General features: G+C 29.5%; 3 protein-coding genes across 5 annotated transcripts; 1 reads left to right on the forward strand and 2 right to left on the reverse strand.

Moving 5' to 3' along the window:
- Positions 1–27,639: 27,639 nt before the first annotated feature.
- On the reverse strand, positions 27,640–33,496 carry LOC114191336 (serine/threonine-protein kinase Nek6-like). Of its 3 annotated transcripts, none has more exons than XM_028080516.1 (14): positions 33,380–33,496; positions 32,556–32,667; positions 32,062–32,128; positions 31,397–31,462; positions 31,201–31,247; positions 30,480–30,525; positions 30,312–30,392; positions 30,190–30,232; positions 30,053–30,102; positions 29,635–29,716; positions 29,499–29,548; positions 29,309–29,382; positions 29,162–29,213; positions 27,640–29,080 (listed from the first exon to the last, which is right to left on the reverse strand). In XM_028080516.1, exons 2-14 carry the CDS (start codon positions 32,639–32,641, stop codon positions 27,944–27,946), a joined length of 1,881 nt encoding a protein of 626 aa, XP_027936317.1. In that variant the 5' UTR covers positions 32,642–32,667; positions 33,380–33,496; the 3' UTR covers positions 27,640–27,943. The 3 variants fall into 3 exon arrangements, with proteins under 3 accessions (XP_027936317.1, XP_027936309.1, XP_027936313.1); XM_028080508.1 differs by lacking the exon at positions 33,380–33,496 and adding an exon at positions 33,125–33,338; XM_028080512.1 differs by lacking the exon at positions 33,380–33,496 and having other exon boundaries at positions 32,556–33,338.
- Positions 33,497–36,393: 2,897 nt separating this feature from the next.
- On the reverse strand, positions 36,394–38,858 carry LOC114194380 (chaperone protein dnaJ 6-like). The gene is made up of 8 exons (XM_028084564.1): positions 38,715–38,858; positions 38,494–38,592; positions 38,298–38,399; positions 37,658–37,714; positions 37,455–37,561; positions 37,286–37,368; positions 36,930–37,017; positions 36,394–36,851 (listed from the first exon to the last, which is right to left on the reverse strand). The coding sequence occupies exons 1-8, from the start codon at positions 38,790–38,792 to the stop codon at positions 36,638–36,640; spliced, it is 828 nt and encodes a 275-aa protein (XP_027940365.1). The 5' UTR covers positions 38,793–38,858; the 3' UTR covers positions 36,394–36,637.
- An 11,306-nt stretch (positions 38,859–50,164) lies between these two features.
- LOC114194802 (probably inactive leucine-rich repeat receptor-like protein kinase At5g06940) lies at positions 50,165–53,570 on the forward strand. Its single transcript, XM_028085214.1, has 2 exons — positions 50,165–52,757; positions 52,942–53,570. The coding sequence occupies exons 1-2, from the start codon at positions 50,471–50,473 to the stop codon at positions 53,304–53,306; spliced, it is 2,652 nt and encodes an 883-aa protein (XP_027941015.1). The 5' UTR covers positions 50,165–50,470; the 3' UTR covers positions 53,307–53,570.
- The last annotated feature ends 16,679 nt before the right edge of the window (positions 53,571–70,249 follow it).

Below are 70,249 nucleotides of genomic sequence, written 5' to 3' on the forward strand. Positions count from 1 at the left end.
ATTTAATCTCCATGTAAACGGTTGAGACATAAATATACGTGAAAATATTTATTTTTTTGATAAAAAAATATTATATATATTTTAAATAAACATTTTTTTTTGTATTTTAAAGTAATTCTATTAAGAAAAATACTTAATGATTTTATGGTAGTCAATAATTATCAATTACTAACATGAGTTTATTTTATTGTCAATATTACGAAATATTTCCACTAATTATATGTGTGATGTCAAGACTATATTATATAACTTACTGTTATAACTAAACATTACTGCATTACATAAGTTTAATAACGCATACATTTTCTCTCCAACTTTGAAAATATAAAATCTCACTTTGATGCGCCCTCTACTCCAACTCACAAACCTCTCTCCAAATCCTCTGGAACAATAGGTTGAATACTTATTATTGTTATTATTATTAATCGTTTTTTTTCTTTTAAATTTATTTATAAATTTCTAGTGACTTGTTTAATTAAATAAAAAATGTTAATATAAATAAAAAATTAATATTGCTAATATTTAATTTTAAAAAATATAAAAGTTTGGAAAATGCTCTTGGTTCTCAGACTCATCAAAAAGAGACCAAGATCACATTGGCAAAGAAGAGGTTGTAGATATAAAGTAACGTTTAAGAGTAAATGTATAGTACAAAACATGATTAAAGTGCATTTGAACCTCAATTAATCCATAAATAGTGTAAGACCAAAAAAAAAAAAAAAAACAATTAACTATCCCTATAAGTAGGAATAAGTGTTGAGGTAAAATGTTAGCTTTTTAACACTCTTAATCTATCTGTTCGAATATGATATAAGAAAAATAAGGACTTTAGTGTCTTAGTGTTTTGTACATGTACCTCACTCACAAAAACCGAATATCTAGAACAAACCAACTAAGAACATATCAGTCCTAGAAAAAAGCAAGACAACTCAATAGAGAAGTTCAAGGTTGTCTTAATTCTATAAAAATAGTCCTATAAAAATAATGTGTATGAAGCAACTATAATTAACTTTGTGAATTATGCCAGAAATCATTCTAACAAAATATTTTTCACGTTTTATTCTAATTCTATTAGTTAAAACATAGACATATTATCAAGTAATAAAATATATAGATCGTCTACCAACTAAGATACATTAGATGCTTACTAACATACATAAAGACTAAACTATAAACAATCTTAAACATAATTATTTGATGAGCCAATACAACACTTATAATATTTTCCTTTCAGAAAAATTGAAGATAAATTATTGGTAAAAATAAAATCAATGGATCTTCTAGTTGAGGTGTTGCAAGTACACACATTTAATGCAAATTGCCCCTCAAAATTTAACTGAGCCTAATAAATATTATTCTTGACTAAATTCCCATATATGTTATCTGCTGAAAATTTTTAATGATTTTAATTAGTTGTATAATTTTTTAGGCATTCTAAATGTAGTCAACCTTTAGATTCAAATGAATGAGTTCTTTGTGGTGAATCACACAAAGAAGGACGATAGTTGAGTTGATATGCAATTCATTGATAATTAATATTCAATTTAATTGATAAATTTGCAACTATTTAGAAATAATATAATTTACTAGAAAAATTATAATGAGCGTTTATTGCAATTCAATCATAAGATTTTGATTGGCCCACTAGTAACTTTACAATAGTTAAATAGAGAAAAAAGATTTAGTGTTGAAAGGAGTTTTTTGGAGACAAAGATTCGGGGTCAATGTTATGGCACCAAGAACTTAACTTCTTACGTTTGAGTTCCGAACATTACGAGATCATGCCATACTTAGCTACACACAAAAGTATTATCAAAGACACGAATCCATGATAATTAGAGAAATGGGTAGTAATTGAGCATAACAATATTTTAATGCATAGTTATAACTTGCAAATGAATTAACATCTGTTATTTTATGTTATTTCTTACTATGAAATAAATGATTGTTATCAATAAAAATATTTCAATTCATCTCAAAACACTTGAAAGAAAAAAAAAACTTAGATTAGCGTTACCCAAATAGGGATGGAAAATTTTTGGGTAAATATAATCAATGAATTCATGGTGTATAAAGAAAAGGACTCATTAGGTAACTTTACCTTATTGATTCCTTTAGATATGCAACCAATGAGAATAAGATCAAAAGGCAATGCATGAACGTCATAATCCACAAAAATTATATCTGCGTGTTTTGTGAAATATATATATTTATATTTGTATGAAATGATTACCATGCCTTGGGGTAGGAACAAAATATATGATCCTTTAAATAAATGGACCACTCTAAGAGGGCTAATTTGAGGTACTTTTGATCCTCCTCAAAGTAGATGAGACAACTTTGTTAGTGAGGCCCCAATCAATAAAAGGAAAAGGGAAAAAGGAAAAAATAATTTTGACCCATAGTCACCGTAACTTTGAAAGGAAAAATATATTTTTTCTAAGGAAATTATGAAAAATAAAAAATGTATACTAAGGAGAAGAAAACACAGAAATAAAATTTCTTCTTTTGAATTATACCCTAGAGAACTAAAGTTTCCTTTTATTTCCATTTTTATTTTCTGAATTATGATTATCCAAATGACATATGCTTGGTTGCTTTGATCATTTTCTTTTCTCTTTGATGCTTGGCGATTCCCCAAGTTGTGGGTATAGGGTATTTTTTTGTTTGGGGAATATGGAGAAAAAACTTGAAGCAGAAGTAAGAGACCATGCTTCGACAAAACACACACACACAAGCCGTTATCAACATATGAGAAAGATTTTTGGAGGTTCCTTTTCCTTCTTCTTTTTTTTCTTTTTTTTTTTTCTCAAGGTGAAGAGTGATTAAAGGTTGCGTTTGACGTTCATGGCCATGGAATCAGATTGGTAAAAATCTATTCTTTTTATTATTCGTTTATTTGTTTTGGGACATCAATTAGGTCTACTTGCTCAGATCCTATTTGAGATAAACAAACTAAAGTTAAAGAAAGCCGCAGGCAAGGACACTCATTAGCACAACCCACACGAACAACCTTTGAAAGGTACTTCCAAACTGGAAAAGCAAGCATCATAGGATTAGGATCATCAAAATCCTTTTTCTTATGTCCACTGCTGTTTCACCTTCACAGTAAAACCATGAACGTTAATTCTCACAACATTAAAAACAACAAACACAAAGAGTTATTAAGTGATTCTTCTAAGTGAGAATGTCACTGCATTATCTGTCTCTATCTTGATATGACTATACTTAATGGGCAAGTATATATCATGTTCGTTTCCCACCTCATTCTACTTTAATTCTCAACGACATGTGTACATCACATATGTGTCGATTGCCTCAGCTGAAAATAAGGTTATCACATAAAGTTCAGACCAGATAGCATCATTATTTAATGCTCGCCAAAACTTCTACTCAGTTATTTAGAATTTCCCTTCCTCTTTGATCTGGGCTACTGCTTCAACTTGTAGTTATCGTTGTTGCAGAGACTCAAACGGAAAAATAAATTATTGCAGGAGAATCGTCATTATGCAAAGCCTTCCATCAGTATCTTTCTATAAAGTGATTCACTGTTGTCTTTTCTTCTACCAACAATAAAGCATTCGGTTAATATATAACATTCATGAAATAAATGACAAGAAAGAACTACTCAACTAAAACCAACATATACTCAATATGTCTTATTTTTAGTTGTTACTAGACTTTTAATAATTTCTTCACGCCAAGTCATGTACACGTAGAGTTAGATTGAAAATTAGTGATCAAATGATGGGTGAAACGATAGATCTAACTAATAATAATTTTTTTGTTAGGATAAGTTCTAATCCATATACACATCTCAAGTGTGAGACTAAATATTAATGGGTGGTTTGATAACAGATGACACGATAGATCCAACAAATAACAAATCTTGCTAATTTAGAACTTTAATACCATATTAAGAAATAAACCTTAGGCTTAACTCATTACTAGAAATTCTCATATTACATGAAATTTTTCTTGCAAATTTGTTAAAAAAATTTGCAAGAAAAGACTTTTTTCTGTCATTTTTTCTAAGAATTTTAATTGACAGGTAATTACTTCGTGGGTAATCATTTCCTACAAAATTATAAAATTTGCAAGTATTTTCTACAAAATTTATTGCGAAAAGTGTTTTATACAAAATATTTTGCAAGAAAATTGGTAACAATTTCTTGCAAAATTTTTTTTCAAACAAAATTTGTAAGTATTTTCTACGAAAAAAATTTCAAAACAAAATTGACAGGAAATATGAGGTTTTTTAGTAATGACTCAACCCTATAAAATCGACTCATAATGGATGCTCTGATAACAGGTGACACAATAGACGTAACAAATAACAAATCTCATTAACCCATGACTCTTAATACCATGTTAAAAAATGAATTTTAAGTCTAACTCAACCTTACAAAACCAGCTTATAAAGATGAGCGTTGCATTCATTTATATACTTTAAACTTGCTTTATCTTTAATGGACATGGAATTTCCAACACTTCAGGAAAAATATTCCACAACATATGTAATTTAAAAATTATCTTTTATGTGAAAAAATAAATCAGAAAATTCTTGGTTTCTATTGTATTTTATAGTGAGCAGTACCAAAATTAAAGCGTTAATCGATGACTTTGGTATATTGGGGTATGTGGTGGCGATGGACATTTAATTAAAAAGAAAGTGTGATTATGATTAAGGGTTTGGATATGATTAAGTTTTTTAATTGCATTGATTTGTTGGATGAATGGTCTGGTTTGGTGGGGTAAGTGTGATTCTTAAAAAACTGAAAATGTTAGCCCTTGGCGGGGCCATGCATGCATAGTGTTGATGATATCTTTCTCAGAAATACAAGAAGAAAATTTAAAGGGGAAACTTTTCCTTTCAAAAAGAGAACTTTCACCAGCTTCCGAGAAGGATCCTATCCTTAGATGTTCATCTGAAACGAAAAATGAAAAGAGGAACAATTGAAAAACGAAAGGTTAACATCGCACTATGTTGCATGCATTACAAAAAAAGTCTCTTTTCTTTTGTGATTTACATAGGTAATACTACAAGTTACTCCACCATCTCACGTCCTCATCATAGCCTGAAGTTGAGGATGAGAATTCAAAATTGTTCCAAACATGTAGTATAAAGGCTACCAAAAAGACAAGAAAATATCATGCAGATTCTGATGGTAACAATCCTTACTTTTAAAAAATACTACATCTATAACCTTTTTTTTAATATTCTTCTAATGCTATAAACAAACTATTACTGAACTTAATTAATCTCACATTTAAAAACTTATTATTTTGTTTAGTCAACACTCAAAATATCCTCCTTTTTAGTTATTGAATTTAAATTTTAATCGTATTTTAGAAAATACGACTTTATTGTTATAAGACTGATCCATTTTTCAATTCGAAAATTCTCCAGTCATATTTCACTAATATTTTTTAGAATTATTTCTAGGAATATTTTATTAGAAAATTAGTATTTTTACCAATTAGTCACTTTCACTATTTTTATTTATTATATATCTTTTGCAGTAGAGAAGGATGCACAAATGGGATGTTGGTCGGGTTAATTAAGGAAAATAGTTAGTATATTTTCTTTTATATATGGATTATAATTAGGATACAATTTTAATTCTATTTTGTATTTTGATTCTTCTTTGATACCCTTTATTTTTATTATGTTTTTGGTTCACTTAAAAGAATAAAGGTTTAGAAATTCTAAGACAGGGTTGTCACTCTAACGTGTGAAGGCTAGGATTTTCTATATGTTTAACGTGTAGTTATTATTTGTAAGATTTTTTCTATTCTAAAGATAAACAAAGCTAACATTTTTTTACAAACTTTGATATCTAAATTATTTTTATTTCTTTTTCATTAAAAAAAAGTGTTAATGATTAAAATAATTGATGCTAATATCATAATTATATCATTATTTAAGTACATGATGAAATAATCAATAAATCTTGATATACTGGTTTTGTTGGATATTGTATAGTAATACTTCAATGTTAAACTTTCAAAGAAAATTGTTATAACTATCTTCATCTAATACTTGTCATTATATTCACTGAAGATTAAATAAAATTAATTGTTACATTGGTTTTGTTATATTATATTTTTATTGTATTTTTGTATCTATTATAACTAAACGAATTCGGAGAGTGTTAGTTTAGGTTATTAATGTTTACTTTTGATTAACTGTAATTAGTTCATATTCTATTATAGGTTAATGGTCCATATTATATTTGGTTAATTTGATTTGTTATATTATAATTGGTTAATTTGATTTGTTAGTATCATCTTCATATTTGAAAAAACTATTATTATTATTTTTCTCTTGCAGTGACATCAATCGTCCCGTGCGGCAGAGACTAAGTGTACCAAGTCATAATACAAGTGAGATTTCTTATAGGACAATTGTTGAGGGAGAGATTGTTGTAGGTGACATCAATTGTCCCATGACAGAGTCCAAGTGGGCCGGGTCAGAATCAAATCGTGACGTTTGGGCGGTTAAACTCTTAAGTAACCCTGACTAATGACTATAACTTTTGGCCTAGTGGTAAGCGCTCGATCCTAACAATTTATACTATTCCACAATTTTTAGGATCGAGTGCTTACCACTAGGCCAAAAACTATAGTGGTTAGTCATGGCGCAACTCTTTTAACTTAAGAGTATAACTATCCCAGCGTCATGATTCGATTGTGATCCAGTCCACTTGGACTCTGTCATGGGACAATTAATGCCACCTGCAACTAATTATTATCGAGAAAATATAAATTCGTGTATTATATATATATAGATGTAGTGTTTGAATTCCTGAAAATGATATTAAAATTGAATTAGAAAAGGATAATATTGATTTAACATTTATTAGGTATGGCAGAGGCATTGATGGAAGGCACACGCAGAATCTCTGCTTCTGCTTATGCTTTATAAGAAAGCTTCCTTCATCCTCACACCAGTCATTGAGTGCAACTTTTTTCCTCCATACCCATACTTCAATGGGATAAACAGGTCAGGCATGTGTTACATCCATCATAGCCATTTCACATCCTTCAACTTGGTATACCAAAATTTATTACTCAGATGATTAAAGAGTAGAAAAAATAAAGTTCTTTATATATATAGCATAAAGCTAGTATCCTAAATATGACTTTTTTTTCAAGAAATTGTCTATGGAATATTAATTTTTAGTTAAAAATATGAGGAAAATGTAAGCTTTACTCAGGTGGGTTTATTACGCCATTGTATATGGAAAAGGAAAGTTAAATGCATATTGATTATACATTTAAAATCCCTTATTTGAAATGCTGGATAATACGAAAAGATACAGGTTTGGTTTGAAGAAGTGCTTGCGTAAGTTAAACTAATTAATGAAGTTACATTTTAAATTCATATTTCGTCTCTTCTATCGCAAACTAATTGATGTTAGATAAATAATAAAACCATTTTAGAGGGAAATTTTATTAAAACTAACAAACATTTTTCAATTTTCTCTTCAAACTCCTACGTTGAGTTTTAACTTTAAAACTAACAAAAACAAACAATATATTTGGTAAAACTAGTTAATAAGTTAATTGGGCTAATTGATAAGCTAACTTCTAGCTGACAAACTGATTTTATTAGCTGATAAACGACTTCATGTTGATAAGTTGACTATTAGCTAATGAGTTCTTAATATATAAGTTTCGAATTAATAAAGTTAGTTTATTAAAATACAAGTCTTTAGAAAACTAGTTGATATATATATATATATATATATATATATATATATATATATATATATATATATATATATATATATATATATATAATAAAATAAAAGGATATCACTATTTACTGTATAAATAAAATGTGTATTCCTAAACAAAAATATAATTTTATATTTTTTAAACGATTAAATTTTAATAAAGTTTTTAATACTTCTATTTTCTTTAAAAAAATTATTTTTTATTTTATTTGGACAAATAGTTTCTATTTAAATTAGTTTATATAAAAAATATTAATCAAATTTAATTTTTATTTACTTTTCAAAAAATTAATTTAACTTTTTCATTTCTCGATTTAAGTTACTATTATATTAAATTAATTTTTTTTACAATTTTATTGTGCGTGAATTTCATATAACATTAACATTTATATTAAAAATACATTAATAGATATGGAAGAAGTTTTTATGTTGACTCAAACTAAAGCATGGGCTTGGATCACCAATAAGTATCCTTCAACAATATTCTCTTATTCTGACTGATGTTTGAGTCCAATTACTTGTTTCCTCGCAATCTAAAAGTTTCATTTTTTTGGGGTGGTTTATAATCTTTTGACTCATCATGATATAGCTTATCTGATTGTTGCATGTGGATTCCATTCACTAGTATTTGTAGTCTTGGTTTGGTTTACATCAAAAGTATTGTGAAATTAGCTTTTTGCATTGTCTTTGTGTGTATTTGTGGCTTCATATTTTGCAGGATAATTGATGCTACTGGGGAAGGACGTTTAAGCTTTGTATTCAAAGCATAATCATGAAGGATCTGCTTCTTACTTGTAATCTTTGTGTCTTCTCTTTTGTGATGATTGTGAGTTACTATTCTATGTGAAGCTATGTGAAGAATGATGAAGGAAAATTATAGTTTTTTTTTTAATCTTTTATTATTGTTTATGGGTTGAGGTAACCCAATTACCTCCTATTAATATATATGTTCTTGCTGATAAAAAAAATATATAACATCATGAAACATTTATTACTTTAATTTTTAATTTTAAATATTTTTTAATTTGAACTACATAAAAAATGAAGAAATTATTCAACAAATATTAAAAATAAGGTAATAATTAATTATCTCTGTAAAATTCAAAGGTAAAACTAAATTAAGGATGATAAAAAATTATTAAATACAAGATGTGATAATAGATGAAAATTAAATAAGGTAATTTTTCTAAGTTAAATTAAGCTTATAATTTATAAATTAAAAACTTCTACTAATTAAGTTAATTACTTGAAGGTGTTTATCGAACACTTTTTTGTTAGTCACACTACTTTATAAACTAATCAAATAAATTTTTAACTAACTTATTAATCTCATCAAACATATTTTAAAATGATAGTTATTACGAGCCACTGATATCACTAACTTCTATTGGATTCAACGGCAGATCTTGTTTAATGATGTTGGAGCCAAAAAATATACTCAAAATTTATATTTTTAATTATTATCATTAATACAATAAAAATTAATACATAATTTAATATAACTGTAACTACAAAACAAATCATACATATCTAAACTAATATTTTTTTATATTTTTGAACTCATCAATAATTAAATAAAAACTAAAATTTTTAGCTATTTTTTTAATATAAATATGAAAACCTTTCTAAAGAATTAATACAAAATTTCTCATGTAATTTATTGAACTTTAAGAAAAGGATACTCTAATTGAAAAATATAATCATTAGTATTATGTTTTAGAATATGTAAAAAATGAATTAGTCTTGTTTTCATCTTCACATGTAGCTTTCCTTTTATCACTTTAAAACAATGAATCTATTATCTTATTCTTCATCAATATTTATCACAACCTAATAAAAGATTGAGAGTTCCTAAAAAAGATTAAAATCAAAAAATAAGTTATCATAATCTAATAAAAATTGAGAGTTCCTAAAAAAAATATATGATAATGAAGTCACAATTAAAAATCGGTTATGAAAAAAACACATCTTACATTACTTTTACTCCTATATTCATAAAAAATAAACATAAGACTCATAAGATAAAAGATAATGCTAACTATTAAACAAATATTTTAGGATCAAGTAAGACATGAGAATTACCTTTTATCTTCAAGACTTAAAGAGAACAAATAAAATGAAAGAAAAAAAATAATGAGTTTGTATTCAACTGTTTTTTTTCAAAAGCGAAAAGAAAACATGAGAGAATAAGAGATGAATTTAATATGTAAGAAAACTCAAAAAGATAATAAAAATATGTATCTTAATAAATATTTTTAATTTTTAATATATTTGATTTTATGTTTTATCATTTATTATTATTAAATGTTATACTTTATAAAAAATTTTAAAAAAAATACCTAATTTAATAATAATCACTTTTTTAATATAAACTAAATATAATTTAAACTTTTTAAAAAACATTAAAAATTTCTAAATTACATATAATATAAAAAAAATTAAAAAAATTGGGAGGGCCATGCCTCCTTCTCCTCAAAACACCCGCCACTAATTGGATCAGTAAATAAAATGAATAAATTTTATTGTTTTTTTCATTTTTTATCAACAAATATTAGTTGTTCTCAATTATCCCTCTTGAATCTATCAAAATCAATCTTATTTTTCCATATTAATAATAGAAAATCAGGTCCACGATCTTTCTCTCTCTTTTCTTCCATCTAACTACTAAATCATCTTATCACTTTATACAATAAATTTTTATGTGTTTCTATACTGCAAAAATTAACAATAGGAGTTGGTTAAATGGTCAAACAATTTGGAGTTTGGACAAAATGATGTAAGTGAATTGGAATATATATATATATATATATATATATATATATATATATATATATATATATATATATATATATATATCAATAATAACTAATATATAAATAAAAAATAGACATTAGGATCTCTCAACACATGTACAATACCATCATACTATATATCCTTATCAATATACAAAACTCACAAATAACACTCAAACCCCGTATAAGATAAAACACAAATGAAATACATTTTATAATTTCTAAGAACATAAAATATTACAAAGAATTTATTTATACAATTGTACCATCTCCCACCAAATGAATTCAAAGTAGAGATGCTAAGATGAGTTTCAATCCGTGAGCCAACCTGACTCATCACGGGTTTGAGCCGGATTTGGTTGAGAAAAATTCATTTTCTTCAAAAGTAGGTTGAATTCAACCTGACTCACTTAATGCATAGGTTAAACAGGTTTGAGTCGGGTTGAAGGTGGGTTGACCCACTTAACCCACCGAATTTTTTTTTACAATTTTTAATTCTTATAAACAATTTTTTTCTAAATTAGCATGACAATAATGTGTAGTTTTTTATTTATATTTTATTGAATAACATAACAGAAAATGTGTAATATTAGTCATGTTTTCTTCGACTATATAAGGACACTTTCAGGAAACAATTCACATATATTGGTGGTGAGCATGATAAAGACATTGGTTCTTGATTTTGCTATAATTGTCATCTCATGGGTTGCTTAAAACATTATTTAAATATTTGAATACTTAAAAATAAATAAATTAATATTTTTTATGTAGGTTGATGAGTCAACTTGCTTAACCCACCAACCCGTGGTGGGTTGAGCTGGATTTTTAAAATTTATGGTTCATTATAAAATGAGCTGGGTTGGATTCACTCATTTTCAACTCGGCTTGCGGTGGATAACCCGTATAAGTCAGTTTGGCTCACTTTAACATGTCTAATCTGAAGATATAAATTCAAACCCTACATTTTGCTCTCTCATTAGCTATAAACATGAAATAAATAGCACAAAATAGTTAGATGTTATTATACATGATTAATAATATAGTCAAAATAATGCATATACATGAAAATTAACTCATTCAATAAATAAAATAACTTGTAGGTCAAGTTTATTAAATCCAAATTATCTATAATAATTAGTGTATAATGATTATTCTTAGATGTATACGTATGTTTAGTTACACAAATTTGAATTAAAATAACCTAATTTTGGATGATTGAAGTAATTCTAAGATTACCAGTTCAGCCTGGAACTAATTTTTAGAAATAAGTAGTGGGACCTGCAGATTCCTTTTTCAGTATAGTATTAGCGTCTATTCAGCATTAATGTTGTGCTATTCACAAATTTACTAACCAAAAAGAGATGACTTGGATCATGTCAGCCTCTCCAGCAAAGTTTTCTGTGTAGCAGAAAGCAGGACCATTGGATTGCAATCTAATGATTAATCAAGGGCTGTGATACTTCAGAATGATTTCATTGCTGCAGGTATCTACAAGATTTCGCATATGTGTATTGCAGGTTTTTGAGAGGGTTGAAATTTGGACCTGCCACATGTATTTAAGGTGACGCTTCCCCTTTATTTTGTTACAGTAACTGTAATCTGACATAGTTTCAAATTTATTTTATTTTTTATGACAGATCTAATATTAATTATCACCTTGACCACAAGTCAGGTCTCTTGATAGATCTTGAAACCCTATGTCCAAAAACACACAAATTTGCAGAGATCATGTGATCACCTTGTCTCCTCAAAGAATATTGTCGGAAATCAATTATGGTAGTTCAGTCGGTGGGCCTGACGATCTTTATTTCAATGGATACATTTTCTTTATCTCAATGGAAGGCTTGAATTTCACCCCAATTAGTTAGATATATACTTGAAGTAATCACGAAACTAATAACCTAACTTTATATAGCTGAAATTTTTTTCTGAATGCAGTGACATAACCTAGGGTGTGTTTAGTATTTTAGTTTAGTTTAGTTTTTGGTCTGTTTGGTTTTCCTCCTAGGTAGCTTAGATTACCTATTATAGCTCCCTCCTTTACACCATTACAATTCATTTGTTTCTTGGGATTTTAGCTGCTTCAACAATGATGTCTTCTGAGGTGGAAAAAATGCCAACCAGGCAACAACGTTAGGCAGAATTATTGTTTCAGCTTTGGACAGTTTGAAGAAAACGCTTTATGTAATTAAAATTTGAATCATATTTTCCCAATGTAAGAGGTTGACAGAGCATGCAGTATTACGCAGTCCATAAAAACCATGTAATTGGGAAGAACTGCATGATCTGTCTCCCGTTGATGGAGGTACGGTTTTCAGTATTTTCAATCGGAATTTATTGAACAACTTAATTGTCAACACGCTTTTGTACATGTTACTCATGAAACATTGGAAAAGTCCTTAATTAATTAATTAATTAATTAATCAGTTAATTAATAAATGCATTTGAATGAGTTAAAGCCGCCCCATCTTTAATGTGGTGGTGAGAGAAAAACGTGCAGACACATTAAACATCTTTAAACCCTAACAAATCAAATCCTCTTGCTGATTGATTTGCATGTTGTGTACTCTTTTTCACGATATTTTATTTTATTTTTCAATATGCCGTCTTATCAAATAAAAAGTAGACCAATAAGTTCACTTTCATTCTCCATATAAATCAATCAAGCCAAGTATTTTATCTTCTGTTCATCAACAGTTACTATAATGAAATTACAGTGCTATAGCTTCTGTACATATATACATATATATATATATATATATATATATAGTAGAGAAATGCACGCATGAAATGTACAGTAACGAAATCTTGTGTGATTTGGTCCATGTATATATTAACTCTGTGAATGGATCTTGGTGCAGACAAATAGAATAAAGGGCACAGTGTGAAGGTGACAGAAGGAGTCCCCACAGAGAGTTGATTATGTCTGCATAATGAAAACTTGGATATAGTATATGGGATGGATTAGTGTGTAGAGAGAATGTTAATGTAGAGATTGAAGAGAGAGCAGAAAGAACACATGGGTAGTGGAGCCTACAAAAACATAGGATCATAAATAAGGGATGAAAATGAGGGTAGGCAAGAAGAAAGTGGTGGCAGAAGGTGATTCTCTTCTCTGGTTAAACCCATAGCCATAAGTCCTTCATTTCATTAAGTTTCTCTTAGTTGGCAAAAAGGACAATATCACACAAGTCTTCCATCACTCAACCAAACTTAATGTCTTTGCACATTAGTCAGCTATCAATTTCCTAATTATTAATCACCCATTTTCCATTTCTAGTATTTTCCTTCCTTCCTTTTCAACCATACTATTGCCCCTCCAATAATAACTCTATACTAACAATCATGAACCATCACTATGTAATAGTTTATTTTTCACTACAATCATCAATGTTTTTTTCTCTTGGTTTTTCTTTTCCTCTTGCTTTTCCACGGATGCATATACCCTTTAAGGATGTCAAACCATCTTTATCCTATCACAACTATCACTAATTCTGCTTTTCTACGTAAGAACGTGACTGCAAAATTGAATAATTGGTGTAAGATTGTATCCTCAACTCTAACTTTGTGTGTCTTTAGAAATATAATGTTCTTGAAAAAGTGTCTTTGCTGCAAAAAATAAACGTCCATTCAGAAAACGCTCCCTTGTTTGTACTTTTTTTTTTGTGGGCACTCCCTTGTTGTACTTGTATAAGATGCCCCGCTTCTGAAAACATATTACGCGTTGTGTTTTATTGAGTTCATAAATTAATTCATATATTTTACAGAGAGGTTTTCAATGTTTGTCTTAACATACACCCACACATGCGTATCATAAAGCATAATTTTCTTTAAAATAGATATGAGAAAATCATCTTTCATCAGAAAAAAGAAAAAAACGCAAACAATGTCATAGTTTTCATAAATTTCTCTCTTTAAATGAGAGAGAGAGAAGATATTGTTTTGTATTAAGTTTGAAGTAGTTTATAATTTATGTTCAAAACAATGTTTCTTTATTATCAGGGTCTTACTTTTGTACGAGACTTTCATGATTGAAACTTCAGAAAGAAAGAACAAACTATGGTGTTCATATATACATATACCTCAAACTTATATGATAATGATAATGATATATAATGATAGAGCCAAACATTCTTAATTTATTAATTTGTACAGATCACAGCTAAGAGGTTTATTTTTGAACAAAGAAATGCATCTAGTAATGATTGGTACGCGAAAGCAATATGTACTCTACATCAGAGCATTCAGACACGACAGGATAGGATATGTACACTACGTAACCAATAAAATAAACGAATATACATGTTTTAGCAGGTACGTTTCCTGACATATAATGCAGAAGCTTTAATGATACTTTAACCCACTTTTTTTGACCCACTTTTAACCCACCACTTCAATCACCATTAGATCATCACATCACATCACTAAAAAAAAATAAAAAAAGATGATCTAATGGTGATTAAAGCAATGGGTTAAAAGTGGGTCAAAAAAAGTGGGTTAAAATATCATTTTCCTAAAATAAAATACTATATGTATACAAATTACAAGCTAAAACCTCTCTTTACAAATACAAAAATAGGTAATAAACGTTCTTTAATTAAAAAAAATAATAAAAATTAAGCATCGGATAAACACTACAATTAATTATTTAATTAATAATAAATTTTAATAATAAAAAATTGTTACTTATTATAATGATTAATTTAGATACTAATTTAAAAAATAAAAAATTATTAGTTACTAAAATAGTCATTATTATAAATAAAAAATTATAATTGGTTACTAAATTAATCATTAATTAATTAGAGACTAATTTAGAAACTAAGTCATTTTGGTAACCAAAATCTAAGTAATTAATATTTAGTAACCAACTTATTTTGGTATCAAAATCATGGTAGCTAATTTTAAAAACTAATTTAATGACCAATTATAATTTTTTATTCACTATTTTAGTACCAATAATATTTTACTTTGTAAATTGGTATATAAATTACTCACTATAGTGACTAACAATTTTTAGTCACTAGAACGGGTTACTAATGAAGCATTTTCTTATAGTGAAATATCTTTGTAAATAAATTTAGAAGAAAATAAAATCAAAAAATAAAATATCTTAAGAAATGAACTTTAAATCTAATTTAATCTCTTAAAATCAACTTATAAGATGAGGTTTACATTCAGTTATATACTATAAATTTGTCTTATTTTTATTTAAGATCTCCAATAGACCTCTTAACTTGATTCATATACACTTTGAGCATGAAATTAGACATTAATAGTGATATGAGATCTGATAATAGTCTGATAGCGAGTAACATGATGAACCCAACAAACAATAAATTTTACTAGGATATGTTTTAGATGATTATGATACCATCTTAAGGGATAGACTTTAAAGTTAACTCAACCCTGCAAAATTAGCTTGTAATGTGAGTATTCACTACAAGAAAACTATCAAAGAGTTTTATAACAACAAAATATATTTAGAGACCAATTTAGAAACCAATTTCGTAAGTAAAGACTAATTTAGAGATCAATTTTTTGGTAGCCAAAATCCAGGTAGCTCATGTTAGTGACCAGATATCAATTATAATTTTTTTAAACTATTTTATTAATTGTCAATAATTTTTAGTTTATAAATTGATATCTAAAAATTGTTCAATATAGTAATTAATTATTTTTTGTCATTAAAATTAGTCATTAATTTTCTTGTAGTGATTACTCATTTATTTATTTTAAATTCATTTTATTCACTAGTCAACGTGGGATCTCAATCAAAAATATTATTTTATAAACTAAAACTAATTTACAGGTAAATTAAAATTATAGTTTTTCATAAGTTAGATGAAAAGAGTTATATATGTATAAGTTAGTTTCAAGCAGAGAAAATCGTTTTTCCATTTTGAAAGTAATTATATTAAAGTCACGGCAATAGTGATTTTTAATTGGTTAATAGTTAGAGTTTAGCACCATCAATTGACCATTCGTAATTGTGGTTATGTTTAAATGGTCGTATTCTAGCAAAAAATACCTGTTAACTAAGAATATCGTCGTCAATAAATTTTTTAAAATAATTATTATAAAAGTTAATATACTTGTCATGAATGACCATTATATTTTTAAAATCCTTCTAATCTTTTAAAATTATTAATTTTGATATCAGTCAATAATTCGATTACTAAGAATTACTGTCATTTTTACTTGCTAATATAAAATTTATCAAATTTTCTGATACTGATTGTTAGATTTATTTCTCTATTGTTACCTGTTAACGATAGGACATGCATTATAGTTGTTAAAACGAGTTTAAATTCATGAACTAATCCGACTTACCACGACTTCAGTTGAGTTGGGTCAAATTTTTTTTATAAATTTTAATGTGGGTTGATTTTTGACCTGATTCATCTAGAATCTGACTCACCCGGGTTGAACTCGTATTGAGTCGGATTGGTTTACCAACCCGCAAATAAAAGATCACACAAGTATTTTTTGTTAAGTTGAGCTTTACATTTGGGTTAAGTTAGGTTTTTTTTAGCCAACACAAATAATTTGTATTTTTATGATTTTGGTTTGTATTTGAATTGTATTAAAGTTTATTTAAATGTTAATTAGAATTATAATTTAGTTTTGATTGAAAAAAAATAAAAAAATTTGTATTTTTTAATTAAGTAAGTTCGTGAGCCAACTCATTTAATCCACCAACCCGTGGTGAGCCGGACTGGATTTGAATTTTTTTGGTTTGTTAATAAATGAGCTGGGTTAGGTTAACTCACCAAGTGATCAATCCGTAGTGAGTCGAGCTAGATCAGACCAAATTACCTGTTTTATATCTCTAACATGCACTTAAATATACATGCCACATTTTGCTTTAAAGTCTAATAGTATAACATATTTAAATATATAGTAAAAATTTTACATAAAGATAATGTAAAAATATTATATCACGGTCAATATAGTAAGTTTTTGTTTACTTCTAGCAATCGTATTAATATTTTCTAATTAGTTGGCAATATAAAACAGGTTTAAACTGTGCAAGCAAAATAAATCAATGTGCTGCATTGCCATTAAATGACAATGGAGATCTTAGAAAAATGGGGATCATCATTAAAAATATGAAGGACTGAAAATTATAATTTAATCTTTGCACATGGCCTATAAATATTTTTGGTATTGTTAGTCAATAAAAAATAAGTAGATGTACTTTAATAATTATTATAAAGTGAACATATTTAGGATGTTTATCTATGCACTTGGATGATATTGTTAAATTGCTGAAAATAAATTTAAAATATCTATGGAGAATTGAAACTAATTGAAATTAAAATTATAAAAAACTATATGTGTGGATAAAATATATTTGAATATATATATATATATATATATATATATATATATATATATATATATGCTTGAGAGTTTTCAAGCATGTTATTTGTACTACTATATGTATCCAAGATCATCGGTGGAACATTGTATTGAGAGGGGAGAGTCATGGCTCTCTCAAAATTTTTGAAATTCCTTTTATATATATTTATATATTTTTTAAATTATAATTATATATTATTTATATTTTTATATTAATTTTAATATGGAAAATAATAATAAAAAATAAAATAAAAATTTAATGGAAATATTGATTTATAAAAGAAATTAGGGTTTTGTTTTTGCTATAAGATCTTTTTACCATATGAGGAGAAAAAAAAAATACAAAGAGATAGATTAGGAAATAAAGGTTGCAGAACACAAATTGAGATTGAAATATACATTTTTGCATGATCTCGAACCTAAACCCCCAACCCAAATCGAGTGAAGTCGAACCTAACCCAAGTCGAGTTGAGTCAACCCATATTCAAGTTAAGCCGAATCGAGGCGGGATCACATTTAGTCCAGTTAGACTAGGCTTATATCAAGTCAAGCTTGGTCAAGCTTGATCTAGGGCTAGGTCAAGGTTGGCTCAGGTGACACCGATACAAATAGAATCGGGCTTGCACTACAATAATACATTTGATTAATGACCAAATTTAGTGACAAAAAATAATTAGTCACTATAGTGACCAATTTAGATACTAATTATAAATTAAAAATTATTGGTAACTAAAATAGTTTCAAAAAGTTATAGTTGGTTTCTAAATTGGTAACTAAAATAGTTTCTATTATAAATTGGTTTATAAATTGGTTTATAAATTGGTCACTAACTTTAGCTACCTAGGTTTTGGCTACCAAAAGAATTGGTCTTTAAATAGGAAATTTGTTTCTAAATTGATCTCTAAACATATTTTTTTGTTGTAAAATTAGTTACTATTTGATAGTTTCCTTGTAGTGTTGACCAAGTTGAGTTAGACTCGTGCTGGATCGAGACATTGGGTCAAGGTCGTGTCAACCCAGTTGGATCGATCCTACTGAGTCGAGCCTACAACTTAGGTCCAACCAAATTGACTGAAATTCGGGTTAATCTAAACCACGAAAACCATACTCCTACTTTTTAAGTGAAATTTAAAATTCTTTAATTTTAAGTAATCCAATTATTCTAATGAAATTATAAAATTTTAATTTCTTTCAAAATTCCATACTCAAATAACATATTTGATCATAAAATATTTTAAATTAATCTTATCTAAACACATTACATGATCTCCTAACATAGCATTGAGGCAAGGTGGGTATAAATAACCAAAGTGATGATGGGGTTTTTCTTTATTGAAGTGAGTGAATGGGGAAAGAGAGAGAGTGAGGCCTTTGAGTTGAGAAGAAGTTAGCCCAAAGCAAAGCAAGAAGGATAAGAGATGAAGTGGTACGTTGTCCAAAAGTAGTGTGCCGTATGTATGGGATGTTTTTCATGTCATCGTTTAGGGAAAGCCATGGTTCGTTCGTACCACATGTAAGAAATAAAGAAAGAAAAGAAATCCTATAGTATCTTGTCTTTTACTTTGAAATTTGAGCGTGTCCTCAATTTTCACCCTAACAACATTTTCAGCACCACACATTACTCACCCATGCCTTCCCATCACCCCTCAGCCAAATCTTCCTCATGTTATTCCTCACTTGCTCAGCCTTCTGTCGGGTGATTTTCAGATATACATCACTCTTCACATCACCATTCACATATCCAACACTTTCATTAGGTTAGTTATGAGTACTTATCAACAGGGTCTAGACCTAGACTAGCTACCCACTTCCTCCTCTTCCCAATAAACTCAATAAAGTCATCTTCCCATCATTTCCATTTTATACTACTTTTGCAACTTCTGTTAATTACCAATTTATCTTTTCATTCAAACTTTCATACTTGGTTCAACCAACTAGGTTAAACATTCTTCATGCTAACAATTAAACTCTACTAAAGCATACTTTACGGAGAGAAAAAATATAACAGTTAATATGGTAAAAAAGTGCATGCTTTCTCATAATAAAATTAGGGAAATAATAATTTGTCAAAGTTTTTCTTAACAAAATCCGTGTTGGTACATCATTTATTAGTATAAAATGATACTTTCACCCACTTTACGAGAGAAATGATACTTTCAAACATCATTAATCAGTACTGCCACGTCAGTTTTGTCTACTTTGTCAACAGAAAAAAAAACATCTTCCATAAAATTTTATACTTTTGTGTATGGAAAATATAGTAAAGTTGTTTTATGTTTAGTGTTTAGGATTTTACTGATAGACAATGTAAATATACCCCAAACCCTAAATATTACACTAGGTGTGAAATTGTTGATTTTGTGAGACTTTATTTTTTAAAATAGATGCTGAGTTTTGTTATATTGAATGCATAGCGATAGGGGAACAGGTATATATGAATATGATGATTATGCAGCAACAATGGTACTCTTGATATATATACTGCATGTGCTTTATACAAGGATCTATTCCTTTTGGTAACTAGATATTGGTACGTATGGTAGATACGATAACAGAGGTACAAGAAAACTTTGCTTGAATATCTGTACAAAGGTCTGGTTTGTTGAGTGGATGCACCCTTTTTTTTCCTGTCTTTTCTTTTGCTTTCACTTGTTCCGTAACTGAAGGTGTCTTTATCTCCCTCTTTTCCATTCCATATGAATAGATATTGGAGCACCAATGAAAAGCTCTCCTTTTTTTTTTCCCTTATGAGGGAAAGCAGATTCAACATAGATGCACACAGCTTTTGTAGTCCCGAACGAAGGAGTTCCACAAGTTTGTGATATTTACAAGACATTAAATATTTGGGACATGGTAATCCCAAACCCCATTAATTTAAAACTGACATTCTCTTTGGAAAGCACGGGCATGAGTAGTGGTGTTGGTGTTGATGTTTCAATCACCATCCGTGACATTAACTGATTTTGAGTGGCATGTCTAGGGAATTTATGTGGCACCTTTAATGAGAATCATAAATGCAGATTTAGGAAATGGTTCGGCATTGGGGTGTGTGGCTTCACTTCCATTGCTTTCTTGGTCTCATAGATTTCAGCTGAATTTATTGACATGGACAAGGCACATGGAGGAGGAGGTGGAGGACTATGGCAAAATCCAAACGCTGCATGTGACCCCCGACTGTCACGTGCATCATCATCCATTTTATTTTCTCCTTTTTCTTTTCAAAATATCCGCTGCTAAATTCACTCACTAACTCTTGCTCATGGAAAACATCTGTCCCCACTTTGATGTGTGCCAGATGCTTGTGTTCCTATATTGTCTCAACGGGCTTGCGTTCTTTTTTCTTCGTTAAATATTGTTAGGTTTAGAGAGAAAATTTTATCAATAAGACCTAATAAGACCTGAGTTTAACCGCATAAAGCATTAATATCATTCTTAACCCAAAACTTTAAAATAATAAGTTTATGGGTTTTTATTTTTATACAATGCTCTACTTTCTCATTTCTAATCATTGTGACACTTAGACTTGAATTCCTAACAAATATTATACTGCAACATTATTTTCTGTGGTTTCTTCTTCCTATATGTCACAAACATTTTTATCTCCATCTTTTTCTTTTGCACAATTGATATTTTAGAACATAATTGTGAAGAATGAGGATAGATTTTTGTGGAGTAAGGTGTATTTGATAGATCGAAATATTATTTTAAAATCTTTTAACTTGGGAAAGTATTATTCATACTGAAAGCTTTCAGTAACGAATAAGGGTGCAAGGTGTTCTATAACACATAATTCAATACAATGTCAAACACATTTTGTAACTATTTTTGTAATAACGGTGGAAGATATTTTCAAATGCGTATTCTGGAATTAGGTAAAATAATAACTCTTATGTAACTGAACAATATTTCAGAAAAAAAAAATGATGAGGGTGGAAATTGGAATTTTAATTATAGAGGTTCATGAAGAAAAAGACATTTCAAAGGCGGTTGAGTATTCTTTTTTTCCTTTTTCAGTTTTTATTGGGCTAGACCCAAATCTATATGGGCCGGAAGAAACTGTTTTTTTATTCAATTGTAATACAATGTGAATAAAAAGATATGTGAGGTGAGCCATTTGATTGTTAAAATGAGTGTAAGAAAATCTTATACATATTTTTTATTTTATACAAATAGACTTTTGGTCTTAATACGTTCGAATAATTTTTTTAATGTAAAAAATTAGTAATGAACAAGTTAATGTATTAAGTAGGGATTTAAAATCCCTAAAGGAGACTTAATTAAGTGTTGATTTTAATCTTAAAAATTAGTATTTTTATATATACGATTTATTTTTTCTCTCCAGTCATGATTATTCTCGTATTCAACCAATAAATCAGCTAGCGTTTAAAACAAAAATGAACGCATTTGATATGTGAATACTATATTTTCAAGACTCAGTGAGTTAATAAGAAGGATTCTCTAAATGAGCCCAACGAAAATACACAGCATATAGGCCCACTTATGATCAGAGGGAACGAATGTTTCTTATTAGGTTATTACTTTTTACACCACCCTCTTTCTTTTGTAATTGGTTTTCATAAATTATTTATATTTTTAACCAGAAAATTACTTATATATTTAAACCAGATGTTATATTTTTCTAATTAACTCTCTTCGTTAATTTTAATTTTAAAATTTATTTGTAAATTTTCTTTAATAATTTATTCCGAAACCATTTTTTGGTATAGTGTGTGATTATCAGCAAATGCCTGATATTTTAAACCTGTTATAATCATTAGTGTTGCACCGTTCTTCGAAGCAATGAAGAAGCCAAATCTCATATACTAAAGAGTTTAATGAAAGAGACAAAAAAGCTTTATTTCTTTTGATATGTATATAATGGAATCAATATATAATTACATCAAATCTATTCACACCATTAACGGATTCCAAGCTGTAACTCATTGCAGCACTAAGTTACACCAATGCCAAAAACAACATCTTTCAAGAGGCAAGCATATATATATATATATATATATATATGCATGGTGAGGAAAGAGAAACAACACTTCAAATTCATTATGAACATGTATGTATATAACTTTAACTCATAAGACAAATCAAACATGAATAATCCTCAGCAAGTGACAGATTTTCAACCCCAAATGCGTTCCAGTTCACTGCATCATGAATGCCACAACAGAAGCCAACACAGAAGAATATAATGTCACCTCAAAAACAGACAAAGCAGATCCTGCACCAGTCTCCATTGGTGATGTGGGTGCTATTGCTGAATCCTGTGCCACAGTTTTGGTTACGTAAAACATGCACAAAGTCATTACTGCAATGCAAAAATGGGCTTCAAAGCCACCAAGTTTTGCCATATTTCCACAGAAATGTTATGTTACTGTGAAAACCTGACCAAAAAGGATTGAACTGTGAATAGAGTTGTTGAAGGACAGGGTCAAGAGTTGAGTTTATATAGAACTTGTTACGTACTATGTTGAAAGGTTATCTCTGTGAAGTTGGTAAGTGATGCATCATTAACCATTCTCCATTACTATGATGCCGTTTAGATTAAGGCTTTGTGACCCCACTAGGCTGATTAAAGCTAGTGATGCAAGGTGGTATTGTGTCCTCAATGAGCTTCTTACGTTACAGTTGCAGCAAAAATCTGGTACCTACCATTTATGATACTTTATTCCTGAAAAGACTATTAAAGTGGAATTTTTCTTTACTTTTAACTGAATATATTAATTCATTTCAAATCAACGATGTACATAATATAATATCTTACATTTTCATTCTACACAGTGCTCGATTTGAAAGGGTGCTGTTTTTGTTTTCTTTCATTGATTTTAGATGGTGGGAAATCACTTTCTGGCAGCTGAAGTGCACGACTTGACATAGCAACGGTGGCAAGACGCTGAGAGAGGACAAGTTGTGGTTCAAATATGGTGTCTTTGTTGCTTCATAAGGAGTGGTCTAGATATGTTGAATAATTTTGCAATATCCTCAGAAAGTTTATAAAAGGCACTAAATGGTAATATTTTTAGTTCACTATGGATAAAGATATATTTTTCACATATTAAAGAAAGAAAGAAAACAATTGAAAAGTAAGAGAGATGGATAAAAATAAAATATTTTATTTAAGAAAAATAATAATAAATGTGTTTTTAGTCCTTAATTTTTTACTCGAAATTAAAAATTGTTCTTTCCCAAACTTTAATATAATTTAGTCTCTCAAACTTTAAAAACAAATAGATATAGCATAAAAAGAAAATGCCTAAATAAAAATTAATTTTAGAAATAAAAAATAATTAATCAGTGTATTAACCAATCTAGATATTAATTTATAAATTAAACATTATTGGTATATTTTTCTCTTATTACAAAAAGAAAGAAAAAATTAAAAGTAAGAGCGATGGATAAAATAAATAATTTATTTAAGAAATACAATATTTAAATATTTAAGAAGTTCGTCTTTGTCTTAAACTTTGATTCAATTTAATTCTCATTAGTTCTCAAACTTCAAAAATAATAGATATAGTTATCCTCATCCAAACGTGTTAATTTATGTTTAAGTGTCAAACAATGTTCAAATTGACATTGGAAGTTGACACGATGCAGCTCAAAATGTCAATCTGGAACATCGTTTAATGCATAAAAAACTGACATCATTGGGTTAACAGTATTATATACATCCATTTTTAAAGTTTTGAAACCAAAATATATCAAAGTTTAACATAGAAACATTCACATCAAAGTTTAGGGACTACAACTATATTTAAGGTGTGGGCTCGAGGATAAAGCAAATAAAGCACTCACTTTAGGCCTTCGGAAAAAAAAAAAAAAAACCTCAAATTGTTTTTTCTTAGTACTAATATTTCTCTATTAAATTAATTATAAAATTATATTTAATAAAAAATACCTAAAAATTGTTTTTTAGTACTAATATAATTCTACTCAATTAATTATCAAATAATTTTTAAGCTAAAAAAGACCTCCAAAAAAAACATTTGGTACTAATATATCTCTATTAAATTAAGGGTTAAATATGTTTTTGGTCCCTTAACTTTCAGAGAATTTTGGAATTAGTCCATTTCGAAACTTTAGACCAATTTAGTCCTTCATCTTTCGAAATATGTGGATTTAGTCCTTTTAATCAAATTTTGTTAAGTTTATTTGACATTTCAAGTGCGTTTCATAATAGTATTTGACTTAACATTAAAGCAAAAATGTGTCAAACAGTATAAACAACTCAAACACAATCCTCAAATGCGTACGAATCATCAAATAAACCTAACAAAATTTGATTAAAAGGACTAAATCTACGTATTTCGAAAGATGAATGACTGAATTGGTCCAAAATTTCGAAATGGACTAATTCCAAAATTTATTGAAAGTTAAGGGACCAAAAACATATTTAACCCTTAAATTAATTGTAAGTTTTTGTTTAAGACTAAAATTTAAATAAATTATTATTAGTGTATGCTTATTTTTATTGGTATTAAAAATAATATTTAATGAATTAAAACCTCTTTTCAATAAATTATAATTTTGTTTGAAAAAAAAAAAGAATAATTAGTTATTTTTATTATCTTATAATTAATTTTGATCCTATTTTCTTGTTCTATCTTTCAGTGATTTCGATCTTAATTTTATTTTATTCTTTTATAATTAATTTAATCAATGTCATCAGCAAGGTGACACATATCAAACCAGAGGGATTTCAATGTAAAAAATGATTCAAATTTTAATGAGTTAACAAATATTAAAACTTAATTAAGTAAACAAAAAATATAAAAATCAAAGTAAATCGAGATTAAATTATTAATTAAGTCTATAATATATATATATATATATATATATATATATATATATATATATAATAAAAATCCACTAGTAACCTACTATAGTTATACTATAAGTTGAAAAGCCGCATCCACCTCTTAGGAGTTGAGAACCTTCATTGATGAAAGACAAGTTCATAGACTCTTAGGTTTAACTTCCCAATTCTTTCATAATTTTATCTCTTTAGTTATATAATTTTTGTTTAATTTGTAGTAAATTAACTAATGTCTTTAATTGATGAAATTAAAAAATTTATTAATTTTACATACTCAATACTTCATTATAATTAATAATTAGAATTTTATTGTAGATATTAGAATTTAACTTATAATATTATTACATGTTCAAATAATACAATAACAAAAAAGATTTTTTTTTTTTTGTTAATTTTAAGATAACAAGCTCTAAAATGTCAACCTCTTTCAATGTAATATAATTTATTAACACAATTAAAAAGTATCAACTAAAATCACTTTGTATATAAAAATTATAACCTAGAAGAGTAAAATTACACAATTGCAATGTATGAAAGAAGAAAAGTAATAAAATATAAACAAATAATACTTAGCAACAAGTGTTCAATTTTTATAACTAAGGTGATATAATACCTTAACAAAAAAATACATTCATTTAACGATTCAATTTTTTTTTTTTTAATTTAGAATATTATATTGTTAAAATGAGTTCTGATGTTTTTCCGTTGGAGAGGTTTGTTAAAATATAATTTTTCGTATAGACATACGTGTGGTTGTAATTTAATTAGAACTTGTCAACGCACAACATGAGGTTGAGAAACCTTTGATTAGAACGCATGTACGATGTATTTCAGCCGAAACCTACGATAAAGTCCTGAAAACATGCAAGACCATGAACTTACGAAACTAAAACAAGAGTTTTTTCCAAAATAACTCAAACCCGCTTCTTTTAAATACCATGCAAGACCCATCGTTGTACCTAAGACCTGCAAGCTAAGCAATAAAACAACACATTTGTCTGTTTCTTCAGCACACAAGCGGGTCTAAAACAAATCATTTTCAACTCATCATGGACATGAAGAAGGTCATTTGCGCCATCCTCATCGCTGCCGCCTCCATGAGCGCAGTAGCAGCTGCCACCGAGGTTCCTGCCGCGGCTCCCGGCCCAGACAGTGGAGCCACCGTGCCCCTTGTTGGCTCTTTAGTCGGTGCCTCGGTCTTGTCTTTCTTTGCCTTGTTCCACTAAGCCTTGTATATGTGGAAAAGAGGGTGCTGCAGAGAATAATTTATGAGGAAAATTGATACAAATGAATATGTATTTTGTAATGTTTTTGATGATTTGTTAATGAAATATTGATTTGTTTAATAATTTTATGTTGTCTTCTTGTAACAAGTATATCTCATCACCCTCAAAATATAACCACTTTCGATCACTGCTAAAAGAATCTTAGAAAAATAAAAGGTTGTTCAATGTAGGTAATGAAATCACATCTTCTCTAAACAGTGTATTTTGTTCTGAATGAGTGCTCTATCAGGAAGAGAGAAATATAACCTCCTTTTGCGTCATCTTATCAGTATCAGATCATGGAATCGGGTATTCTATGTTAGCAATGAGACTTTCTGAAATAAAAATTAATCTCTTTGCAGGAATCATCGTCTTAGATCTCAATTTTTTAAAGTCTCAGCAAAATACTAATAAAGTTATTGAAAACTTTACGACTCAATAAATAAAATAACGTACAATATATTTTTGTATGGTTTCCAATAAATCTAATTAAATAAGTACTCTAATGCTTGATAGCAATTTTGTCTCCATTTTTTATACGGTTGTAACACTTTCACTGTCCATATGATTTAAGAATAGGGATAATGCAAGTGTTGACCACCCTTTGATGTTTATAGGTCATGAATAACAAATAAACCAAATAAATAAAACATGAAGCTCTGAAATTCATGGTTACCTTTTAGTTAGGAAAAGGGGAAGTGAAAAATTTATACAATCAATGACGCATACACTGCTGGAAAACAAGCACAAATGACTATTCAACCTAACTAAAATAATTTAATTCATTTACTATAACCACTCACCACAACCAAGAAAGAAGATGTGGCAAGCTACTTCGTCTCTCCAATCTTCAACCAAGCAACAATCTCTCGAACGGAACAAACTCATGTAACATTTGAATTACACGTTTCTTACAATAATTTATAAACTTATAACCAGAACCTCTTGTAACTAGATCTGAGGATTAAATTTTTGTGCAGATATGAGGCTTTTTGCCAGCCATATTGCTGTTTCTCTTGATGATACAGCTTCTTTTCCAAATGGTCTCAGAACCCCAGCAAGCTCTTCAAGTTTATCTTGCTTAAGTAGCTGAGCACATAATTCTAGCAGAGATTCCAGAGCATCAGCTCTTTGTTGGCAGGGACTATCCAACAGATTTGTCTCATCACCATCGACTTCTGTTATTACACTCAATGCAACGCCACTTGTCTGGTCAACCTCCACCGTGCTACCATCTTTATGCGTGGAGAGAATGTGTCTGTTAGCTGTGTCATCAACCTTAACTAGAAGTGCATCATTACAATCAGATGTCAAGCCGTTCATATGTGAGCCTTCTGTAAATACATTCAAGTGGTTTCCAGATTCGGTATCATTTTCCACCCTAATAGGATTCACAGTTAGTGATGGCTTTTCCTCATTGATGGACTTATCTTTATCACTGCTGCTACTGCCTTCACTGGACATTGTTGATTTACCAGAGATGTCATGGCTCGAATCTTCCCTCGGTGCTTCAGCATTGTTCAAACCTTCATTGCAAGAAGCGTCTTCAACTTCTGGGGTCACTGCATCAACGCTGCCATCTTCTAATTTATGAAAATGTTTAGCAGCATATATTTGTTCCTCATGCAGTGATTCTTGTGAACTCTTTAAAGAGATTTCGTTGTTAGTCGTTTCCCTTGGAGGTCTACCTTTGAAGTCCTCCTTGCACACACTGCAAATAGTTGATTCAGATGTTGTTGACCCATCTTTTGAGTCACTAATACTAGTAGAAGATTCCACTATGTAGCTGGTAAGATCAACCATCCTGGTCTCCATGTTGTCTTCTGCACTGGTTGAGATTGTAACAGCATCATTAGGAAGATTGCTTACGTGTGTATCTCCATTTCCCTCAATTGGATGAATCCGTTCCAAACGATTTACTAAGCTTGCTTCTTTTTCCTTATGGTCCTTGCCACCATTAGATTTATTAGATCTTCTTGTTTTATCCTTTGAATTAACTATGGGATATACTGGAAGAATATTAGAGGATGCATTATGACAACGAAGAACATAAGGTTGTAAAAGTGGATGCCTTAACAATTCAGCTGCCTGTCAATGAAGAGAAACATCATTAGAATCCACAATTCCAACCAAAGTGAATCAACATAAGATAGGTTCAGTTGAACTCACGGTTGGCCTGTGCTCTGGATTTTTTCTAAGCATGCTCTTGATAAGTTGTTTCCTGTCACAAGGAAAAATAATTGAACACCAAAAGCACAGCTTAAAAATATATCATGACAGTAGTGTGAGTGGCAATGGTTTGAGGATGTTACTTACAGTGTCGAAGAATAAACAATAGGCAGTGGAGAAATGCAGGATCTGTTTATTTTATTGATAAGTCCAGCCATGTCCTGTTTTATTCATTCAATCATGTGTTAATTGTTTTGCTTGTTTAAAATATATTGAAGAATAGAGACTATGCTTCCATTGATTAAAATAAATTCCTACAGATGGTTAAAGTTCTTACTGGAGCACGAAATGCCGGTTGATGTCCAGCAATCTCAAACATGCAGCAACCTTAACATACAAAGAAACATCATTGTTACACAACGTTAATTGTCATGTGACTTTGTCAATTAGAAGAAGGTGTCCATGAACCTTACCAAGAGACCACATATCTGATTTATAACCATAAGGTATATCAGCAAGGAGCTCAGGACACATGTAATTTGGAGTTCCAACAACCTACACAGGATACAAGTATGCAAACAAAAAACAGGTATCACTATGTGAATCAAGTTAGGCATCATTTACCTTTATCAATAAAAGGTTCAAAGCAAATATATATATATATATATATATATATATATATATGCAGAAATTAATCTCTTTTGGCTGAACCATATTATTCCCCAACCCGAAGTTATTTCTCCAAAATACTGAGACCCATTTAATATTGTCAGCTGAGATGCGTCAAATACTAGGCATGACAGCCAATTTCCATTGGATAAAATACAGGTAACTTCCATCCTAGATGGAGGCATTAGATAAAAAAGCTAACATAGCACACGTGTACCATACCGAGGAAGTAAGGTCTTCTGCATTAAGTCGCTTTGCAAGACCAAAGTCACCTGTAAGGATCATGCAATAAACATATTTCTTCAGAAAACAGTTTTTGAAAGCCAAAAGTTCAGTTTTCAAGGAATAATACTACATACCAAGCCGAATGTTGTTGTCTTTGGTGAGGAATATGTTGGAACACTGAAATTACATGAAGTAGCATTAGTGTAAAAATTATAACAGAATTCTTGATCAGCATAAGCAAATGAATATGCAATACCTTAAGATCTCTGTGGATTACACGATTAGAGTGCAAGTAGTCAACGGCTATCAACAACTGAGTCAGCCATTTGCAGACTTTCTGCGGGAAGAATTGACAAGTCAGGGTGGGTAAGGAACAGTCATAAGAGGAATTATCAAGGAAGAGCAGATTAAATGTATTCATTACCTCCTCAGGAAAAAATGACCCTCGAGCTTTCTTTATGTTATCTGCCCTGCTCCACAAAGAATGTAGAATTCATGATTAGGACTTCACATTACCGCTTGTATTTGTTCTTTCTAGCATATAAATGCACGCATGTAGACTATGTTGCATGAATACAAGACCCACAGAATCCCAATTACTATAAGTGTATTTCATCTCAAAAATAACGATGCAGACAGTCAATATATCTGTCTATCAAACTTCTACATGGAAAGGATACTACGGACACTGCAAAAATTCAACATCAATCAACAAGGACTCTTTCCAGATCTCCATGATATGTATTGATTACAGAACATGTTTATGCCAAATTTTCAAAAGGAGGTTCCTGTGCCTTTTCCAACACCTTAACCTTTTAGGTCAAGGATCAGTTTTAAAATTCAGTTCTTGTCATTCTGTCTTATAATTAAAAACCATTATAACAGTTTGATTACTCCTTAGATAGCAGCTTTTATATTGTCAACATTGCAATTCCAGTAGGTCTTCATCTAAAATAACGTGTTAGGAGTTTGAGTACCATTCTGTTATCCTTGTTTAATAGATTACACTTTTTGGTTTAACATTTAGAAAGTATGTATTTAATAAATCTTTTCTTTCCTCTTGAGATTAATTGAAAAGTAATAAGCTCAAATCCTTAATTTATGCAAGAAAGAAACATGTTACTAACAGAGATTGTTTTACTTACATGTCACCTCCTTCACAATAGCCAGTTATAATGCATATGTGGTCCTCCTACAAAATATAAAATATCAGAAACATGCCTATGAAGTGTGGTTAGATCAGAATGAGCTGATTGTCTGTAAATATTCAAACTTAGTTTTTCATCTCTATATAAATGTATGACTGAAAAGTTTTAAATTAAGAAGAAAAGTAGTCCCTACCTTCTCCACCCAAGCATCTTTGTACTCCACAATGTATGGGTTATTCAGCTTTGCAATCAGGTTCATCTATTACAGAGAACTGAGTCACTTTTATGTTGGTAGAAAGAAAACAATCATTTGAAATCAGCTTCACACAACCTCTTAGGATTTGATTAAAAAGCATGAGATCATTATTAAAAATATCCACTTATATCTATTAAAATGGCATTTGGCTCAAAAATGAAAATGACATGGCATATGGTGTTCACAGCACTTTGTGAGCATAATAACATTCACAAAACAAACATCATCTTGTCTGTAAGTTTGATCAACCATGAGACAACAATAATGAGTAGCATATATCCTACCAGATTTCATAAATAAAAATTAATTCAGTTTGAGTTTACTAAAGTAAATTTCTTTGTTTTTGCAGTGAAGATTCAATTTCATGATTTAACTAAATATCAGGCAACACGTTTATTTGCGGTATCAAAGAGGCATAGCCAGCAATGTCATATTCCTAAATTATTATGGAAATGAAAAATAAAATATTGAAAAGGGCAAACAGATAGTTAAGTTGGCCTGATTCATGCAAAGAAAATAAAATAGATTAAAACAAAAGTTAAATAAATAATTGCATTATGGACACCTAGGATTCCTCAGGTGGAAGGATTTGTTACACCAACCTCTTGGTGTGCAGTACGTTTGAACTTCTCTGTCTGTTTGGCCAACCGAATCTTTTTCAGCACATACCTACCGAGGATATGAAATTATGAGACATTATGAGAATGAGTCACAATTGAAGATGAAAGGCTGACTGAACTGAATGAAAAGGCTGGATTTTCATCGCCAACAATTAAAGACCAACATCCAAAATAGGAAAAACCAAAAACTTTTTCAAACTTTCTTCCTATGGTTGTCCATCATTTAACTGAAAAAATCAATTTCCAAGTTTCAACAGTCCATGTTCCACTGTTTAGTAGGAAAATTATTGAAGCACAAAAGCTCTAACTGCCATCAAACTTCTCAGGCTTCAACTCCAACAATTAAACACAAAAGTCTCTAAAAAAGTTGAATTTTTTCCTCATGGGGCTGTCCATTTTCGAACTGGAAAAATAAATGGATCCTCAAACCGTTTATGTAAGCATAGATGAAGCAGTGAAAGGTGTCATTGACCTACCTCTTTTTCTCGGACTTGTGAAGAACGAGGAAGGCAGAGCCAAAAGCCCCTCTTCCAATTTGCTCTATCACTTCATAGTCTTCCATCTTTTTGGACTTGGTGTCACCGTTCTCTGTCTCCATAGAAAATTCCAGAAGGTAGAAGACAGAGGGTGAAGAAGCAGTGAAGCAGCAGATCCTGATTTGCTACTACGAACTTGGGAAAGAAAAAGAAAGAAAAGATTCTTTATGGCAAAGTGTGTGTGAGTGTGAATTCTACTACCAAACCTTTCTACCCTTTTTTTCATCCAAGTGCTGTAATTGAAGACACCCCCTGTATGCTGAAGGGCATTAATTGGGCAAAGTAAATGTATCCTTATGGAATGAATTTTGGGGACTATTCAATAGGTCGTAGCAACCATATGAAGGGCTTCACATGAAAGATGAGTAAAGCCACATTCCACAATTATGACACTAAACTACCTCCTCAGAAGACACAATTGGAGAGAGAGAGAGAGAGAGAGAAAGAGAACTCTGGTAAAGTAGAATATATCACCACCAAGAAAATTGAAAGGTTATGAGTTAACTTACCCAAAACAAAAGAACATGTAGAGAGAGAATGGGGACATTGCAACAAGGTCAAGTACAGACTATATATATACCAAGGACGTGGTTTCACATTTACATATTCTTCTCTTAAATTTTTAGTCAAACCAATATTGGGTTTATGAAACTTACCAGAGTCAAAAACAGATTTTACCACCAAAAATAAGATTATTTCTGAGTAAAGTTTATGCATCAAAAACAAAATTAGAACTTGAACATGTATATAGTAACTGTACTAACCTTCGATAAATGTTTTTTAATGTTGACACAAGAGTTGTAGTGGTGAGCGTATCATGGGTGCAACCCCACACAATGACTGAAAAGAAAATGGGGCTGGGGTAAAGGGCATTGGAGGACAGAACTTAAAGGTGGCAGGTGTGGTGTGGAAAACTAAAGAAAAAGGAAAAGTCTTGCTTGCGTTTGCAGACTCATGGGAGATCGTTCAAAACAAGGAATGTTCTTAGCTCGCAGATGTGATGTCACACTCCGTGTACCTCAATAAAAAAAGATTAAATATTGAATACAATCTTTATTAAAAGTATTAAAGAAAATATATTTTTGTTCGTGGTTAATTAGATAAGTATTCTTATTTGTTTATCTAAAGTTTTTTTTTATTTAATTTATTAAAGAATGAAAATTATATCAATTTGATATAAGAGAATTAAGGTTTACATGTCTTTTTTTTATGTCATTTTAATATTGTTCAAGATCTTAATTTTATGCTTGAATGAGATTGTTCCCGTTTTTTTCTCGATTAATGTTTAATTGAGGTTGCTTTCTGTTGCTCCGACTAGATTTGCTTCGACCATTATCATGTTTAAAAGATTTAGAAGTTTAAAAAAGGATTCCAAGAGATGGTAATGAGGTACAATAACTTCATTTGTAGGTGTATGGATCTTGTGCCATTCCACATACTGAACTTCGACACTGCAACACATTCAAAGTAAGTTTCAATGAAATAAACACAAATGCAAAGAGGTTGATTCGCCTAAGATAGTGACCGACGAGGTTGACAAATATGTTCTTCTCGTTATTAGTGCACCAAACAACTCAAGAATCAAATTCTGATATAACAAAAACGGGAGAAGTCTAGAGTAATGACTTGAAATTGAGAGAACGTGAGACTTGATTTCAGTTTAGTTGTTCTGCATCAAAATGACGTTGAGTTCCGCATCAAGTGATATAAAATTGACAAAAATTGATTCTCTAATATAAAACATAAAATCAATCTATGTTTGATTTTCAAAATCAATTAAAGAATGAATAAAATATTATGTTAAATGAGCTGCGTTAAAAAATTGATTCAACTAAAATCAATTTTCCAATGCAAAAACAATTTCCAGAACCAAATGACAAATTGTTTTGAGAGGATGAATCCAAATAACACGTCAATAACAAAGCAACAACTAGGAGCACCAAAGAAAATAAATCATAACAACATTGCATATATGCATGAAACACATTCTTTTTATGTAAAAAAACTCCTCAATGTAAGGGTGAAAACAATAATTCATCCATACAAAAAAAAAAAGTTCACTGTGGTCTATAAAAAGTATAAAAGTGTCTCTAATAAGTAATCATAATTGATGGTTCACTTTAGTAACCAACTATGTATTTTGATATACAGGTATTTTGATAAATAAGTATAACTACTAAGATACACATTTACAAATTAATTATAAAAGAAAAAGCAAAACAATATATAAAAAGAAAAATACACTCATTATCATAGAACTTTTTATAAGAAATGTTATTTTAATTTCTTATATAAGTTTGCTCATGTCTCGTTAACCTAGATTCAATCGAAAATACATCCATTTATGAACCACTCAAATTATTTAAAAATAAACAAATTCATCAAAATTGGGCCAAAGAGTAAATAGTCTACAAAAAGTAAATAAACTAATAAAAGTTGCGTGGGTTTGTGCTAGTATAGTGCGCTGGCCAACCACCGTAGCTGGTCCAAAGGCATAATTGTGGTTTAATTTAACAACTCCACCTTTTTAGAGGCCTAGAATTTTTGTTTTGTTTAAAGTTCGATGTAATGATATGATTAGTTTTAAATTAAGTACTCATAGCGAGTGTGTTGATTTATGCAAATATGACAGATCAGCAACAATTTGTTGCATATTTGCTCAACTTAGGTGGAAATCCAGTTTATTTAGCTCTAAGAAATGTGCTTAAGAACTAACAAAAAAGTTTCAACTGCTAATTTGGTGATCATGGTGTCAGATCAAAACCTAATTAGTTTGTTTAACGAAGCAGTAAAAGATGAAGGTGCAATGTCATTATCATAGTAGACCATAGAGGGCCTGCCACACGATATAGGTTTTACAACATATTATTCTCGCAAACAAGAAAGTCAAGTCAATAATAGTAATAATAATAGTACCAACATCAAACGAAAACAAAACCGCAAGATTGGAATTTTCGTTATTCTGATGAAGCTGACGCAAGGAATTATAATCTAAAACTCTATTAAGATAATGAAATGCTCTAAACCGAAGCACAATTTTTATTAAAGAATAAAGTTGTACGTTTTGAAAAAATACATCTAGGTTTTATCTTTTCATAAATCAATAAAACAAAGTAATGGAGTGATCCTCCATATTCTCATCATTGCCCCTTTCCTTTTGCTTTCCGAGTTAAATACTTTCACTCAGATGAGATCTTTCTTTTAGTTGTCGGAGACAGCAAGGACCTAATAAAATTGCTAGAAGAGACAGCAAGCAGTTACTGATGAGAACAGTTACTGGTGAAGTAGTATTTATCTGGACATCAACCGCAGTTCTCTCATGTGCTGCTCCGAATGTTACAATTACCATTTTCCTAGCAAAAGCAACTATGCAGTGTCGGCAGCAATCATTCCCGTGTCTTTGCTTTTTAAAACTGACCAGCAGATCCAAAATTTCATTAAAAAACCTATAAGCTTTTGATTTGATCATCAAGATACTTATGGCATAATGGATAGGTGATAGGGAAATAACAGTGTGCTAGGAACTAGGCCTAGACAGATGAGCAAGACATAACTGGGACATGTTTGACGATTCCCGTTTTAAACAGCTTGTGTTGTGCTTTCCCAACTATGCATGCAGAGAAAATGTAATGCTGAGAATCGCAATTCCTTCTAATTGTCCATTTTGGGCCTACATCATTGGGCTTCATTCATGTCCATATCACATTCGCTACCAAAAATATGTGCAAGCACAACAAATCGATTTACAATCAATTTACAGAAATCATTTGTACTAAAGTTTTAACCAGTGGAAACTCAATTTTAAGCGTATCAACCTTGATACCAATCACTTGCCGTAGCAGCAAAGTAATAAAATGGTCCCATCTCAGTTTTGAAAATGAACAAATAACATCAACTTACAAATTGAAAACAACACCCCTTTAGGTCTGCTAAATACACCAACATTTGAAAACTAAAAGACAGGAGCCAACGTAATGTCACAGACAAATTTACTATACAGTATACACTTGCTTATATTATTTTTACTTTCGCTTGGATTGTTTTGACTTTTTAGAGGATCTACCGGTTTCTAGCTTTCTCCGTGTAGCTTCAAACTCCTCTTCGGAGGGTTCCGGCATATCACCTCCACCATATTTTGAAACTAAAGATGAGAACATTGAATCAAACTGGCCTTTCCTCTCGTTTTGGCGTTGTGCTATCATTGCATATAGATCTGTTTCTGACTGCTTATTAGACCTGTAGAAAACAATGGATCATTCTTAAACTAGAACATAAATAGCACTAGTAATGCAAACACCTGCTTGATCAACTTACTTTTCCCTCTTCAAAGGATTTGGAGGCGGTTTGGTTTCAGATATTTCCTTAGCCCATTTCTGGTAGGCTTTTGTTGTCTTTAGTTCTCCTGCAGGATATGAAGAGAAAATCAATAATCATCTAGGAAAAAGTTAAACAACCCAAGAATGTAATGGACTCTGTCATGACATCGCATGTTAGTATACTGATTCACTAACCTAATGCTTAAAAGTTAAAAGTTAAAAGTGAAGTAAATTTATGCCATTTTCTTATTGGCTTTAACAATCAAAATACACTTTTTCCTGCAAATAAATTTAAAGTCTAGAGCAAATGTCTACCTAATACCCTAGTTAACAAAACATAGTTAATATCCTTACCAGCAGCTATAGCCTCATCAAGAATATCTTTGAATCGGTGCGAGTCAAATTTAGGATCTGAACAAAGCATTGAACAAAAAAGCCTGCAAAATGGAGTTAACTCCTGATATCAAACTCAAGCTTTTCAAATATGGCTCATGTACATCACAAATTTACAATGCTTTCTTACCTATTCATGTTACCCTTGCACTTCTTGTACAAATCAATCAAATCATTCTTTTCAGAGTCAGATCCCCTATAATTCGCTTCAAACTCTTCAATATCAGCTTCCGTGACCTATAGCACATTTTTAAGCACCACATAGATAAACACTAATGAACATAAATACACCACAATGAATCAGAAAACAGAATATCGTAAGGAAACAAATACCTTCTTGTACATTGTTCTGAAGAACTCTTGAAGATTCCGAACATCTCCAGCAAGGTCCTGATTTAAAAAAATAATTATTATTAAATGAATTATAGTCTAAGACTTGTGGCTAAAGTATCCTGAATGCTACCCTTCCATCGTATAACACTTTTTAAAATAATTAGAAGCATTCAGTAAAGAAAACCTAACTTCATTTGAATGTATTGTAAACCTGGTGTCTTTAAGAATGGTTTCTCCTATGACAGTTAATAGAACAAAAGGATTTCAGCTCTAATTCTTTCATCCCTAATTTCTATACACATTTGCACCAATCTCAATCTCTATTTTTTTACCTTAATACATAAGTCACTTTCTTTCTCTTTTTTCTTTATTTCTCTCATCCCTCCAAGATGCATATTTCCTAATAGGGTAAATTCAGCTTCTCCTAGAGGTTAAAACCAACATATACACTTATATAACCTTTTCATCTAGCTAAGTGTAAGTTGGAAAATATTCAATTCACTTTCACTTCATATTTTCTTTTCCTATAAATACTAATTAAAAAAAATTCTCTAAATCTATCTTATCATATCCTAATTATCACCGAGGCACAAAATAAAAATTAAAAGTTGGGCTTAAACAAAATCAGAGTCTGACTCACATCATCATCAACACATCCAGTCTGATCATATAGCGCCCTCTTCTCTTCATCCCCCAGAATCGATATCACCTTCTGCAATTGCTGAAATTTCTCTTTAGCTTCCTGTAACAATAACAACAGCAAATTATTGTCAATTCTAAAACCAATCTGGTAAAGAAAAAAACATGACAATTGTTATATCGGGCTTAAAAATGACCTCATCACCAGGGTTCTTATCTGGATGAAGCCTCAACGCCAATTTGTAATAAGCCTTCTTTATTTCCTGCTGAGACGCGGTTCTCTCCACACCAAGAACCTGCAGCCAACAACTCAAATCAAATGTTAACAAAGTCGCATATCACTCACAGTAGCAACATAGAATTTTAGTTGGAAGAGTTAAATGTTCCACAATCAAAAATAATAATGAATTTAAGGTACCTGGTAGAGGCTGGTTTCATCTCCCTGCACATCCATTTCCTCGTCGTCAGAAACCCTAGCTTTCTTCTTCTGCGTCATTTTGTCTATGCACGAAAAAAAGTGTTATTCCAATCCTCCTTTGGCGGGTCTATCAAAACTTGCAGTTTATGTTAAAATGAAATTATTATTTAAAAATAAAATAAAAGTTAGTACGGTTCCCGCCAAATGATTGCTCTTCTTCCCGCCTTAATACGTCCGAGAGGTCACAAAAACATAATTCCCAATTATCCAAATTTAAAATATGTAAAGTAACAAAGTCAAACAAATGAAAACACATTAATGGAATTACCCACTATCCAAATTCAAAAGGCATTTGTCTACAATATACAAGTTAACACCTACAAAACAAAATAGTAGAACTTGTAAACAAAAAGAAATAGCAATTTAAATATTAAATTTTAATTTTCTTAATAAATGAAAAATTACATTTTAAAACTTTGGAGTTTATATATAAAATACAAGGTTTAATATATTTCTGATCCCTCCAGTAAATATTGGAATTTGTCCCTCTTTAAAATTTTGGCAAAATTTAGTCATTTAACTTTAGACTTATGTAGATTTAGTCCTTTCAACTAATTTGTGTTGTTAAGTTTATTTAATTTTTTAAACGCATCTTGTGATAACATTTGAGTTATTTACACCGTTTGACATAATTTTACATTTAATCTTAGATAAAAAATTATCATTAAACGCATTTAAAACGTCAAATAAACATAATAAAAAAAATTTAAAATAATTAAATTCACGTAGTTTTATAGTTTTAAAATTGAAAAATTAAATTGAATCAAAATTTCAAAAATAAAATAATTCTAATTTTCACCGAAGAACTAAACGCATTTAATCCTAATATACTATAATATAAAATAAGAAGGACAGAATCATTTCAAATCTTTTTCTATCAATTTTTTAGAAGAATGAAATTACTTATTCATCAAGCTAGGCCCAAATCATTCTATGACTATAGCACACTGGGCTTTTTTGGGTCCGGGTACATCATAGGGTAAAAATGAGGTATTAGGGTCAGTCTATATTTTTTACTTATCTGGTGGAACTGTATGAAACTCCATCTCAGAGGACGAGGGCCTGGTATATGTTTTTATCTGTTTTTCATAAAGCAATATTTGATTATGTTTGTAGTAAATGAAATTTGAAGTGAATTTGATTTCGATTTCTCAAATTTTAAATAAATTATTATGATTTTAAACTTAAAAAAAACTCTATTTCATTTGGTATTTTCCATTATTTCGCTTTCTATTACATATTTTGTCAAAAAGCAATGTAACAACAAAAGAGAAAATTTTTAAATAAAATCAATGGATCCATTTATGTAATATATTGAAATGGGATAAGATGGTGACAAGTTTAGTTCTACTGATTCTGAATTTTACTGTAAAAGCACATATTTTATTTTCCTCTTTCGATAAAATGTTATATTCCAATGATCAGGCATATCGTCCACTCTCAAACTCATTCATCAAATTATCACCCAAATTATTGTGTGAAAGAAAACATTTTCAGATGAATTAGATGCTGACAATGCAGAGTTTTCCAGATTAGAGATTCACGGGTGTTACTGAGGTTCTATGCCTATTTACCTAGACCTAGTCTCGTAGCTCAGGAATCAAGAAATGTCTGCAAAAACAGCTATGCTTCTTTCTGTATTCTTTCTGTGCTCAACAGATACGTGTAACTAACCAAACACGAACCAAGACAAAGCTTTCACCTTGCACAATTCAAAAAACATCTTGCTTTTCAACTTTTCTTTCTCTCACATAAAACAATATACTCAAACCATATTAACCATCGATTAGTAACTATATGGTAAACAAAGTGGTATCCTAGAATACTCAGATTCTGTAAGTTGATGTTTTGTGTAAAAATTTGTATGGTTTAGAATACTGACATGATTCATAAGAGATAGCATGCATCATGTATAAGAAAAGAGGAGAGGTTGTACCTAAATTATCCATAACATAACATTGATGTAAACATGGACAACAAAATGAAAGAAGGGTCCCCACAGCAAGGCTCGTATTGGTACTATGAGAGGCTAAGCTATGGAATGCTTATTATTATTCCTCATGGCTTTCTTCAATGCAATAAGTGCAATTTGATAACAACATTGCCTTTCCCTCACAGCCACCATTTTGTGTCTCCTTTCTTTATAAAAAAGAAAAACCTTCAATACCTCACTCATTTCTTAGCTGTGTGATATGTGATTTGGGGTCAGGGAATATTGCAAACAAAGAGGAGGGAAACACACAAAAACTCATGCTCATCTTTCTTCTAAAATATCAACATCTATCAAATCTCAACTTCATACAGCTATAGGGTGGTACTATTGAAAAAAAAAATCAATTAATTTACTTTGGTTTAATAGATATTTAATTAAAAATTTGACCCATTTACTAAAATTCAATATAATTTATTCATTAACATTTTTTTTTGTGTATGAATATCCCATTCATGTATAAAAATAATATTTTTTTCTAAAAGGATACTTTTTTGAAATTATATTTCGAATTTCCTTTCCCTCTTGTAGAACAAATTTAAAACTATATCGAAAGACCTAATAATGAAAAAACTAGGTAGATTAAGCTTGATGTACTAGTAATTAAAGAAAAAATATTACATTTTTGAAATATAACTATTACTACTAAAAAAACACATATTTCCTGCTAATTTTGTTTTGAAATTTTTTTCGTAGAAAATACTTACAAATTTTGTTGTGAAAATTTTTTTGCAAGAAGTTGCTACCAATTTTTTTGCAAAATATTTTGTATAAAACACTTTTTGCAACAAATTTTGTAGAAAATACTTGTAAATTTTATAATTTTGTAAGAAATAATTACCCACGAACGAATTACATGCCAATTAAAATTGTTAGAAAAAATGGCAGAAAAAAATATTTTCTTGTAAATTTTTTTAACAAATTTGCAAGAAAAATCTCAATATGAGAATTTCTAGTAATGTAAATTAATGATCTCATCCATTATATTATATTTTTTCTACGGATAAATTACGTGTGGGCAAAAAAGATAAATGGTAGATAAATAAAACCTGATTACTCTTTCGTATTTATTACTTGATAAGTTGATGGTTGCTTCATATGTAGTATGGGAATATTTTCTGATATTTTCAAGGGGGACAAAAAGAGATATATGTTAAAACAACATTAAAAATGACATTAACAATACTTTTTTTATCAGTTAACTATGAAACTTACATGGAATTAGCCTCGTACTTTTACTGAAAAAAGTTGGCATCAATGGAAAAGCATGATTTCAAAGGGCACGCACTGGTTTGATGCCTTTGACTGCTATGATCGATTTGCCAAGCTAATAGTCCTTGGTGATTTCACACACCTAAACAATTATTCTTTGCAACCACTTTTTCAATTATTGTTCCAACAATCTTCATTAGTACTACAATATACTATATTATATTATTATATCATTGACTTTATTAGTAGGTAATCAAACATGATGATTGTGTGTAAGGTGAATTGAAAGAGAAAAATTAATACTGTAGAGTCTTAGTTTCTTGGTTTTCTTTTATGACCCTGATTAAAACCAACATTGTAGTTGGTGATTAATTAAAACCAATATTATATTAATTTTTTTAATATAGGTTTGGGTACCATGCACAGAAAAGTCAAAGGAATTGATTGGTACGATGCAAAAATTGTTTAACCTCTGTGTTTGTCTTTTAGCTTCTGTCTTTTATTCTTTCTTCTTATTCATCATTTTTGTGAGGGTGTGCTTCAGTGCCAAGAATCTAAAACCATAGGGTTTGTTTCTGATGCAGGGGCTCTTCACTTTTAAGTTGTAATTGTGTTTTGGCCCTAGGAGCTTCTCACTTTCTCTTTGGATTTTTCTTTGCATTTTCACCCTTCTTTCTTCCATGTCACTGCAGCATTCAGAAAATTTCGTTATCATGGTTCTCAGACTTGGACAGAAGAAGCTCACTCAAATAATGCTACTGCTATCATGCTATGTCTTAAACAAAAATTTAAGTCAATGGAAAAATCACTTCAAAATGATGATGCAGTGAATTCTGCAGATGACAAAAAGCAGACAGAATTATTTTAATTAGGAAAAAAATATTTGACTGAAAAAGAATACATATATGTTTCAAACCTTAAACCTTCTATAATTAATATATATATATATATATATATATATATATATATATATATATATATATATATATATATATATATTCTCAAGATATGAAAAAAAGAAAGTAAAAAGGTGACAATGTAATGCATTGTAACTCCAACCCATCCGAAGAAGAAATCCGTGCAAGATAACAAAGATCAAAGTGAAAGCGACTTAAAAGAAGAGTCTATTCCTCTCATTTGATAAAAAAATTAAAAAGAAAAGTGCACACAAATAATAAGTAGAAAAATGATAGGTTAACAAAGTTATTTTTAACAAACTTTGATAAACTACTTATTTAGGTAAAAAAATGCTACTTTATTATATTATTTTAATTAAAAAAATAAAAAATTAATCTATTATAATTCTATTTATAAAAACTATGTCGAGTTTGTAAAAAAAAATTGTCAAAAAAGATAATTTTCTTAATAAGAATTGTTTGGTCGAATGAAATAAACTAAAAATGCTTTTTAAAATGTGAGATTTATCATTGTTATATATATATATATATATATATATATATATATATATATATATATATATATATATATATATATGTATATATGTATAATTTTTTACTTAATGTTCATCGGTTAAATTTGGTTTCAACTTGGAAACGAACAAAATTATTCAATTTAAAAAAAAATAGAACTAAATTGAATCAAAATAATAAATACATAGATTAAATTGATATTTAAACAATGACTTGACACGTGACACGACATTAACTTGATACGTAACAAAATAATATCTTTTAAAAAATTTAAAGGAATAATAAACATAAAAAAAAATCACGAACGGATATATGATACATATTTAACGTTGTTAATATAATACTAATAAAAATGATCAAGTTATTGCATATTTTATAAAATAGAGATTCACTTGAAACCAATCAAAATATGAAACCTAATTGAGATTTTCAAACAAATCTAATAATCAGCGGAATATTTTAACTTTTTATTTTCATCCAATTTTATTTTGATAATAGGATTTATTTAGTTGAAATAACTTATTAGGAAAAGAGAAATAAAAAAAATAGTGAAAACATGTATATTTTTAATCGAATTTTGAATTTTTAACTTGAACGATCCTATGTTGCTTGAGTATGAACATATTTAGCTCAAGCGAGTAATTATCATTGAAATGCAAAGTAATAAAAAAAATATAAATTATCATTTTTACTTGAGCGAAAATCTTTTTTAACAAAGATAATTTCTTCAACTTGATTTTTCTAGAGTGAGAACAATTATTTCATAATTAAATTGAATTTGGTTATTTAATGTTTTTCATAAATCAAAATATTAGTAAAAAAATTAATATACAATAATAACAAATGTTTAAACTCATTTCATCTAAATGTTTCACTATTATTATTATTGCAAGCTAGGTTTATAAGGTCTTTGATACTTTAATACTAAATTTTAAGGTAAGTGAGAAATAAAATTTATAGACAAAAGTTAGACATATTTTCCTTAGTCTTCTCTTTATATATATATTCTCTAGACTCTAAAACAAATTTTGATGGTATAAAGTTTATAAAGTTAAGATTCGAGAAACTAGTAAAGAAAACATTCTTTCAGACATATCAAAACATCAAAACTTAGTTTTGATGAGTATAGTCAACCTTATATAAGTTTTAAGTTCTTTATTCTCCTCTTCTCAAATGGGTTGGTTAAAACTAAATACTAACACTAATGCAAAAGCAACTTTTTATGACAATTTTATAATTCACTTAGCATAATAAGTGACACGGTGGCAAAATTATAAATATTATAAGGCTTTCTATGTTGGTTATCATTAGAAGTGATATAAAAAGTGAGCGCGGTGACAATGTTGTAATAAAATATAAGACTCTTTATGCTAGTTGTACATAGAACCAACATAGAAAGTGAGAGTAATGACAATTTCATAATAAAGTAGAAGATTTTCTATGTTAGTTATATTTAGAACTAACATAGAAAGTAGACGCATAATTTACTTTAAATTTTTAAAACAAATACTACGAAGGTTTTTCACTATAAGCGACATATAGTCTTTAATTTTCGTCTTCCCCCTTCTCCCTTTCGTGTTGCACTTTACTACGATGCTCGCACCTCTCCTCCCTCACATTGTTGTCCTCCTCACACTGACTCTTGTTTTTCTCCCTTTCATTGGTGGCTCTCATCTTCTTCCTTTCGCTGCACTTGGCTATCACTCTCGCTCCCACTCTTGTTGTGCAAATTTCTCTCATTTTCTCTTTGGTCAGCCTTGAAACTTAATTTGTTATTGTGTGTACCGGATCTATTATTGGTGTTTATTATGTTTATTGGGACAATATCACAATATGTTTATTGTGTTTGTTATGTCAGCACTAGAGTCCCAAGTTCCTTGGCGAAGAAGTGTGCGGTGAGAGAGGTAATGTAGGTGAAGAAAGGGTTTGTGAGAACACATACCTCGTGGATGTGAACGAAGAAGCGATGGAAGCGATGTAGAAAGGTAATGTAATCGACAGTGAGCATGAGGTCATGGTAAAGCATGTCATCCATGGCGAAATTAGGATTATTGGAGAATTTGGGAATGAAATGAAAGTTAGACTATGTCAGTAATCAGCATAGAAAGTGAAAACTTTCTATACCAGATGTATCTATGACGACATATAAGTACATTCATGATTATAACATGAAGAATTATGTTGGCTAAATAGAGATTTTGAGTTGTATTTTTCCATGAGGATGAAATATTCTTGAATTTGGATGTCATAGAATGATTTATAAATGTTAATGCATTGATACTTTCTTTGGGCCATCAATCTTTGAAGTGATATAATGTCATTCAAGCGAGGTTCAAGAAGGGTGCATTAATTAAACTAATCGATTTACATTGGTAAAATGATGTGTTGGTTACTCAAGTTACATGAAGTATGACTCAAGCGTTAACTTGCAACTTGAGCGAGAGGGATTCTGAGATGATTATCTCTCCTTAATAAGCATATCGCTCAAATGTTGGACAAAATGCTTGTGCAATATTCTTTATTTCTCTGAGGTATCTTTTAAAGACAAAATCGTAACAGAATTTTACGCTTTAAAGCGAACAATACCTCGAGACCGGTAGTTGTTCCTAATGATACTATATTATATATATATATATATATATATATATATATATATATATATATATATATATATATATATATATATATATATATATATATATATATATTTCTTCGGTACACCCAATAAATCTCACATCACTAAGAAGTTGAGGCCAAACGCAATTTAAATACTTCTCATTCTCTCCATCATCCGGGACGTTTTTTAAAGATAAAATTGTGACATAACTTCACGTTTCAAAACGGATAATATATCAGGACCATATATACAAATAAATAAATCGTTTGTGTAATTTGACCTATTTGGATATTAATAGTTAATAGTTTCCCACTTTACACTGTCCGAGTCCTAATCAAAATAATCAATTACATTTTTTACTAGTAGATCATTATTTTACTGATTTAATAATTGAAGATGACTTTAACATCAAATAGTAGAAAAACGAAATGGCAGTGGAATAGAGTAGGAAAACAAACTCAAATTCCTGTAAGAAATTTAAGTGTGAGGGCATATTTTGCGTAATTTATTTTGTGAGAAGAAGCAGAAGATTATCTGGGAAAATAAATAAATAAATTGAAATATGTCAGAAATTTTGGTGAGTCTTGAATTGAGAAAGAGAAAGTATATCCTGGTGGCCTGTTACGTGTTGATAAAAATCACAGAGAAAGTTAAAGAATCTTTGGATTTGTTGGTACCCTTCGGAACTTTTTGGATTTCGTCCACTTTGTCAGAGAAAGTCCACATTTTTTATGATTCCTTTCTCCTTTTCAAAATATAACGCAAGGGTATCTCACCTTCTGTAACTCTTAAACTTTTGCTTCGACTAATAATATTCTCGGAAGCATGTCACTTTCTTAAAAATGAAATCATTATCTTTTAAATAAATTTATATATTTTTAATAATTTTCTAGTTTTTTTACAAAAAGATATTTAATTTATATATAACTCACTTTATTTTCTAAGTATTTAAAAATTTTATATTATTATTATTATTATTATTATTATTATTGAAAATACAAACATTCTCTTTTTGTGTATCGCGGTTATAAAAGATTATTAAAATAATATAAAGACAATGATATTTTGACTACTAATTTTAACAATTTTTTCTTAAAACATGAGGTGTCATCTTTTAAATGGTTTTGGAAGATTGAGAAAGAAAAAATGAAAATTAATTAGAAAATGACACTTAATAAGTTGTAAGAGAAAGTTGTCAAAATTTAGTAGTCAAAAAATTATTTTCCATAACATAATTATTATAGCAGAATAATTACTAAAACAACAAGATACTAAATTCAACTAAATTACTAATGATTAAGTTGGATTGGAGAAATAATTTGTGAAAAGTATTAAACCATCAAATAAATTCGACAAACTAAATTAAACTGTTGTTAATTATTTCCTGTTAACTGTTTTGAAACTGAATTAGTCTTTGAGTTACGCCAAAATAATTATGAAAAGTGTTTAAATATTAATCAATTTTACAATTGATCTTTTAAACATTAGGCAATTTATTTCCAAAATTGAATAAAACAATTGGTAACCTTTTGATACAATATTGGAAGTTTTAACATTTGCATAAGATGTTAAATATAGGTTCACATGAAGTCATGAAGCAATTTGATTATAACAATGGCAAAAGGTCCAATTATATTATTCGTCTGATTGAAGTAATAACATAATCTATATTTTGATAGTCAACATAATTATTTTGATAGACAATATCTTAAGGTTAATAGTTTACTTGAATATTTGGTGGAATCTAGGTTTCATTGTCCTCACCAGTTCTAATTTTATTTATTATATTTTTGAAAATACGTGAGTCTTATGTATGGAAAACGAATTTTATAACTTACTATTGTTCCGGATCCCACCTATATTCTTTCTGCATGAAAAATAAGTTAGGAAACATAGTTGAATAATAAAATGTTAATGTAAGTAACCATTATAGAAATTACCTTAAATTCTCCAAACCATCTATTTCATACAAACTTTCTTTCAATTGGGACTAGGTTCATCAAATTATTGCTTAATGATTCATAATAAAATTATAGTAGAATGATCATTTGCTAATACAAAATTGTGTGCAAACACATTATCAAAATAATCACATATTGAAGAATGTCAAATAAATTAAATTTTTCTTGCTCTCGTTTGACCGTATGAAATCATGGCCTTTGATCAAAGACATTAACAAATTCATACTCAGGTGTAAAATGATCCTTGTATCGATGTTTGTCCGCATTACGCTATCTGCATTATGCTATCACAATTCACAATCACTTTGTTAACAGTTACATTAAAAGTGACAGTAATTTCAAATCGATTAACCACGTAAACTTTTATATTGACAAAAATTCTTTATCACTCCTACATATTCTTTTAAAGGTTGATTAATTTTAGAAAACATTATTTCGTTAAACCATGAAAGAAAATAGTTTATTTTGTTAATTTAAAAGGTATGACAAATAAACTTCATTCATGTTTAAAAGAGTAAAAACATATTGAAGTTATTATTATTTTTATTTTTCCGTCCTAGATAAAAGAAAATCTTTCTTGGTGGAGCTAGATTCATAATTAATCATGTTGTCTCCACCGCTACAATAAATTGTGTGCAGCAGAGGATCTACCAGTTCATGTCCCATACGCTTACTTATTTCCTCAAATACCCTTTTTCCTTTTGTAGTTTCATGCATATAAACAATTGTGATTATTTATATCGATTAAGAAGAAAATGTACTTTTACTTTTTGAAATAAGATAATGGGAGGTTTAAATAAATTAAGCAAAGAAAATAAAACACTGCGTATATTTTGTAGAAGCAGTATTATTATATATATCACTAAAAAGTTACATATCCCAACTTATCTTGACCTTTGTCACTCTTATTTTATTATTTGGTGTTCATGTAATTCCAATCCATTCTGATGAAACGTGCGATGGGGACCTCTGTCTCTTATCAACAACAACACTGTCGCTCACGAGAACACTTTCTTCATAAGTTAAAAATATTTTAAAAAGTTTTGATACCGAATAAAACAAAATTCTTATAATAAATACCTAATAAAAAAATACTCAAATTTATTTTAAAAAAATAAAAGTTAATTAAATTATGTTAATTTTTAAGATTAAATATATTTATAGTCTCTAAACGTGAAATTAAATGATACTTAAAAAAATAAAAAGTATTAAATTAGTAAAAATATATTTAATTTAATTTTTTTATATTAAAAATATTATTATATTAGATTAGCAGTTGAACTTATTTTACCCGAGGAGAAAAGATGCGAAGTTTAATGAAAAGTTTTGTTTGGTTATGGGGCATAATCAAAGCTCTCTGACTTCTGAGTTCTGACGGTCAATAGGGGACCCCACTGCGGAACACAAATGGACAATGTGGCCACGTGACCCAGTGACCTTGCCAAAACGTCTTCAATGTAATCAGGTACTACATAACATGCATTCAATTCGTTGCCCCTCAAAGGTAATATTAACAACAATACTAAATAAAATACATAAATCTTTGGTTTCGGTGTTCCAAGGTCAAATCCTACGTTACTGTTGGCTTCTTTGGATTCGATTTCAAAACGTTGAAAAAACTCACCTCTTTCCCTTCTTGGGGGTGAAAAGTTCCGCGATATTAGTCACTCAATGCTTTATAACAGTGACAACTATTTTCGGACAATGCCTTCTAACTTCTCACCTGACATTGTTTCCTCTGTTTCGGAGAAATTTACTACTACTGGTAACAACAAATAAATACACTAATAAGTGAAACAGAGCAGAAAGGTAAAGAGACACTGTGGGTAGGTTACTAGGGTAGATAGAAAGTTCAAATTAACTTTAGTAGTATACTATTTTATAATGTTGAGTTCAGAGACATGTTCATATTTTTTAAAGGAAGTGTCTCAGACAAATAAAATAATGTGGAAACATAAATCTATGTAAAATCCTGTTTCTGCTGGTTTCCAACATGTGTTTTTTTTACAAAATAATCTTTATTTTATCACCCGTGTAAAAGTAAAACTTGACACATTAAGCATATTAGTAAACACTAAGAACATATTTAATCTTATGTTTATGATATTATGTGTTTCTTTTTTTTATGTTTACGACAGTTTGACATTTTACGTTTTCTTATCTCTTGATTCCCTTCTATCTCTTTCTGTGATGAAATTATTGTACCATTTTGTTGTCCAGATACAATTCCTTTTGAACACAATGTCACGAATGGAAAAAAGTCTTTAAAAAGAGAGTGAAGGGAGACTTTTGTGGTTTTATCAGCAAATTTCTCAAAGGCCATGATGAGTTTTTGCACGTAAAAATGCAAGCTTTTTTTCTTTCCAGCCCATCGAGCTCCAGTAATCTCACTAGACACATTCCTTCACTAAACAGTTAACACCGATATATAGAAACCGTTGAGAACAACTCAACTCAAAGCAAGTTCTTTTGCAGTCACCAAGCTCATGGCCACTACTACATTCTGTACATACCTATTCCTTCTCTCTGTGTCCCTTTCAATCTTCGATCTCAGTTCATCTTCTTCAGAAGGGGACACCCTTCTCTCCTTCAAGGCCTCCATTGAAGACTCTAAGAAGGCCTTGTCTACCTGGTCCAACACTTCATCAAACCATTACTGTAACTGGACTGGAATAACCTGTTCCACCACACCTTTACTCTCTGTAATTTCTATCAATCTTCAGAGCTTGAACCTTTCTGGGGATATCTCATCTTCCATTTGTGACCTTCCACATCTGTCTTATCTAAACCTTGCTGATAACATCTTCAACCAGCCCATCCCTCTTCACCTCTCTGAGTGTGCTTCCTTGGAGACTTTGAATCTCAGTACCAACCTCATATGGGGCACTATCCCATCTCAGATTTCTCAGTTTGCTTCCTTGAGAGTGCTTGATTTGGGAAGAAACCACATAGAAGGAAAAATCCCTGAGAGCTTAGGCTCCTTGAAGAACCTCCAAGTCCTCAACATGGGAAGCAACTTGCTTTCAGGCACTGTGCCTGCTGTCTTTGGCAATCTAACTAAACTTGAAGTTCTTGATTTGTCTCAGAATCCTTACTTGGTGAGTGAGATTCCAGAGGATATCGGCGACCTTGAAAATCTACAGCAGCTTATGTTGCAAAGCTCTTCTTTTCAAGGCAAAATTCCAGATTCTCTGGTGGGCCTGGTTAGTTTGACCCATTTAGATCTCTCTGAGAACAACCTAACAGGTGGGGTTCCTCAGGCTCTACCATCTTCTCTCAAGAACCTGGTTTCGTTAGATGTTTCACAAAACAAGCTTTTGGGGCCATTTCCAAGTGGCATCTGCAAAGGAGAAGGCCTTGTAAACCTCTGTCTCCATTCAAATGCCTTCAATGGTTCAATACCCAGCTCCATTGATGAATGTAAGAGTCTTGAGAGATTCCAAGTCCAGAACAATGCCTTCTCTGGAGATTTCCCCGCTGCCTTGTGGTCATTACCCAAAATCAAACTCATAAGAGTTGAAAACAACAGATTCTCAGGACAAATACCTGAGTCAATTTCAGGAGCTGTTCAGTTGGAGCAAGTTCAGCTCGACAACAACAGCTTTGCTGGTAAAATTCCTCAAGGTCTTGGCTTTGTCAAGAGCTTATACAGATTTTCTGCTTCTCTCAACCGTTTCGATGGTGAACTTCCTCCAAACTTTTGTGACTCTCCTGTTATGAGCATAGTAAATCTCTCCCACAATTCTCTTTCTGGTCAAATACCAGCGCTGAAAAAATGCAGGAAACTAGTTTCATTGTCTTTGGCCGATAACAGTCTAACCGGAGAAATCCCCTCTTCTCTTGCCGAGCTTCCTGTACTCACTTACCTTGATCTTTCAGATAACAATCTCACTGGTTTAATCCCACAAGGACTTCAGAACTTGAAGCTTGCTCTTTTCAATGTCTCCTACAATCAGTTATCGGGTAAAGTACCATACTCCTTGATTTCTGGTCTCCCTGCCTCGTTTTTGGACGGAAACCCTGGTCTTTGTGGCCCTGGATTGCCTAACTCTTGTTCTGATGACATGCCAAGACGCCACATTGGTGGCATTACAACCTTAGCATGTGCTCTCATCAGTTTAGCCTTTGTTGTTGGAACTGGCATTGTTGTTGGTGGTTTTATTTTGTATAGGAGATATTCCAAGGGGAATCAAGTAGGGGTCTGGCGCTCAGTGTTCTTTTATCCTCTCAGGATTACCGAGCATGATCTACTTGTAGGGATGAATGAGAAAAGCTCAATGGGAAATGGTGGGTTTTTTGGTAGAGTTTATGTCGTGAGTTTACCTAGTGGTGAACTAATAGCTGTGAAGAAGTTAGTCAATTTTGGAAGCCAGTCCTCCAAAAGTTTGAAAGCGGAGGTGAAGACTCTGGCAAAAATTAGGCACAAGAATGTTGTTAAAATTCTGGGTTTCTGCCACTCCGATGAGTCGGTGTTTCTCATTTATGAGTACTTGCATGGAGGGAGCTTAGGGGATTTGATTTCTGGTCAGAATTTTCAGCTGCAGTGGGTGGTTCGATTAAAAATTGCCATTGGAGTTGCTCAAGGGCTGGCATATCTTCACAAGGATTATGTCCCTCACTTGCTTCACAGAAATGTCAAGTCAAGTAACATTTTGTTGGATGCAAATTTCGAGCCAAAGCTCACAGATTTTGCTCTTGATCGAGTTGTGGGAGAAGCTTCATTTCAATCAATTTTGAACTCTGAAGCAGCATCTTCATGTTACATCGCACCAGGTATGATAAGTTGTGTTCAAACAACATCAAATGCATTCCCATAATTGAGCTAACGCATTGGTAGAGTTGTATTTTTTTTAATACAAATTAAGACCAACATGCATACTTGGATGTTCACTTTATATGAAATAGCTTGAACTTTGAGATAAACTCTTAAGATCATTCTTGTATTGTTGCAATGCAGAAAATGGTTACAGTAAGAAAGCATCTGAACAATTGGACATCTACAGCTTTGGCGTGGTACTACTGGAGCTAGTGAGTGGTAGGCAAGCAGAAGAAACGGAGTCAAGTGACTCGGTTGACATTGTGAAGTGGGTTAGGAGGAAAGTGAACATCGCTAATGGGGTGCATCAAGTTCTTGACCCAAAAATATCAAACACTTTTCACCAAGAGATGATTGGAGCTTTAGACATTGCACTTCGTTGCACTTCTGTGGTGCCTGAGAAAAGACCATCCATGGTAGAAGTTGTTAGAAGCCTTCAATCCCTGGAGTCAAGAAGTTGCATTGCAAATTTGCATGAACCAAATGAGGAATCCTCACCAGTCTGAACTTCTAAGTTCCAATTCAAAGACTGCTTTGTTTTTTGTTGAGTCTTTGTATGTAAAGTTTAAGCTCTGTGTTTCACATAATTTTTGTTTCTTCTTCTTTCTATCTGATGAATTGAGATATAGGAATGGTTTGGCATGATACATTCTCTATTTGGCATTGGATTGTAAGTGTTAATGATACTAAGGAGTGCCATGACGTATTGGTTTAGACACTTACATTTCTGATGCAGACTCGAGGTTGAAGTTGAAGTAGACAACACCAACTTCAGTGTACTTTTTTCTGTCATATGGTGGAGAATACACTACATCAAAAACAGATGTCATGGATCTTTCAAAATGATTATGAACGAAGGGTTAAGCTTATGCATACAAAACCAAGCGAACTTTTTGTAATGGATAACGAAGAGTTGATAGAAGATTTCTGTAATAATAAGGCAAGTATGAGTTGTGAAAACTGGTTTGACAATTTACATTGTGTCTAAACTTTAGTTTGCCATTTCTTTAGTCAAAGTGGTAGAGACTAGCAAAAGAAAATAATCCATAAGAGTAGTGGTGATTGAGTTTTAGATGGTATATGAGTTTTTTATTATTATTATTAAATTTGATTCTTATTGTTGTCATTATAAAAAAGAAAAAAACGAAAGTAATAGAATAATTAAAAGGCAGAATCAAGAGTCACTAAACATTTTAAATATGGATTTATAAATGTTCCCTAAATTGACGTGAGACTTGCCAAAATTATATGTTCAATTTCTTGAAGATAGTTTGTATCTCTAAAAAAGATATCAAGTTTGAACAAATAATGATATGGTAGAAGCATGGAGATAGAGTAATGAAATGCGTTTGTGAGGAGGGTAGATGTTATAAGTTCTTGGTGGATGTGTCTTCCCAAATTGCCTATATAGATATGAGAAGCTACTTTTAAATTATCATATCACATTATTAAAAAAATAAAATAAAAATGATTGAAGAATGATTAAAATATGAATTAAAATATTATTACTAAAAATAATGTACAAAATGATCTAAAGATGTATTATAATTTTTTAAGTTGTATTCAGAGAAAGAGAGAGAAAGTAATAATATTTTTATAATGTCAAATATATATCTAAAATATAGTTAAGATGAGAAGTGTTTTCTTAAAAATAAAATTTGAATATTTTATTACTAAAAGTATAAAGTTTAAAATTGAAAGAATTATTATTCCACTTTCATTGTAAAAAGAACATTATTTATTTTAAATTTTTTTTATTTACTCTCTTATTTTTTTTAACATTATGTATATGTAATTTTTTTAATATCAGAGTCATAATGATCCATTAGTAGAATAAAGTGTGATTAGATTTTTCATGAGTAAGTTCATCTTTATTTTTTTTTAGTCAAGTTTTGGAAGTTATACGTTTACATGTAACTCAATTAGATTCAAGATAAATCTAGACTTAGTTTGTTAAAAAATATTTAGATAGTTTATTTAAGTTATATGTGTAAGTATTGCTTTTAGAGTCAAGAAACTTAATCTATATAAGATAAGTTAGTTTAATTATGATAATGTTATGGGTTAGAGAATCTAAATTTAGAAGTGGAATGACCATAAATTAATGAATTTTAAAGATGTCTAATGTTTTTTATTTAATTTAATATTTTTTAACTTGAGTGTGATATAATAAGTATCTTTGATAGTCTAATTTTTGGTTAATCGAGTTAAATTGGTTTAGGATGACTTAGTGTATAAGTTTTGGTAAAAAAATACAGAGATAAGGAGTGAGTGACAAATATACTGCTGATTAACATTTTAAGTCTGTTGAAGTGTTTTCGAACATGTATGAGATTAAGGAGTGAGTGACACAATATGTTTACTGCTGATTAAACACAACCAATGTCACACCAATAAGTGCTGAAAAAAAAAATAAATACAAATATGAATCACAGTAATTTCGTAAGTTCAAAATGTTACAGTAGCTGATAAAGTCAAAACAACTTTATCTTTAACCTAACATAGGTGGATAATAAAAACTTCAATAATGAACCCTCTCTTAACTGAAACAAGACTCACAATGATAATAAGGAGGAAAAAGTGTTTCTTCATTGGTGTGAATCCTATAGTAGGAACAGAGATATTTATGCATAAAAATTGAAACCATGTGAGACCCCTATGAATGAGAGGCACTCATGGGAGTATACTAACTTAGCAACCTACAAAAAAAAGTCACAAATGAGAAATCAAAGAAATCTTTATCCAAATAAGATGACCTCCATAGATATTTTTCTTTTACATTTTGGTAGAGGAACTTGAAAGTTGAGAATGAAATACTGAGATATTAAAATTCCTCATAATTAGAGCTGGGCAAAATAAACCAAACTGCACTGCACTACCAAAAACTGCACTGAACTAAAAAACTGTTTGCATGAACTGCACTGAACTGAAAAACAATTCAGATGAACTGAACTGAACTGTTAGTTTTAAAAATAAACTGGACTGAACTGCACTGCACTGAACTGCACTGCACTATAATATAAACTGAACTGAACTGTTATAAACTGAACTGTTTTATGAATTGCACTACATCAGAACTGAACTGCACTATTTTTGGACTGAACTGCACTAATTTTTAACTTAACTACACTGTTTTTGAACCGTTTTTGAACCGAATTGCACTGATTTTGAATAAACTTCACTCTTTTTGAACTGAATTGTACTATTTTTGAACCGGATTGCATTGATTTTGAATTTAATTACACTATTTTTGAACTGAATTACACTATTTTGAATCGAATTGCACTAATTACATATGATTGTACTACACAATAATAATTTAAAGTTTATAATTTGAAAGTGCTTAGAAAATAATACTTGAAATATGCATCATACTTCAATACACCAATTAACATTTTTATAATTTTTTTATTTATATTAAAGTTTTTCGTAACTTAAAATGTAATTAAAATATTAAAATTAATATAATAAATATAAATATCGGTATTAAATTATTTTTTATATTTTAAAATCTTATGTAATATTACTTTTTACTTTTATTATGTTGCGTAAAATTTTTTAAAAGAATTTATTTTAGAAAATTCTGAAAATTAATATTTTTTTTAACATTTGTATTCATTAATATTTGTGTGAAAAATGTTATAGAAATTTTATGAAGTTCTAAAATTAATATTTTAAGAATTTTTTAAAATAAATTCTCTTTAAAAAAGTTGATGCCACATAATAAATATTTTAAAACTAAAAAATAATATTACATAAGATTTTAAAATAAAAAATACGTTAGTACCAATATTTATATTTATTATACTAATTTCAATATTTAAGTTACAAAAAACTTTAATATAAAAAAAAATTATAAAAATGTTAGCTATCACAAAATTTAATTTTTAAAAATAACTTCTGTAAAATCATAACATAAAAATAACATTACATAGTAAAATTCTTTCAAAATAAAATAAGATATTGAATTAATTTATAATTTTTTTTAATAAATTAATTATAAATATTTTATATTTTCTCACAGAAAGAGTAAAGAAAAAATTAAGATAAAATAAAATAAATATTTCAATATGAAAGAGAAAGAATAGAACGTAAGACATAAAACACATAAGTTCAATTCTTATCCTAATACCAATATTTTATTTGATGTATTTTGCTCTTTCAATCTACTATAGTTCAATAGTTAACTTAGTTAACTTAACATAAGTTTAGTTTCTTAAAACTGAACTATTTTATAATACAGTTCAATTATTATTATGAATAGTTTAGTATATTTTAGTTTAATATAGTACAATTAACTATAGTTTAGTATAGTTTAGTAAATTATGCACAGCCCTACTCATAATTAATAAGACAATAAATGAAGAGATGATATGTTATCTAAATTCTGAAATCCCCACTCTAGGTCACACAATCACAGGGAGAAATGCAAAAAGAAAAAGTAAGAGGAGAGCATGTCTGGTGTAGATTACACTATACCCTCCCTTTTCCACTATACGGTATTACAATGATAGTATGAAAAATATGGAAGATAAAGAATTGATAAAAGAAAATAAAAGTTGAATGTACAAAAATGAATAGAAACGAACTTATATAACCTACATCAGCTAACAGCAAGCAACTACTATAAATATAAATAATAGATTATCAACAAACTAACATTAAGCAACCATGCTACATACATCCATTCCATATCCTAAGGTCTTACCATCAATATTCTTTCCAAATTCTCACGCTAAGCAACTCTTATCCTCTTGCTGGACTTGGTTGAAGAGATAAGGTTGTTTAAACTCGAAACAGAGTTTACACAACTCGTGAAAGTTTTATAAATTCTAATCTAAGAGTTTATTTTAGATAAAAAAATAAAAAAATTTATAAATAATATAATAATTTATTATTATATGATATTATAAATAATTTTTATATTTTTATTGAAATATTATTATTATTATTATTATTTGTTAATCATATTATATATTTTTAAATATTACTTTTTATAATAATTTTAATTATATATATATATATATATATATATATATATATAATATAAAAATTATTTTGACATTCAAAGACATCGGATGTAATTAACAAGCAAAAACTCTTTCATCTTCGTGACTCTCTCTTTACGAGCGCAAGGTTGAAAGAACAAATCATTTATACAAATGACCATAAGACGAGTGAGATACTTGTAACAACGATATTAATAATGTTGGAATAGAAACGATGAGTAGAGAGAAGTCAACCACAAAGAAGGAGAACGCAACCACTAATGTCACTACAAACGTCACCTCGAGTGACTACCTACGAACAAGAATGTGACAACCAAAGACAATAGTAACCACCAATAATCTACAACCATGAATAACACGAATATAATACTATCACAAGTAGAAAATGGATCATTTCAGATTTACAAAAGAAACCATCTTGATTTGCTAACTCGGTTGCAGATTCACAAGTTTAACCGATTTCATTGAATACACAAGTCTGCCGAGTTTGCTTCAAAAATGAGTTTGCTTCCGAATCGATATTAACCTAAACTCGGCCGAGTTAACTCCTTTATATGGATTGAAATGAGATAAAAAAATATAAAAATGACATAATTAAAGTGATATGCAATTATAGGAAATATAATTTGAAATATTTGAAAAAATATATTTGATGATAAATAAAGAAAATATTTATCCTTTTCAGACAAATATAAATTACATAAGTTTAAAGAAATTATGACATTTGATTTTTGTCAAATTTGTTTAGTCCACTTTAAACTTTCAATTCTCATTATTAACTGTTAATTTATTAATGGAATCTACCCTTTATTTTTACTGTCAGCTTGGATGCCTCTTCGTCTAATGGTCTTTCAAGATTGAATTTACTTCTTCAAGCAATGTCAATGTCTTTTGGTCTTAGTGATGCTTCCATCCTTAATATTATTATGGATTCTTCATATTTTATATTTATAGCGCAAAACACTGTAATAAAATACTACAGATAACATAAAAGAAGGATTATGTAGGTGGTGCAATAAATTTAAGAATGTCATAGATATGATTTAAAACTCTCTGACAAATGCTTACCTTCTTATACAGTACTATAATGTCAAATAAAATAGGTTCTTATTTATTTCGTATGAAGAGATTTAACTGAACTAATTAGACTTTGTAAACTAAATTGTATTCAGACTTATTTGACGTTTCACATGTTCCAAGAATTTGGAAAATATATGATATTAAAGAAAAAAACAATTTTTGATTAATTAAGTTAGATGATACTGTGTATTTATTTATTTTGTTAATTTACTTTCTTAAAATAATTTTCAGAAATAATTGAAATACATATTTAAAGATTTTAAATTTTTATACAGTAGTTTTATTAAATAATTATTATCATTGTTTGGAATAATTTTAATATATAACTAATGAAAAGCCCACTTTTTTTATTTCAGGATTATGCCCAATTTTAGTAAAAAGCTCAAATCAGTCCACTTGTTTTCTCATTTCAGAAAACTTTTCAGTTCCCTATCAGTCCACTTGTTTTCTCATTTCAGAAAACTTTTCAGTTCTCTTATTCTGTCTTCTTCTCTCAACTTTCTCTACTCTTCACAATTCTTTCCCTCCCTAAGTCAATTGCAACCATTGAATATGGGACTTTTGCTTCGTACTCCGCTAATCAAAACGAACATTTCATTTATCCATGTAAGTTGAACTCCAAACCTCCGTCCTTTCTTCTCTTCCAGTTCAATTATGTTGATTCTTTCTTGGGGTCTTTATTAGAGACTCATTTTGGTCCATGTGCTCATCTTTGTCAGCTTCTTAGTATGTTTTGAAGTTGTGGTATTCCTCTCCACCTAGGGCTCTTTCTGTTGGCACAAGCAAGCTTGAAGCAAAGAATTGATAAAGCCATGGGCATGAAGATCTTAAGTGTTTTATGAAGATCCTCTTGAAGATTAAGTTTTAGTGTGTTAAATCTGTATATAACATGTTAAATGTTAAAAGGTTTGTTGTATATAGTTTCTGGTATGAATGCATTCAGTCAGTTGAATTATTTTTCAATCGACTGATTTCACTTAAGTCAAGTGAAATCAGTTGACTATACGAAAAATTCAATCGACTGTTTTCACTTAAACCAGACTATATAAGCTGTGTTTTCGCGAGCAGAGGTGCGAATATGAGTTTTTCTGAACGAAATCGTGTCATTCATCTTTGGGAAGCATTTTCTCTCTGAAATACACAACTGCAACTCGTGTTTGAAGATCTTGGTTGATCTTGGAGGCATTTTGGCTTGTGAGTAGCTTGAAGAACACATGTATGGTGTGCTAGGGACAGTCACCATCAGGTTTGGACATTCTTGTGCCTCTTGGTGGTTTGCCTGATGTGATTTCAGGTCTGCAAGTGTGATTCTTGTAGGTTGTGGTTCTAGATTTTTGTGTGAGTCAAAAGTCTTGTGTGTTTTGTGTTCAAAAGTGTAATCTTGGTGTTTGATTTGTAAAACTTTTGAATATAGTGGAAATCAGACTCAGGTTGTCTTGGAAAACTAGATGTAGCTCTGTGATCGAGTGAACCAGTATAAAAACAATTGTGCATTCTTCTTTCCCTCATCTCACTCTCTTTGAAACTCTTTAAAAACTCAAGAAAACCAAGAAATTTGATCTTTGGTGTGATTTAATGCGTTCTTGTGTAATCTGAGGCTTTATACTTGTTATAAATATTGATTGGAACATGTCTTGGTTGTAAAAGATTGTTGTTTGAGTTGAATTTGAAAATTCTGTATTCTGCATAATTCTCCAGTATTTTAGCCGACTGTTTTGTATTTTTAATCGACTGTTTCATAGCATCAAGAACAATTTAGTCTGTTGTTTTATATTTTAATCGACTGAAAGTGTACTGGTCTGCTGCATTTACATCCAAACTTTCCAGTCCATTAGATTCAATTGAAAAAGAGTTTAAGCTTTCGAAAAAAGTTTTATAAAGCCAATTCAACCCCCCTTCTTGGCCAAACTCACTATTTCAAAACTAACACTTTCCTCATCAGGAAAAGTTGTAGTTTCGAGGTAAGGGAAGGTAGGATTTGTAAAGTTTTTGAAGTATCTTGTTTGTTTTTGGTTCCGATTCATGTTTAAAATGTCTGGTTGATGTTTCTGTTTATATTGAAATGAACTGTGTGTGGTTTGATATGGATTTCTAAGTTTGCAAGTGTGAACAAGTGAGAAATCTGCTATTCTCGTCCAATTGAGCAAAGAACAGAAGAAACTCACCTTTGACTTTGTTCGAGTTGTCGCTCAGGAGGGAAACTGCAGTTTTGAGCAAAGAGCAATCTCGCTCAGGCGAGAAGGTCTCGCTTAAGCGAGAACTCGCAGAACCTCACAGTACCCACTGTTCGAGCTCTCGCCCAGGCAAGAATGCCTAGCTTAAGTGAAAATTTATAGCTTGAGCAAGATTGGTGTAGGGAAGTGTTTATTTACTTGATTTCTTCTATTATTGGCTATTTTACTCCTCAAAAGTATGATATATGATGTTGTGAATGTATGATGCGGTGTATTGGCACTGTATTTAATATGATTAGTATGAGATGATAATGTTCTAAGAGATAAGATGTGGACTTGGTGTGGGAATTTCATGGAGAAATCCCTTTTGATGATCAAGCAGTGTGTGTAGTGACTTAAGATTAAGTACTTAAGTAAGCTTGCATCCTGACACTCTAATGAATCAGTCAGACTCGCATAGAGTAGATTGGTTCATGTGGTGAGAGTAGCAGGAAGTCCTAGTCTCCAGGCAGAATAATGACCTTAGATGATCATGGACTAACCTTGTGTGTGGTAGGGTGAAACCTATTGGCAATGGCTCCGCAGAGCAGTAGAGACCACCACAAGTGCAAGCAACCAATGAATCCGATTTCATTTCATGTATCCGGATAATTGAGCTAGAGGGTCTTTTATTGATTGCTATCACATGTTATTTGTGCTTAATAACTTATCTATTAAAAATTATTTTCATTAGCTTACCCTTGTTGTGTTTTCCTTTTGCAATGATCACCAATTTTGGTATGAGCAGGTGTAGAGACTCCTGATGATCGTACAGGTGGTGGAAATGCTGTTGTTTAGACTAGGTTTTAATTATTGTTCTTTTGAGCATTTTTTTAGAGAACTAATCTTTGTAATTCCTTGCTCTGATGAGTAAACCTTTTGACAGACTGTTTTGTGTTTCTAAGACTTGTTTATGACATGGTTATGTGTCCATGATATTTTTGTTCCAGTATATTTTAGATAACTATAGTGGTAAGTCCTCTAAAATTTTATGTCACATGCTCTATTTTGTTATAATATGTGATGTTTTATTTATTAAAATTTTTTAATAAATGGGATGTCACAACTTATATATATTACATCTAATATATAATAAATATAATATTAAATAATGTCATGCAGTTAATTTTTTTAATATTACATTTAATATTATTATATACATTCAATGCAATATATATAAAATTAAACATAATATTTATTATATATACTATAATTTTGTCAAAAAAATTATTATATATACTATAATTTTGTCAAAAAAACGTTTACAGTTGGTATTCAATTTTTTTCTGATTGACTGAGGTGTTGTTTTCAGTTTTCAATAAATTATATGTTAATTGTTTTGTAATTTATAAAAAATAAATCAAATTATATTTGTATTTATAGATAAATTTAGTATATTTATTAGAAGAATCAGTTAAGTTGTGAAATATTTATTATTATATTTAAAAGGTAAAATTATATTAACAAGGTTTGTTACAAAAAATTTCTTTATAATTTTTTAAAATGAATTTAAGTTTTTCATAATTTAAAGTCATTAATTTAAATTTTCTTTTACATTTTTATTAAAGAAAAATATGGAAAATATTAAATAACAGTCATTGTAATTACTAACTACAAAATTAGTCATATAATTTTTAGTTTAGTTATTTTTTCAAATCCTACTCTTAGATCAAAAGTACTTCTAGATAAATTATATGTACAAAAGTCTCTATGATAAAAAAATATTATATTTTATTTATATAAATTTCATGCTGTCATCAAATTTTAATAAAATTGGTTATAACAATATAAGATTATAATTCAACAAATTGAGAATTTATGTAAGAAGAGGTCAATGAACAGATATGAGGTCAATGTACAAATTTTTTTCGTCTTACATTTCTTCTTTCAAACAAATGTCAAACTACTATGTAATCCATGTTCTTATTTACAACAGACTATTTCCACTTTAATGTATCACACTGATAGTATGAAAAAATATGGAAGATGAAGAGCCTGAATATTATTGATAAAAGGAAGTAAAAGTTAAATGTACAAAAATGAACAGAAATGAACTTATATACTAACCGTATACAACTATGCTACATACATACATCCTCCTCGTGGGTCTTACCATCAATATTCTTCCAAACTCTATCATTCCTGCCACAATAAAATTCTCACTAAGCAACTTTTGTGTTCTTGTTCGACTTGGTTGAAGAGATTAATCGATAAATATCCTGAATAATTAAATTTATTTTAAAAATTTATAAAATAAAAAATATTGAAAAAAATAAAAAAAATATTATAAAGCAATATTGTTTGATATCATTTTGTACTTATTCATAATTTTATCCAGTATCATGTATGCATCATTTTGATGAGAATTTTTTTAATTAATTGTAGGAGTTATATAAACGTTGTTCTAAATTTTATCATTCATTTTCATTTTAAAAGTAATAAATTAATTTAAAGAAAAATAATAAAAATATTTTAGTTTTAATTTTAAATTTGTGTTTTAATCTTTTTATTTTTATATTATCTAATTTTTACTGGTTAGAAAGACATTCTTTGCCTTAAGAACCCATATCCATTAATTCTTTCACCTCTCTTTTGAAATGAATTAACAGTCCAACATTTCCTACTTACTTTCACCTCTCTTTTGAAATGAATTAATAGCCAAACATTTTCTACTTTCACCTCTCCGTGTTATTCTTTTCCGGATTTAGATTCTTTGCTGTATTTTTTTTTGTTATGGATGGTTGAATGGATGATATTGAAAGTCAAACAACATGATATTCAAAGTCAAACAACATAGTTAAGCATCACCACCACTAGTATTAAGTTAAATAGATCGTGCATGTTTAGAATTAATGTAAGTCAGGCCTAGAACTACTTAGTTTAACCTATCCAACACTAACGTACCTTTCACTTGACAGAGGGGGTCATGCCCCCCAATTTTATTTTTTATAATTATAATTTTTTATATATAATATTAAATATACATTTTAAAAGTTTAATATTTTCAATATATTTTATATTCTAATTTTTTTATACATCTATATTTATATATAAAAGAAATACTTTTTTTATACATCTATATTTATATATAAAGGAAAAGTCCTTTTCAATTTTACCTTTTAAATATTTTTTAACATTAAAATAATTATTTTATTAATATTATCTTTTAAGTGATTATTTGTTTAATTTAACTATTTTTTGTTTGATTGTTTTTTAAACTTAATAATTATGAATGAAAATAAATTTAAAATTATAAATATTATTTGTATTTAATTTTATAGAAATAATAATTATTGTTAATATAATTTTTTTATTTTTTATTATCATAAAAAAGTAAATACAATATTTTTACTAGTGTATATAAAAAATTTTGATATTACTCTTTTGGTTCCTATTTTCGTTCAAAAATATTAAGTTGGTCTTTCAAATATTTAAAGTCTCAATTTGATCCCGATTTTTTTAAAATGATGCAATTTGGTCCTTTTTCGTTAATTTCTTTTATCAAATCTAAGTTTTTTTTTATCAAAATTGAAGTTGTGAATAAGTATGTTTACTTGTTGGTATAATTAACATAATCCTAGTGTCAACTTTGTTGAAAAATCTTTGCAACACTTCAATAAATTTAACGAAAAGAACCAAATTCCATCAATTTTTAAAAAATCGGGACCAGGACAAAAAAAAAAAAACTAGATGACCAACTTGACATTTTTGAAAAAGACATGGACTAAAAGAGTAATTCAACCAAAATCTTGGTACCCAAAATATTGGTTAAAGATTCATCACTGCTAACAAATCTTAAACTGCATAAATATAAGTGTTACATAATTTCTTAATGGATTAGCAACTTATCTAATGGATTATCGAAATGCACTACAACTAATGCAATCAAAATTCAACCATGATAATCGATTAGGTAAAATTTCTAATCTATTAATCTCACCATAAGAGTTCTCTTTTTAAAACAAATTTCAAATTCATTTTGAAAAACACGAAACTTAGAATCAAAAACTTGATTTGAGAAATTGAGAAAAGATAATTCTTAAGTTTTTGAGAGATTACTTTGCTGGGTGTTTGAAGAGATTAAGGATGGACTTAATATTGGGAGATCAAACTTGACATTAGGGACCAACTGTCATTTTTGCACAACAATAAGTGTATTTGTTCCTTTTCATTTTGAATTTTATTCCTTTTCTTTTTGAATTACATATTTTTTTTCATTGTTATTCACTGTGTAGATGAATGTCTAGTTGCAATTGTATGAAACACTCCATCTAGGGATAGTTCTTGATTAGTGAATCAAGTTCTTTGTGTCATTAGAGTCTCTAGGATTATTTAAGTGATCTTATAATTCTTTGACCTTTATTGATTTAGTGGAAATCTTATAAGTTTGGATTGCTTAAAAGAAATTGAATGTAGATTCATCTTGAATCAAATCAGTATGAAAATATGTTGTCTCCATTCTTTCCTTGTTAAAAAATGTTTCAATAATCTTTCAAATTCCAGTAAATCTTGAAATACCAATTCAACACCCCTTGGTTGGTATATATTAAACATATCTAATTTAATATTAATCCTTTATTGTGTCTTTAAAATACAGTGATAGACACTTATTTTAATATTTTAAAATTAATTAAAAAGTTTATTAAAGTACCAACATAAAACATAGTATATTTTGAAAACTCAACAATAAACAACACAAAAAAAATTGTAGAGAATCTTGACTCATCTTTTCATCCCTCTCCCTCTTTAGAAATGGGCTAATAGGGCTAATAGCCCAAGTTTCTACATTCACAGTCCCTTTTTTTCTTTTAATACTACCTAAAACATTCTTTCCACTCAGAAGGTGCCACATGTACCAACTTTTTCCTCTTCCCACTCACTGACTTTTTTTCTGTACACTCATCCACACCCATCACTAACTTTCCAAAACCATATCTTCTTTCATCACATGATTCCCAGACCAACGGCACTACCTTCATCCCAATTCCGAAAACACACATCTCCATTGATCATCATCACCTACACCTCCATGATCTCAATCATCTCTACAATGTTCTCCCTCCATTCATTTCCATTCTCCAACTTCATGACACACTCACACACACACACAGGTATGTATCTCCATTTCTTAGACATTCACATAACCACCATCCAATTTTTCACACCATTTCTACAGAACCATCACAGCTTCAGAACAAGTTTCACACACCATCCCTTCATCCTCTCCATCCTATTCCTATTTTTCGTTTTTCCCATTCAGATTCCATCACTCATCTCCATTAACTGATATTTCGAAACACACATTCACTATCATCTCCTTCATCTTCATTTCATTTCGAAACACACAACACCACCAATGCTTACCTCCATTATCCAACTTCATCTCCACAAATCTTTATTACCAACTTTATCTGCACTCGATCAATGATAAAAAAAACAAACAAACGGGAATCTTTCGATACAGCCAACTGTGGAACTCTCGGGTTCGTGACTGGCGCCGAGATGTCGAGGCGGCTTGGCGGCGGTGATGAAGCTTTTGGTTATGGAGGTGAGCGGCGGCGACAGTAGTGTGTGGCACGGCGGCTGTGGACCTGGCTCGTGTGTGCCCTTGCGATGAAGGAGAAAGAATGGAGGCATTGTCATTCCCTTTTGCGTTTTAGAGAAAATGAGGAGAGAAGTCACGTGCCACCGGTTTTCAGCAGCGGTGGACTGGTGGTGGCGGCTTGGCTCCACGGAAATGGAGGTGCGTCAAAGGCCCTTGTGGCTGCTGTGGTCTAAGCTCAACGGAGATGGAGGTTGCCCTCACGTGAGAGAAGAAGATGAAGACCCTTATATCTTGGGGTTCTGAAGAAAGATGAAAATTTGGATCAGGACAGGTGTTTTACTTCGTGCACCCCACCCCATCTTTTTCTCTCAATCCATTTACTCCATGAAGACCGTTGTGACTTGGAATTTTCGAGAAGGAAAATTATATTATGTCACTTTTTAAAGGGTTTTGTACATTGAAAATGAGAAAAATAAAAATAAAAAATTACTTAAAAGATGATACTTAATATTTTAAGAGAAAATTGTTAAAATTTAGTAGTTAAAAAATCATTTTTGAAAAAAGAAAAAAAATTGGGTCTGAACAAGTGTTTTACACCTACTCCCACGTTTTCTCTTACAACTTTTTAATATTTGCACCCTTTTAGTTTTCTGCACTCCTAGTCTTCACTTTATTTGCTGTTGGGTCTATACTGTTTGCACTCTTCCCGCACACTTCATTGTTAGGGCTTTAATTTTCTGCACCGCTATTGTCATGGTGCACCCCATGTTTGTCTTAATTTTTTTTGTTATTGTCTTACTCTACGGACCCCTTTTAGTTCTTTACACTTGTATGCTTGTTGGTAAGACCATGTTTTATCGCTAGCTGCACTTGCACATTCACACCACATGTTATTTGTTCATTGCAGCCTGTTTTTACTATCCTCGTAGCCCCTTGTTATGGTTTGGAAATGGGAATGATATACATGTTTCATTCTCGTACTCACCATAATATCTGTTTCTGTCTAAATTATTAAAATACTTATAGTCTTATTTTGATAGTCTCATTTTTTAAGTAAAATTCTCACATTAAATGGGTGTAGATATGAGACATATTTAATTTTTTCAATTGGGTATTAGGACGAGGATGTATATATCTGTCTCTGATCTCCATATCCTTGTTCCTGTTAAATTATTAAAATACTTATAGTATATTAAGTAACATTTTATATATTTATATATAAATATATACTTCTTATTTTCTATTTTTTTAAATTGTTTTGCTTGTCATAAAATCCATCTACATCTCCAAGATATTTTTTTACTTATCACGACTTGTATGCAATTATGTTCAAATGATATATGTCAATTAAATATTTTTAATATCTAACATTTGAATATTTCTACTATTTTATAATATTTTTATTTATTGTATATTTTATTTTCACAAGAGAATGTTTAACATTCTTAATTTAAGGGTTCAATAAGATAAACATTTCATTTACTAAGTTATATAGATAATTTATCTTTTTTATTCTATTAGTATTGATTTTTATTTTATTTGAAAAACTATTTTGTTTTGCTAAAACAATTTTCATTATCTTCCAACCAACAACTAGATTTATATTTGAAAAGTTGTTTTAAATCTGCAAGGTATTTTTCATCTTATCATATTTTTTCTATTGTGTGATTTCATTTAATGGCTTCTCAAATTATTTTTAAGACACACATTTGATCATTTTTTTAATATTTATTTTTGTTATTTAGAATACTATTTTGATATTTTTTATATAATTATTTTTATTTTTTAACTCATCATCATGCACGCAATTTTATCATTGTAATTGTATAAATAAATTTCATTTATTATAATATTATAATTTAATGTAATTGTCATGAATTTTTTTATCACCATCCAATATATTTTGAAGTTCAAAAGATCAAATATCTATGTTAAATTCTATTATTATTAGTTTAATCTTTCTTTTTTTGATGATTTTTACAAAGTGATGTATTATAATTTTTATTAGTGTATAAAAAATAGATTAGTAAAATTTAAAACATTTAAGGAAATAGGCATTTAAAATATTTTTTAATTTCAATATTTGTTTTCCTTTTATACTTTTTAAAATATATTTTTAAATGTTATCATCTATCAACAGTTGCAAATTATAAATATTTTTATTCTCATGAATTTTTATTTGGTATTCTAATTTAAAAATTATATAATTATAATTTCTTTCAAAGTATTTAAAATTAAAGAAATTACTCTCCATTTAATATTGAATAATTGATAATGTTATGTTCCTTTAACTGAAATTTTGTATTATTTTATAAAAATTAATTAATTGATATTAAAATATTAGAAAAGCGGATTTGGGTATAAATATATACCCGGTAGAAATATGAATGAGACAAAAATTTATAAGTGTTGAATTTAAACATGGAATGAGAATCAACTTTTATCTAAAGATAAGTATGGAATAATAAAACTCGTCTGGTTTCATCTATGTGTACTTGTACGAACATTGTGTTGTACGAAATTGTGTACGAACATTGTGTGCACTAAATTTCTGCTTGTTGCACCTCACATTTTACTATTTATAGTCCCTTTCATTTACACTCTATCTACTGTTTGTACCACGGGATTTCACTATTTACATTTCCTTACTTTTTTTGGGTTTAATTTCTATCCTATTAGTCATACGTTTACTTTTTTATTTAGCGTTCTATATTTTCAAGTGTTCACCAAATTTATTAAATATAAAAATAAATATGCTTTAAAGTAATATTAAAAATGTATTTTTAATGATAATTAATAAAAAATAATAAAAATATGAAAAAAAACATTTTTAAATAATTTAGAACCGCTTTAAAAATATTTCTAATTTGGTTATTTTAATATTTTAAAACTATTTTAAATCTACTTTTAATTTGATTATTCCAAGATTTTAAAATCATTTTAAATCCAATTATAATTTGATTATTCCAAGCACTGGCGGATCTTGATTAATATTTTAGAGAGAGTCAAAATAATACAATCAAACTTTTATATTTTAATTATTGTCCCTAAGATAAAGATAATAAATGCATAATTTAGTATAACCATAATTATTGTCATTTGTTTTTTCATATTCTTGAACTCATTAATAATTTGATCAAAATTAAAATTTTCAGTTATTTCTTTTTCAATATAAATAAACAAAATGTCAGCAAAAAATTCACCTACCATCTTTATTCAACAATCTTGTTTTAATATTCTTCCTTACAAAAAACAACTTTTCTATTATATTAATGACTCACCTCTAATACTTTGAACTTTAAGAAAAAACAAGTTATAATTGGACAATTGAGTGAGTAGTATCATGGTTCAAAATATATGTGAAAAAGTTGAGTTTGTCTTGTTTTCATCTTCACACAATTTCCTTTTTATCATTTTTAAAATATAATTTGTTCTTTTATTCTTTACCATTATTTTTTTAAAGACTAAGACTAAAGAATAATTTGTCATAATCTAATAAAAAATTGAGGCATAAATACTAAAATAAAAATTCATGATAATTAAGCTACAATTACAAATCGGTTATGAAAAGAATACACAACACAATATTTTTTTTTCTATAT

This window comes from Vigna unguiculata, chromosome 1, assembly GCF_004118075.2.
Source record: "Vigna unguiculata cultivar IT97K-499-35 chromosome 1, ASM411807v1, whole genome shotgun sequence".
Taxonomy (NCBI): Eukaryota; Viridiplantae; Streptophyta; class Magnoliopsida; order Fabales; family Fabaceae; genus Vigna; species Vigna unguiculata.

Excerpts from the sequence above, each read along its gene's own strand:
- LOC114191336 (XM_028080508.1), bottom strand. The coding sequence starts at position 33,332 with ATGCATAAACTTTACTCAGAAATAATCTTATTTTTGGTGGTAAAATCT. Across the intron at positions 29,717-30,052 it reads CAGAAGACCTTACTTCCTCG|GTTGTTGGAACTCCAAATTA; the intron begins GTATGGTACACG and ends TATCCTGTGTAG. Across the intron at positions 29,081-29,161 it reads ATCCAGAGCACAGGCCAACC|GCAGCTGAATTGTTAAGGCA; the intron begins GTGAGTTCAACT and ends CTTCATTGACAG.
- LOC114194380 (XM_028084564.1), bottom strand. The coding sequence starts at position 38,792 with ATGACGCAGAAGAAGAAAGCTAGGGTTTCTGACGACGAGGAAATGGAT. Across the intron at positions 37,715-38,297 it reads CTGGATGTGTTGATGATGAT|GACCTTGCTGGAGATGTTCG; the intron begins GTGAGTCAGACT and ends TTTTTAAATCAG. Across the intron at positions 37,369-37,454 it reads TGCAAGGGTAACATGAATAG|GCTTTTTTGTTCAATGCTTT; the intron begins GTAAGAAAGCAT and ends TCCATTTTGCAG.
- LOC114194802 (XM_028085214.1), top strand. The coding sequence starts at position 50,471 with ATGGCCACTACTACATTCTGTACATACCTATTCCTTCTCTCTGTGTCC. Across the intron at positions 52,758-52,941 it reads TTCATGTTACATCGCACCAG|AAAATGGTTACAGTAAGAAA; the intron begins GTATGATAAGTT and ends GTTGCAATGCAG.